General features: G+C 34.7%; 6 protein-coding genes across 9 annotated transcripts; 3 read left to right on the top strand and 3 right to left on the bottom strand.

Annotated features, from left to right (window-relative positions):
• Positions 1–3209: 3209 nt before the first annotated feature.
• LOC120091976 (pre-mRNA-splicing factor ISY1 homolog) lies at positions 3210–5516 on the bottom strand. 2 transcript variants are annotated; one of them, XM_039050161.1, is made up of 3 exons: positions 5250–5516; positions 4548–4602; positions 3210–4462 (listed from the first exon to the last, which is right to left on the bottom strand). In XM_039050161.1, the coding sequence occupies exon 3, from the start codon at positions 4441–4443 to the stop codon at positions 3532–3534; it is 912 nt and encodes a 303-aa protein (XP_038906089.1). In that variant the 5' UTR covers positions 4444–4462; positions 4548–4602; positions 5250–5516; the 3' UTR covers positions 3210–3531. The 2 variants fall into 2 exon arrangements, with proteins under 2 accessions (XP_038906089.1, XP_038906088.1); XM_039050160.1 differs by lacking the exon at positions 4548–4602 and having other exon boundaries at positions 5250–5515.
• A 12533-nt stretch (positions 5517–18049) lies between these two features.
• On the top strand, positions 18050–28416 carry LOC120090428 (serine/threonine-protein kinase CTR1-like). Its single transcript, XM_039048087.1, has 15 exons — positions 18050–18831; positions 19853–20154; positions 20234–20375; positions 20644–20747; positions 21383–21603; positions 22446–22889; positions 23030–23070; positions 23597–23665; positions 23758–23858; positions 23995–24076; positions 24177–24275; positions 24739–24807; positions 24904–25035; positions 27555–27649; positions 27738–28416. The coding sequence occupies exons 1-15, from the start codon at positions 18229–18231 to the stop codon at positions 27844–27846; spliced, it is 2613 nt and encodes an 870-aa protein (XP_038904015.1). The 5' UTR covers positions 18050–18228; the 3' UTR covers positions 27847–28416.
• Positions 28417–30370: 1954 nt separating this feature from the next.
• Positions 30371–34045, top strand: LOC120091556 (heat stress transcription factor A-3). Its single transcript, XM_039049648.1, has 2 exons — positions 30371–31365; positions 32344–34045. Exons 1-2 carry the CDS (start codon positions 30790–30792, stop codon positions 33418–33420), a joined length of 1653 nt encoding a protein of 550 aa, XP_038905576.1. The 5' UTR covers positions 30371–30789; the 3' UTR covers positions 33421–34045.
• A 752-nt stretch (positions 34046–34797) lies between these two features.
• On the bottom strand, positions 34798–37333 carry LOC120089987 (ribosome production factor 2 homolog). 2 transcript variants are annotated; one of them, XM_039047444.1, is made up of 7 exons: positions 37087–37333; positions 36726–36929; positions 35957–36202; positions 35645–35884; positions 35484–35549; positions 35143–35293; positions 34798–34975 (listed from the first exon to the last, which is right to left on the bottom strand). In XM_039047444.1, exons 1-6 carry the CDS (start codon positions 37153–37155, stop codon positions 35153–35155), a joined length of 966 nt encoding a protein of 321 aa, XP_038903372.1. In that variant the 5' UTR covers positions 37156–37333; the 3' UTR covers positions 34798–34975; positions 35143–35152. The 2 variants fall into 2 exon arrangements, with proteins under 2 accessions (XP_038903372.1, XP_038903371.1); XM_039047443.1 differs by lacking the exon at positions 34798–34975 and having other exon boundaries at positions 35006–35293.
• A 10482-nt stretch (positions 37334–47815) lies between these two features.
• On the top strand, positions 47816–55692 carry LOC120091916 (polyadenylation and cleavage factor homolog 4). Of its 2 annotated transcripts, XR_005485862.1 has the most exons (8): positions 47816–48693; positions 50459–50560; positions 50852–51109; positions 51481–51594; positions 51697–52149; positions 52338–54272; positions 54859–55036; positions 55167–55692. XR_005485862.1 is itself a non-coding variant. In XM_039050085.1 (7 exons), the coding sequence occupies exons 1-7, from the start codon at positions 48310–48312 to the stop codon at positions 54871–54873; spliced, it is 3261 nt and encodes a 1086-aa protein (XP_038906013.1). In that variant the 5' UTR covers positions 47816–48309; the 3' UTR covers positions 54874–55599. The 2 variants fall into 2 exon arrangements, 1 of the variants encoding a protein (XP_038906013.1); XM_039050085.1 differs by having other exon boundaries at positions 54859–55599.
• Positions 55693–57246: 1554 nt separating this feature from the next.
• On the bottom strand, positions 57247–58113 carry LOC120091917. Its single transcript, XM_039050086.1, has 3 exons — positions 57814–58113; positions 57602–57672; positions 57247–57519 (listed from the first exon to the last, which is right to left on the bottom strand). The coding sequence occupies exons 1-3, from the start codon at positions 57923–57925 to the stop codon at positions 57379–57381; spliced, it is 324 nt and encodes a 107-aa protein (XP_038906014.1). The 5' UTR covers positions 57926–58113; the 3' UTR covers positions 57247–57378.
• Positions 58114–71152: the final 13039 nt, after the last annotated feature.

Raw genomic sequence — 71152 nt, 5'->3', positions numbered from 1 at the left:
TGACTAAATATTCTCACGGGTTGGGCAAGCTATTGGCTAGTTTAGCTAAATACCCACATCTTAGGACTTTCAAAGGGAGGCATTAAATCAGTTCTGGATGTCGTCTTTTAAACATAGGCTTCCAAGAATATTGTAGGTCACCCTCTTCTTGAAATTTTGCCTACTTTTATCTTACTAGTTATCCCCTTAAGTCTCTTATGGTTAGTATAAATACGTATTAGAAAAGAATTTTAGGACGATGCTCATGATCAAAAGTGTCGTAACTAAGACCTAATTTGGCAATTATCTGGATTTTGTTTTTTTAAAATTAAGCTTATAAACACCATTTTCCATTTATTATTATTGTTGTTGTTGTTATTATTTGTTGTCTACATTTTAGAGGTGGGTTCGAAATCAAAATTAAAATCTGAAAATTAAAAATAAGTAATCTTCACAGATACATACTTTTTAAATGGCCAATATTCAAATGTTTACATGGGAAGTTTGAAGATTGCATATAACAAATTACGAGAAAACAAATGTAGTTGAAAAAAAAATCAAATGATTATCAAACAAAGTATAACAAAATGGTTTTAAAATCCTCTTATCTTTATTGAATTGAATAATCGAGTAGGGGCAAAAACACGATAAGTAGATACACAATTTCCAATGTGATTAGCAACAAAAAAAAAAATAAAACAAAAAAACAATCAGGGTTTTTTTTTTTGTACGAATGACCTCATTTGGGAGGTCCAAATGAAAAATGGTCTCCTGTAGAGAAAGTAATGAAAAGTGGCCTTCTACTTACGTCATAAGCATGTGATTTTACCGGTTCGCCCTTGAGAATCACCCCTCACGTCTGCCAATACAAATCTACTCGATCTTCGATGGCTCGTCACACTTTCCTCGATGCACAGTCACTCAATACGGCTGCAATCGACACGTGTATACTAGATCATATCAACGTCATATTTGATGCTCGATTATAATTTATAACCCGTTTGAAAGTTCACTCGATACGCCTGTAATCGACACGTGTATACTCGATCATATCAATATCATATTCGATGCTCGATTACTTTATACTCAATTATTTTGAATTCAAAACTCGTTTGAAGATCACTCGATACGACTGCAATCGACACGTGTATACTCAATCATATCAACGTCATACTCGATGCTCGATTACTTTATACTCGATTATTGAATTATTCATGCCACTCAATACATGGTGTTTCAAATCGATATACATTGTAAATTTCAAATCGATTTCTTGAAATGTGAAGTAATTTTATACTCGATTACATTGGCTTTATAGATGTTTGATTTACATGTACTATATACTTAGTGTAAGGTAGAGACGTTTTGATAAATACTCAAACACAGTCACCCGATACTCGATACTCGTTAAGATATACTCGTTACACGATATTCGACAATACTCGATAAACATTAACTCTAGAGAATTAGATTAGGGTTTATCAACTATTCTCTTACAAGTGAAATAAAAGCTAATTTAAATACAAGAGAACCTAAGATCCAATGAGCTTTTACATATATGATAAACTAAACTAAATAATGTCTAAAATATAACATAAGCTAAATCTATTACATTCAATATTAAATTCTATAACATATACTCTAACATACTACAACTCATTAGCTTGAATCAAGTATTTTATTTGATTTAGGGTTCAGACAAAACCTTAATCACATATTATTAATTATCGATCCAATCTTTATATGAAAAATTATTGGAGAACTACAAATAACATTTTTTCCAAATTAAAAATTTTAAGACTAAAAGTATGACGAATCTCAAAGAAGGTTGCATGCCCCTATCATCAATTATGGGCCCAAGTTCAAATAAGCAAGATTTTTTTTTTTTTTTTTTTTTTGGGAAATTGTTATCGGTGGCTAAAAATAGATAGCCAAATTGAAATATTCAAAAAGTTTTATGTATTTTGAATTATAGCAACTAAAATAGTAGGTGATGAAAGTGAATTTTTCCGAGTTATAGGCAAATCAACTTTTTTATTAGGACAAATCAATTTTTCTATGTAAAATTTTCACATTATTTTGTTTATGTGAATTTTTGTACCATCTATGTGAATTTTAACATGATTTGTAAATTTGACATTATTTTTATTAGGGCTTTCCATGTGAATTTTGACACTATTTGTAAATCTATATCATCTATATAGTCACTATTTTTTTTTAGTATTGTTGAGTATCGTGTAACCTGCATTGAGTATATAGTAATCAACCATCTATATAGTCAATATTTATCGAGTATCGTGTAACAAGTATCGAGTGACTGTGTATCGAGTATTTATCAGAACATCTCTACATTACACCGAGTATATAGTACATGTAAATCAACCACATATATAGTCAATGTTTATTGAGTATTGTCGAGTATCATGTAACATGCTCCAGTATATAGTACATGTAAATCAACCATCTAACTTTACATTTTAAGAAATCGATTTGAAATTCACTATGTATATCAATTTGAAATTCACCATGTATCGAGTGACATGGAAACGAGAGAGAGTAAGGAAACGGAGGCCATCCGTACAAAAAACCCATGAAAGGAAACAAAACAAAATAATCGAGCACTAATCGGAGTAAGGAAAACAAGGGAGGGTAAGAAAAACGAGGAAGAGTAAAGAAACAGACCAAAATAATCGAACGCTTAAGTGAGATTTGGGCTCCAACTATTTTAGTTTCTTCTTAGACCTTCCTATTTTTATCATTCCTATTTAAATCAATAAATTGATTGGAGGTTTTTTTTTTTAACTTGAAAAAAAAAAAACAAAACAAAAACAAAAACAACAAAACAAAAAAAAAAACAACTACTACATAATTTTGACATTTAATTTTGATAAGATTTTTATGAGATATTAAATTGTTATAAATTTTGGAGTATAGAGGCTTAGCGGTTACAAATTTATCGTTCAAGAATTAAAGTGTTAATTTCATGAAAAAATTTCAAATATCAAATGTGTTCTATAACTCCCAAAAAAAAAAAAAAAGGTCTTTGAATATAAGACTTACGTCTAATGTCACTGAATGTTGGATGTTTTTTTATTAATAAAAATTGATTTGAAAGATCTAAGATTTTGTGCCTATTAGGTCGATAAGCACTGAATTTTATGTTTAATAGATTGACTTGTTGAATAGGACAGTCTCATCAGTTCGTGAATTTTTTTAAAACATCAAATATATAGCCCGAGCAAAAATTTGAAAATGTAGACCCTAAACATTCCATCCAAGTACATGAATTTGAAAAATTCTAGCAACCTATTATCTAAAGTTTTGCGTCATTCATTAGCATTGATTGCCTAAAAGATGTTTAAAGCAAAATATACAGAGATCTGAACAAACATTAAAACAGTAGTTCATCGTATACCTCGATCTTTGTTATCACTCTGGTTGAATACAACATATGCTTTGCTTGTCGACCACAGAAGCTGTGATGCATTGCATAGGCATGGAAAATTCTAGGAAAACAGATCAGCCAAATCCTCTATGAGGATTTTTGGGAGTCTACCTCTGTATATTAAGCATGGACTTGGCTTCACTCTGTTCCTCTAAAAGCATATCACTCGCATACTTGCTTAACAGTTCCATCTTCTTCTTCTCCAATACCATCTTCTCAATCTCCTTTTCATCGGGTAATGGCACATGCACCACAAACTCCCTCTCCTTGTCCAAATTCTCCTTCATTTCCCTCTCTCTCTTCCTCTCTTCTTCAACAACCTCTTCCTCCTCTTCAAATAGTACCTCCTTTGCTGCAACATTCACAACGCTGGCCACCTCCCCGCTCTTTACTGCCCTCTTCGCTTCTTTCCTTATCTCTTCCATTCTTTGCCACTCTTCAACTGCCTCGGCTCTCATACGCTCTTCACTTGGACCTTCAACTCTTTCCAAAACTCCATCTTCGTCATCTCTGTAACCATAGTAGCTTGCATCAATCCTCTTGTATATGTCATAACGAGTCCTGCGCTTCCGCAGCTCAGGTGGCTTCTCAAACAATTCCCTGACGCCTGGTAACTTCTTAGCAGCACCAAAATATCGATATCCAGGGCCACGACCACTAGGGTTTGGTACATCAACAATATTGCCCTCTAAATCAGTCATTTTGGCTGAATGTTTGGTATAATTGGGGCCACCTAGCTCAATTATACGACGCTCCCAATGTGACTTCTCTCTAATGAGCTTGTTAATCTCATCATTGAGATCACGCAACCGGTGCTCACCAAGGCCTTCATTTTGGATTTCGGCAACCTTACGACCAATCTCACGCATGATTTGCTGACGCCATTTGTCAGCTTCTGCAAGGTCACGACACTCAGAGGCAAGGTAGGGTCGACGTTCCTTTGGTTTCTTCTTCTCCTCAGCTTTTAAGGCTATGAAACGATTTAGCATCGACTGTGCTTTCTCCTCATTTCGAGCCATCTTATCCTACCCAACAAATCTGCACCACAAATAAGGAGAAATTAGCTGAAGGAAGAATTGAGCTTCCTCTCTAAATTCTACAAGGGAACAAAGTTCCAATGCACCCTCATTTATCCCAATTCAAAGGAAACTCCAAAGGTCACCAGCTTCGGCATTACCCTTATAAAAAAACAGTAAAAAACCTAGATAAGGATTCAAAGAAAAGAATACCAGTGTCTACCAATAACTGAAAACTGGATAATAAAAGGAATTCCAACCAACCTATAGTTCTTTATAAGTTTATAACAGAGCAACTTGGCTACAAAAAGGGTATTTCTTAGACAATTGTAACAAACAGAAGCAATCACCAATAGCAAGAAGAACCAGTTTGCCCAAGTCAAATTTTGAATTAAAATAACAGTTTAGAATTTCACTAAGAAGGAAAAAACAGACAGACAACTCATCGATGTACTATATGGAAACCAATTGTTAAACCAACCAAAAACGGAGCAATAAACCAAATGTTCCATTACCTGACAGCCCAAATTATGTTTGTTATCTGTGATCAGATAACAGATCTATACATTCCTAGACTAGAACTAGCATACAACTTTGACTTCTACTAAAATTTATAGACTTTATAGACAACATATCTCCAAAGTAACCCATTCAATAATCGATCAATTAATAATAAAAAAGTAAATCTGTTCGACTATGGTGGAAAAACAGCTGAATCTCAGTCGCCATAGCCAGTATGCACGCTCACTCACTTACAGATTATAAACATAAAGAACAGGATTAATAATTTAAAAGAGAGAAAAAAATACCGATGCTGATGGACGCCGGACGGGGAGAAGCGACTGGAGAGGGGCGATGGACACTGGCGTGGAGACTGGAGAGGGGCGAGCGGCCGGATGGGGAGAGGCGATTGACGAGCGACCAGACGAGGAGATGTCAACTCGAGAGATGAAGATTTCGACTGGAGAGGTGAAGAAGATGAATGGCAGCCAACGTCGACTGGAGAGGTGAAGAAGAAGAAGATGAACGAGACGATGGTAGCGCTTAGGGTTGTCAAAAAAATCAGTTTTAATTTTCAGTGGGATTTTCATTTAAAAAAAAAAAAAAAATCCTATATTTTAAAAATGTCTTCAATTTTGAATTTTTTTAAGAAAACTTTTTAATATTATTTTTAGACTAACTTACCTTGTTTTATTATTTTTATTCCCCATTTTTATATATAATTCCCCGTTTTCAAAACTTATTAGGGAGAAACTACATTTATTGTGAGAAGAGAATATTCATTTAATATAATTTTTTTTCATATTTTCAAATAGAGAGATAAAATGTATTTATTTTTTAGATTTTTTCTTTATTTAATTTAATTGGGGAGAGAAAATATATTTAGTGAATTTTTTTTCTATTTTCACTAGTTTCACATATTTTTTCTGCAGATTCGTGTTATTTAAAATATACTTCATATACCACAGTATATAAATTCAATGCGTAACATAAATCACCATTTATTATGAAGAGAGAAAGTGCATTTATTTTTTTTTCCTTTTTCGATTGTAGGGATAAAATGCATTTGATTTTTTTTTTCATTTCCATTTGGAAAGAGAAAATGATGTTTAATATGATTTTATTTTCCCTTTCGTTTTTCATGTTGATTTTTGTTATTATGTGAAATATTTTGTTGTTTGTTCACTTGTAAATGTAATATATTCCGTTGTTTATTTGATTTATTGGTTTTTTTACGGATTAATGGTTATTTTAAATATACATTAGAAAATTTTGACAGATTTATGATTATTTCAAATATAGCTTAGAACATTTTGTTAGATATTTGAAAATATTCTAACTACTACAGTTTATAAATTAAAGATTGACTAAATGTTTGACATAGATTACAGTATAAACCAATATATGAAATATATTATAATATATAAATCTTCGTAAATTTCATTTACACCCTAGTATATATATCATAATACAACAAGTCTAAATTAAAAAAAGAAACACTCGTTTATATCAAATAAATGAATACATACACCACAGTATATATCAAATTTCATCTTCACCTCTTATTCTTCAGCCAGGCAGCAACGGATCTCTCTCCCCGTTGTCGTTGATGAGATTTGCTCGCCCCACCGTGTTGTTGACCGAATCTACTTAATTTGTCACCGTTGATTCGTCCCACGTCGTCCACGCCATCGAGTTGTCCCAAGTCATTCGTGTCACACTCTTGTTGAGCCATCAATTCGCCCTATACTGTCGTCTACTGCCTACAACTCACATCGTCGAAAGGAGAAATGAGAGGAAGGAGAAAAATAAAAGAGAGAGGAGTGGAATAAATTAGTGTGAATTATGGGAGAGATAATATATGAAATATATTATTGGGAGATAGATAACATATGCATGGGGGGAGAGAAATATGCATGCAAGTGAGAGAAATACATGAATATATATATATATTATATTATATAACGTAGGTGAGGGCTAGATTATAAATAGCCACTAATATTAGTGAAAATAGTGAGGCCGCTAAGTCATTTTTTTTTCTTTTTTGTAAAAAATGAAATGTTCATGACGTTAATGTAACATGTGCCTATTCTTAAGGTCTTTTATGTATAAATCCCATTTTATATTTGTAAGACCCGACCCCCTAGGACTTAAGTTAGACCGTTACTAAATACATGCATGCATGGAACTCAAAACGACACTCTGTTATGGCGAAATAAATGTTAATTAAATAAGGTAAAGTTCAAAGACTTTCATTAATTTCAAATATTAAAACAATAGTATGGTACCCATAAATCATAAAGGATAATAAATAAGTCTGAAAAACGATTCTTAAAAATAAGTTTTAAATATCAAAACTAAAAGTTGAGAAAAACATGGAAATAACTCTAAATCTCACGAGCGGAATCGTAAAAACTAGTCCCAGTGGCTCGATCACGAATTATGCTTGTCCATCGCCGGTCCATCTCTACCCTTACCTGAAACAACAACATGAGAAAGAATGAGTATAAAATACTCAGTAAGTAACCCCACTACTGGGGTCAGGCTAGACATCTATGTCCTCTAGATACCTACCTCTGGTGAAACATATAAACTGCTCTAGTTCTCATGGAACACATATACACATGAAACAAAAAGGAGACTGAATCCTATCCTACTGTAGTTAAGTATGCTCACTACCTCTGGTGAATCCGAAGGAGACACAAACTGGTGAATCCCGAAGGAAACACAAACTAAATAATTCGGATCTCGTAATAGAACATAGTTTAATCATGTTATACTATCAATCTTTCATGCTGTCATTCTGCCATAACCTTCATTTAACATGCTAGCATACATCTAATGTTTGGCCCGTGGGCAGTTCCAGTAGTAAGATTACTTACCTTGATATTAGGTCGAACCAAAAAGCACTTGAATCTTTGTGAAATTCTTGAATCCTTAATCAAGTCTAAACATAAACCAAGCTTTAAAATTAATAGTTAAGGCCAAATTCCAAACACCCAAATATTACAAAATATTTCCAGATAACCTTACCTAAGGTGTGGTCCAATTTGAATTCACCTTCCAAACCTCCAATTTTAAGCCCAATAATTAGCAAACCAAACTATTCTTCATCTTGAATGAAATTCTTGAATCAACCCCTAATCATAATTTGAAATTGGGCTTACATGATTAAAGCTTGAATCAAATACATACTTCACTACCAATGTCTCAATTAAATTATCCATGTGTAGCTTCGTAAAAAAAATCACTTCCAAATGACTTTACCAAAATTTCTCAACAACCAAAATTAATCCACAAGAGGGTAATTAAAGCATCAAACTTACCAAAACTAGCTAAAACAAACTCAAACTTCACTGAACAACACCTCAATACCTTCACAAACTTGAATCCAAAGTTGAAACACAATGGGTATCAACCAATTGATACCAAAAGTAAACGAGTATTCAAGAATCAACCGAAAAAAAACCTAAACGGTAGAAATCTTACCCAAATCGATAGATCCAGTGACGGCAAAATCAAACGACGCTTGAGCAGTGGTGGACGGAGGTCATGAAGAAGAAACTGACGCGGCGGCTTTGGGCGGCGTCGAACGGGTTCACGAACGTGATGAAGAAAAGGGGGTGAGGTTTGACTTTTTATTAAAAAAAAACAACAACAATAATAATAATAATAATAAAACAAAAAAGGAAGTAAATATAACTACACTCATTACTTCCTTTTTTGTTTTATTATTATTATTGTTGTTGTCTTTTTATAAAAAAAAAGTCAAACCCCACCCCCATTTTCTTCCTCACGTTCGTGAACCCGTCTGATGCCGCCCAAAGCTACGTCAGTTTCTTCTTCATGATCTCCGTCCACCATTGCTCAAGCATCGTTTGCTTTTGTTGTCACTGGATCTATCAATTTGGGTGAGATTTCTACCGTTTAGGTTTTTTTTCGGTTGATTCTTGAATACTCGTTTACTTTTGGTATCAATTGGTTGATACCCATTGTGTTTCAACTTTGGATTCAAGTTTGTGAAGGTATTAAGGTGTTGTTCAGTGAAGTTGGAGTTTGTTTTGCCGATTTTTTGTAAGTTTTATGCTTTGATTACCCTCTTGTGGATTAATTTGGTTGTTGAGAAATTTTGTAAAGTCATTTGGAAGTGATTTTTTTTTACGAAGCTACATATGGATAATTTATTTGAGGCATTGGTAGTGAAGTATGTATTTGATTCAAGCTTTAATCATGTAACCTAATTTCAAATTATGATTAGGGGGTTGATTCAGAATTTCATTCAAGATGAAGAAGAGTTTGGTTTGCTAATTATTTGGGCTTAAAATTGGAGGTTTGGAAGGTGAATTCGAATTGGACCACACCTTAGGTAAGATTATCTAGAAATATTTTGTAATATTTGGGTGTTTGGAATTTGGACTTAACTATTAATTTTAAAGCTTGGTTTATGTTTAGACTTGATTAAGGATTCAAGAATTTCACAAAGATTCAATTACTTTTTGGTTCGACCTAATAAGGTAAGTAATCTTACTACTGGAACTGCCCACAGGCCAGACATTAGATGTATGCTAGCATGTTAAATGAAGGTTATGGCAGAATGACAACATGAAAGATTGATAGTATAACATGATTAAAGTATGTTCTGTTACGAGATACGAATTATTTATTTATGCACATAGACACTTGAATGCTGGTATGAGATGGTACGTGCTTCCATGGTTGTATTTGATCTGATGATGTTGAGGTATACGTGTATCTTGTAGAACCATGATGTTGGGGTATATGTGTATGTTGTAGAGCCATGATATTGAGGTTTATATGTATGTCATAGATTCGTACAGAGATGATTATATGTTGAGACTGTGCAAATTTCCTTACTAATTAGTTAGATGCCCATTAGATTTTGTGTTTCCTTCGGGATTCACCAGCTTGTGTCTCCTTCGGGATTCACCAGTTTGTGTCTCCTTTGGGATTTACCAGTTTGTGTCCCCTTCGGATTCATCGGAGGTAGTGGGCATACTTAACTACAGTAGGATAGGACTCAATCTCCTTTTTGTTTCATGTGTATATGTGTCTCATGAGGACTATATGTTTCACCAGATGTGGGTATCTAGAGGACATCGATGCCTAGCCTGACCTCAGTAGTGGGGTTACTTACTGAGTATTTTATACTCATTCTTTCTCATGTTGTTGTTTCAGGTAAGGGTAGAGATACACTGGCGATGGACAAGCAGAATTCGTGATCGAGCCACTGGGACTAGTTTTTCCTCTTCTGCTCATAAGATTTGGAGTTCTTTTCATGTTTCTCTAAACTTTTAGTTTTGATGTTTAAAACTTATTTTTAAGAATCATTTTCAGACTTATTTATTATCCTTTATGATTTATGGGTACCCTACTATTGTTTTAATATTTGAAATTAATGAAAGTCTTTGAACTTACCTTATTTAATTAGCATTTATTTCGCCATAACAGAGTGTCGTTTTGAGTTCCATGCATGCACGTATTTAGTAACTTAAGTCCTAGGGGGTCGGGTCGTTACAATATTTTTCAAGTTGGGTTGAGTAAGTGGGCTGAATAAGAATGAGATTGGGTTGCGCTGAGATAAGAATAATATTAATATAAATATTTAATATATCTATTAATATAATATGGTCGGTTCGGTTTGGTTATCCTCGATTTTTTTGGTTTAATGAATGTGGACCGAATCGAATCACTCGATTTTGTTATTCAACGAACCGATGTCACAATTATTTAAAAAAAAAAAAAAAAAAGGATCAAACCAGCCAATTCGAATCCGATTCGCTGGTTTTTTCGGTTTCGACACACCCTAATCGAGAATGTGGCATTTCTTTACAATTTTATTTTATAATTATATATTATATTTTAATTTAATGTAATAATTATTTATTATTTTATAGATTGAAAAGTTAGTAAAAACCATGGACTTCTTTTAAAACCACCTACGATTTTTAATTGATAGATAATTTATCTTTTTTTTTTTCACTATTTTGCCTTTTTTTTTCTTATTTTCTTTCTTCCTCTTCTCTCTCTTCCCCCCCCCCCCTCTCTTCCCCTCGTATTTTCTATTATCTCTTTTATTATGTTCTCTTTCCTTTAATGTCTAATTTTTATATTTTACCTAGTTTTGGATTTTTCTTCGTTTTTTTCCCAACCAACTCATCAGAGTCACGTAATTGAACAAATTGAGTGACCCAAACGAGTAGTCGGTTGCTCGACACTCCAATCTTCATCAACGAACTTCACCGATGACTATTGGAATGTCGGTGGTCGATGGCGGTCTGAGCCCAAACCGACATTGCTCGATTGATGATCACTCCTACAAACAATGACACAATGAATTGCGATAGATTCATCGACGGTTGAAGAATGCTTGACGAAAAGAGTGAGTCACAAAGTGAATTGTGATCCCGATGTTAAAGGAACAATCATTTTCGAGAACTACCCTGTTTCCTATTACTCGAAAAAGGTTATTGTTTGATCCTCTTTGACAAGGATAACACATCAGCTCCAATGGGAGATGAAGAAGGCCAACATGGAGCTAACACAACAGCCATCGTGGACTCTCTCTCTCTCGACAACAAATTCTGATACAACCAACTGATGCTCCTTCACCTGAATGCTCATATGTTTGTCTGACTATGAAATGACTGGGGCAAGGGTTTTCTCTGGTTAAAAAGCCTTCCAAACGGTAGCTTCTGAGTATTGGCCAAGCTAAGTTTTGCCAAAGGAGAAAATTAGACCTATCCATCTTTATGGATGTCACCTGATTTAGTAGTTGATTGAGAGGTGGACTTGTGATGTTTCCATTGTTGATGATTCTAGGAATGGTAGGCAGAGAGGTAACAGGTGGATTTGCCATTTTTGGATCGTTTGTTGCTTATCAAAAGCTGAAGGCTCTGATACCAAGTCAAAAAGCTTGAAAAGGAAGAGTAAAGAAGAGACAGAGAGATTGATATGGTCGATAAGGTACCGTATTCTTCTTCTCTTTTCAATATATATGTATATTTTTTTCTTCTTCTTCTATATCTTTACAGAAAGAAGAATGGTAAATTTATACACTAAATGAATATATAAAATGATAAAGAATGAAAAGGAATCTATTGAAAACTAATTTTGTCCTTTTGTATGCAGGTGAAAGAGTATCAGTTGGTTGCACCAGAATTTGTTGAGGAGAGAGAGAGTCCACGATGGCTGTTGTGTCAGCTCCATGTTGGCTTTCTTTATTTTCCATTGGAGCTTATGTGTTATCCTTCTTTATTTTCTAGGTGAAAGCTCAAGTGTTGATCCAAGCCCTGCAACTTCAACAGGGACTAACCTGCAACCTAATCCATCCTATGAAGCTTGGATAGCTGTTGACCAACTGCTTTTAGGTTGGCTCTACAATTATATGAACCAAGACATTGCAACACAAGTCATGGGGCATCAATCGACAAAGGAGCTGTGGGAAGATGTCAAAGAACTTGTTGGAGTTCAGTCGAGTGCTGAAACCGACTACCTCAAGAGGATGTTCCAACAAACTCGCAAGGCAGCCCTGAAGATGAGTGAGTATCTAAACTTGATGAATAAGTATGCTGACAATCTTGCTCTTGCAGGTTCATTAGTGTCTCCTCCTAACCTCATATCCCAAGTGCTGGCTGGCCTTGATGAAGAATATAATATGGTTGTTGTAGCAGTGCAAAGTAAAAGCACAACCAGGTGGTCTGATCTTCAATCTGACTTGCTATCCTATGAAAAGAGACTTGAATATCAACTGACCATCAAAATTGGTATCACCGGTATGACAAATGTGTCCATCTCCTCAAATTCACCCTAAGTCAATGTAGTGCAAAACAGTCTCAACACTCCACTGAATCCCTATCGAAACTCCTATGGGAACAACCAATCCTCAAACTACATAGGTGGAAGGGGAAGAAACAGAGGGCGTGGCCGATGGAACAATGCTTCTACAACCACGCCTACCTGCCAAACCTGTGGAAAAATAGGCCACACTGTTGATATCTACTAGTTCAGATACAATAAGGAATTCAACAATCCTCGATCGACACATACTCGAGCTGAATCTACTTAGCTCCCATCCAACAGACATCAAGAACAGCAAACCTCAACCTTACTTGCTCACTCGACAGCTGCCTCCCCTGAGACAGTCACTGACCCCAATTGGTATGTTGATGGTGAAGCTTCAACTCATGTCACTAGCCGCCCCACCTTCCTCCAATCCTCCTCAAGCTACACAGGTACTGGTAAAGTTGTTGTTGGTAATGGCTCTCCCCTTACTATATATCGGTCTGGACACTCCAATCTACATACTAAGAATGGTGTTCTGTCTCTTTAAACATATTATATGTGCCTGCAATTACCAAAAATATAGTTAGTGTATCCAAATTAGCCAATGATAATAACATCGTGGTTGAATTTCATGCTGATTTCTGTGTGGTTAAGGACAAGGATTCGGGGGTGGCACTTATGACCGGACGGCTTAAAGATGGACTACATGTTGGACAATGTCAACCACCTAATAAATAATGCACTTCCTACATCAGAACCCTCATGTGCTAGCTTGACAACTTGGTCCAATCAGTCTTCTTTACATTCTACCCTTGCAATCAGCACTATTGTCTCCAAGTTACTTCTCCATAGGCGTTTAGGCCATCCATCCCCTAAAATTTTGTCTAAACTGATTAGTGGATGTAATCTAAAAACAATTGTTAATGAAAAGTTTTTTTGTGAAGCTTGTCAATTTGGGAAGTCACACAACCTACCTTCTTCTGATTCTCTTTCTTGTGCTAAACAACCATTTGAATTGGTTCATACTGATCTTTGGGGACTAGCCCCAATACTGTCAGCAGATGGATATAGATATTATATCATATTTGTGGATGACTTCAGCAGATTCACTTGGCTCCACTCCTTAAACAAAAGAGTGATACTACAGCTGCTTTCCAATGTTTCCAAGCCTTTGTTCGCACACAGTTCAATAAAACCCTCGGTACCTTACAAATGGATAGAGGAAGAGAGTTTCAACCTATTGCTCATATGTGTACTTAGTTGCGAATCCACATACGCATGTCTTGCCCCTATACATCATCTTAAAATGGTCGTGCTGAGCGTAAACACAGGCACATTGTTGAGGCAGGCTTAACTCTTCTTGCTCAAGCTAAGATGTCCTTGCATCTGTGGTGGTATGCTTTCCAAAGTGACATCCTTCTTATTAATGTTTTTCCTTCTTCTGTTCTTTAGGATATCAATCCAATGGAGGCTTTACTTGGTAGCAAGTTGGACCTATCTTCTGTCAAGGTGTTTGGTTGTGTCTGCTATCTAAATCTCCGACCCTATCAGGCTCACAAGTTTGACTTTCACAACAAACAGTGTGTGTACCTTGGTCCCTCACCCATGCACAAGGGCTACCATTGTCTCACTGATGATGGGAAGGTTATTATCTCACGTCATGTCATATTTAATGAAGAAGATTTTCCTTTTCAAACCGGCTTTGCAAGTGACCAGTCCTTAAGAACTCCCAGCTCAGCTCCTCCAATCACTACCTGGTTCCCCCTACCATAAATATATTTCCCCCCACCTTGTCACTCACTTGTAGCCAACTCTCCTCATACACCTCAAGTCCCAAGTCACTGCCCTGATCCCTCCTTGACTCCTACTACCCATCATTCCAATCCATCCTTGTCCTCTGCAAGCTCTCCTCAAGTATCACCACACCAAATCTCACCCTATTCACCTAGTCCCCCTATAGTATCACCTCCAACACATCCTTCTCCACAGTCTTCCTTACAACATCAACCACTCCTTGCTCAATCACTGATAGGCACTCATATTATGATCACTAGGGGCAAGGCTGGTGTCTTCAAACCTAAAGTCTGGTCTGTTGAGCTTGTCACTGATCTTACTCAAGCTGAACCACACACTATCTCTCAAGCCCTGTCAGTTCCACAATGGATAGAGGCTATGGTTGAAGAACTTACAGCTCTGCAGCACACAAACACTTGGACTTTGGTCCCTCCTACCCCTGACACCATTGTTGTTGGCTGCAAATGGGTTTATTGTTTAAAACATGATGCTAAAGGATCTATTCAGCGGTATAAAGCACGCCTTGTTGCCAAAGGCTTTCACCAACACCCTGGTTTTGACTACTTTGACACCTTCAACCCTGTTGTCAAGCCCTCTACCATCAGAATTATCCTTACATTGACCGTATCAAATGGCTGGCCACTTCGTCAAATAGACTTCAACAATGCCTTCCTCAATGGCACACTCAAAGAGACTGTCTACATGTCTCGACCCCCTAGTTTTGAAAGTACAACTCACCCCCACCATGTCTGCAAGCTCAATCGAGCTATCTATGGCCTTAAGCAAGCCCCTCGAGCTTGGAATGATGAACTCAAAGGCTTCCTCTGTCGAGCCTTTAAAGTAAGTTCACTTGACACCTCTTTATACTACATGCGCACCACATCCTCCATTACAATGCTTCTTGTATATGTGGATGATTTCATCCTTACAGACAGTGATCTAACTCATATTGATCAGCTTGTTTCCACCTTCCATAAACAAATCTCCCTTAAAGACCTAGGACACTCAGTAAATTCCTTGGTATTCAAATCCACTATATACCATATGACTTTCACCTCCATCAAGCTCAGTACATCACTGATCTGTTAGCCAAGCTAAACCTCCAGCATGTTAAGCCTTGTCCAACTCTTATTGCCCCTGGCACTCTGCTATCAATCAACGTGGGCAAACCCCTCTATGATCCTTTTCTCTACTGTAGCACAGTTGGTGCCCTTCAGTGCCTAACTAATACCTAACCAAATATAACATTCATTGTCAACAAGTTAAGCCAATTTCTCCAAGCCCCCACTGATGTGCATTGGTTAGCTGTTAAAAGAGTGCTTCGCTATCTAGCTGGAACAACTCAACTTAGACTTACCATCAATTCTGATCCACATCTTACCATATTAGCCTACTTTGATGCTAACTGGGCTTCAAGCCTCGATGATAGAAAGTCCACTACAGCCTACTGTATTTATCTCGACTCCACCCTCATTTCTTGGTCCTCTAAGAAACAAACAACTGTGGCACGATCCAGCACAGAGTCCGAGTATAGAGCCCTTGCTCATGCTGCTACTGAAGTCATATGGGTGTGCAACCTTCTATTGAAATTGGCTTCTCCCCAACAGGAATTCCAGTCCTCTAGTGTGATAACATGAGAGCAGGTGCATTGGCCGCCAATCCTGTTTTCCATGCTCGAATTAAACACATTGAAATAGACGTACATTTCATTCGAGATCTCATCCTCAGTGACCAACTCCATGTGCGGTATGTTCCCTCCACATAACAGTTTGCTGACTGTCTAACTAAAGTACTCCCAATTCAAACTTTTTCTTATCTACGAAGCAAGCTCGGCCTAACTCAGTTACACTCTGGCTTGAGGAGGGATGACAAGGACAACACATCAGCTCCAATGGAAAATAAAGAAGGCCAACATGGAGCTGACACTGCAGCCATCGTGGACTCTCTCTCTCCTCAACAAATTTTGGTGCAACCAACTGATGCTCCTTCACCTGCATACCAAAAGGACAAAATTAGTTTTCAATAAATTCCTTTTCCTTATTTGTCGTTTTATATATTCATTTGGTGTATAAATTTACCATTCATTCTTTCTGTAAAGATATAGAAGAAGAAGAAAAAAAAAATATACAAATATATTGAAAAGAGAAGAAGAATACAGTACCTTCTCGACCATATCAATCTCTCTGTCTCTCCCTCACTCCTCATTTTCAAGCTTTCTGACTATATTTCATGTGGAATTGTCTTGGTTATATCGTACCTAAATCCATTGCTTTATTAGACTAAAACATTCCTTATTTGATCAGAATACGAGTAAGATCAAAGTTAAATGGATAAAAATAACAATATTTACCACCCTCTATATATAGAAAAATGATTCATGGATACCTGTAGAACGTAAAAATGATTGTCATGTATTTATTATTATAAAAAAATAATAAAATACAATTGACACGGGCATAATTCAACTTGCACTAACTTATATCGTCAACCTTCAAGTTACATAGATAGAGATGTTTATTTTGTAGCTTGATAACAGAAATAATATCAAATGTGTGCATATTCTTAAACCGTAGACCGTTAAAAAGGTTTTAAAGTTATTATATGTAAATTATGTTTTGTAACCATTTAATGTTTGGTTTTTAGCTTATGAAATTAGATTTGTTTCTCACAATTGCTAACCCATGCATTATTATTTGACCTTTTTTTAAAATAAAAAAAAATCAAAATTTCTATCTAAACATTTGAATTATTGGCCAATATTTAAAAATAAACAAGTTTTTGAAAATATTTTTTTTCTCAATTTTTTGCCTTGATTTTAAAAACACCCATAAAATATAATTAACTCAATGTATAAATTAATAGATGAAAGTGTCATTTAAATATTAAAAAATCAAATGTATATATACTCCATTTAATAACAATTTCATTTTTTGGTTTTGGTTTTTAAAAATAAAAGCCTATTTTCTCTCTATTTCTTATAATGATTTACATATTTCTCAAGTATAATGGTTGAATTGTTAGTCAAATTCAAAAGCCAAAAACAAGTTTTTAAAAAATATTTTTTTAGTTAAAAAAATTGGCTTGATTTTTTAAACAATTGATAAAATGTAGATAACATAAAAATAAATTTAGAGGTAAAAGTAATGTTTATAAATTTAATTTAAAAAGATAAAAATAAAAAATCAAATAGTTATCAAATGGATAAAAGATATCCTATTTTGTAAAATTGGAAGCAAAACAATAAATTGAAATCCAAAACAGATGGGAGGGACTAAAATGGTAATTCAGCCACCCAATTTAATACACAAGGGATCAAAATTATGCGCACGTGTTACAAGCACGTGGAATGGTGGAAGGGAAATTGAGTTGCGTCGTCCCGAATAATCTTACTGGGCCTAATTAAAGGGCGATGGAACCAACTGCGAATTTATTTTATTTTTTAAGCATTAGATCTTGGGCAAAAATAAATTAATTAAGAATTTATTGGACAATAGAATATTACGAAAACGCCACTACGCCTAAAAAGTCAGTCCTGTATGGTTCAAAGCTTTTCTCTCCGACAATCGAATTCCAGAAAGAGACACACACCGTAGAAGGTGAAAAATCGAAGAGAGCGGAATTCTTCATCGCTTCGATGGTGGATTTTAGGGTCCAAACGGATTCTAGGTGATCGGAATTCTCAGAAGCTCGATGGAAATGCCCGGCAGGAGGTTGAACTATACGCTTCTCAGTCAAATTCCAGACGACCAATACAGTGGCAGTGTTGCCGGAGCTTCGACATCGTTTATAGAAACATCATCGGGAGAAGGGAAGAACGACAGGAGGAAGTTGGAAAGAGGATTGGATTGGGAAACTGCTGGTGATCACAGGGCGGGGCAGCAGCAACAGGTTAATTGGATCGGCAATATGTACTCGGCGTTTGGTTTGCAGAGGCAGTCCAGTGGAAGCAGCTTTGGAGAGAGCTCGATATCTGGGGAGTACTATGCACCCACACCATCTACTACGGTGGCTAATGAGACGGATGGGTTTGGTTGTACGCACGATGATGTGCTTAGAAGTGGAGGCGATTCGAGAGCAAAGGCGGCCGAGATGGCCGCTGGGACTGGAGGATCTTCTGCTAAGACCTGGGCGCAACAGACGGAGGAGAGTTATCAACTGCAGTTGGCATTGGCGCTAAGGCTTTCATCTGTGGCGACTTGTGCCGATGATCCTAATTTCTTAAATCCATTTCAGGATGATTCAGTTTTAAGGAGATCGATAAGCTCTGCTGAGGCTGTTTCACATCGATTTTGGGTAGAAATTGTTTCCATCTAGCATACGCTCTAATTCGTGCTTATGGTTTTATTGAGTTGACTTCAGTGGCTATGCTAATTCACATTCTCTTTATTATGGCATTGCTAGTCTAGATAGCAACCAGATTGTTATCTGTCCGATATTTGAGTCAATTCCTGATAACCTGATAAAGGATTGACATGACATCTATTTAGTATTCCTCTACAAAACTGATTATGAAGAATTGTAGGGCATAAGATACTGTAGATCTCTGATGATAGTCCGAGTTTGGGTTTATATCTATACTCATGAAGTGTGATAGGCCTTTGCTGTAGACGTACTGAAGCTGAGCAAGCCATTGGTTGCTTCCCAGGAGAAGGGTTATGGCCGATGATGAGTAGAAAGGGGATTATTGATCTTGGATGTGGTGACAGATGAAGAAAACACGAATTTAGTTTAGTGTTTTAACATCAAATTCATATTGGGTCTCTGGCATTTACATCAAGGATGCTTTTGTTAGGTTAACACTCTGTCCATGCTAAAGTACTATGGTCAAAGTGATAATGCGAGTGTGGAAAATGGATAGGAGTTTAAGATCCATGTTTCGCTTACCTTCATTCCAATTTTTGTGGTTAGTTGTTTATGGTCATTGCGGTCAATGAATAGCCCTAACCATCTAAGCTTTGTTATGGCGACATTTATTTGTGAGTGAAAGTTAGCTATGGGCTATATCCATTGTAGTATTGGACACCCTAACTGTTTATGAATAGGTCGATTGGTTCCTAATTTACTTAAGTTGGCTGGATTCTACTACAAGCCATGAAAGATTTTAAAAAGAATCCAAGATTTGAATGAGCAATGCCACTTCAATGTGGAAATGTAGCGATTGGAATATTTACATGTGTTGCGATATTGAAGATTTGACCTTTTTTCTTTGATTTATTATAATAACATTAAAAATGCGGTGAGAAACATATTCTTAGGTCTAGCAAAACGAAGTACCATTTTTCTGAAATGATGTTCTTGTTATTATATGTATTAGGTGAATGGCTGTCTATCGTACTTTGACAAAGTTCCTGATGGGTTTTATCTAATCCATGGAATGGATCCATATGTATGGACCGTGTGCACCAGCTTGCCTGAAAATGATCGCATGCCATCAATTGAATCTCTTAAGTCTGTTGATCCTAGTACAGATTCATCAATTGAAGTTGTTCTGATTGATCGGCGCACTGATCCCAACTTGAAAGACCTCCAAAATTGGGTTCAAAGCATTTCTTGCAGCTCTATTACTACCGAAGAGGTTGTAGACCAGCTTGCAAAACTTGTCTGTAGAAGTTTGGGGTGAGACATTCACACTTACATTTGGAAACTTGTCTAATTCATTCAACACCAATAACTTCCTTTCTATTGGTACCAATAGTGGCTCAGTTTCTGGAGAAGATGTGTTGGTGTCCATCTGGAGGGAGTGCAGTGATAACTTGAAGGAGACCTTAGGCTCAGTGGTTATTCCTCTTGGTGGACTCTCTGTAGGACTCTGCCGGCATCGTGCACTTCTTTTCAAAGTGAGATCCTAGTTTTGAAGCACATCAATTGACTCTTTAAATAGCTTTCCTTTTGTTTAAGCTTTGTCATTTCTTCAGTTACTTATCGTAGTTAATTTCTTATATTATTTTCTGGTTGTTTACTGCATCCAGCCTCTGGGGAACTTGTAATTTAGTATTTTTGTATCTTCAATTTGCATAGCTACTATTTGATAGAAATTGCCTTTTTGTTTATCAAGTGAATTGATATAGTTCAGGGTTCGCTTATCCAAGATTATGGTATTTGCAGGTGTTAGCTGACACAATTGATTTACCCTGTCGTGTAGCCAAGGGCTGTAAATATTGCTCATGCCATGATTCTTCTTCTTGTCTAGTTCAGTTTGGGCTTGACAAGTATGCTCTCTCTGCAATTCTACTTGATTCAAAAGAGTTCTATAATGTCAACCGTTGCGTTTATAGAATATGCAGCTCAAACAATATATTTAAATTAAGCTGGTGACTGAGGTTAATTAGCATATATAAATGCAATTCAGACATGACTATTTCAATCTTCATCGTCGTTACATTCAAGAAAAAAAAATTATAGGATATTGAAAGAAATTAGGCATCCAATTTTGATCAAAATGGGTTATAGACAACATCACGGTGAAAAATTTCTAAATGGGGTGAGATAATAGGTAGAAGACAAAATGACTTGGAGGCAATGGTCAATAAGTTTTTTTTTATTCGTTTTACTCTCCTTTGAAATGTTTGGTTTCTAGGCTGTCACTTATTTTCTTTTCTATGTTGTGCAATTATTAAGTTAGAGCTCCTCTTTAAATTTAAATGTGTCTCGTGCACTTTACAGTGTCAACCCTCCTCAAATTGACTGACTCTCATTTTCCCTCGCTGATTCAAAAATTTATTAATAATTTTTTGCCATATATTTAGATCTTTCGTGGTTATGGATATTGAAAAGGTTGTGGAACTGATTATTGTTCCTCATTGTATTAATACAGTTATATGTGGCGTGGTTAATTTCTTTTTAGGGAGTATCTGATCGACTTAATTGGCAATCCTGGTTGCTTATATGAGCCTGATTCTTTACTCAATGGGCCATCCTCCATTTTGATCTCCTCGCCATTGCGATTTCCACGACTAAAGCCAGTAGAGCCTGCCATCGATTTCAGGTCACTGGCTAAACAGTACTTTTCAGATTGCCAGTTGCTCAATGTTGTTTTCGATGAAGCTTCCTCATGTAATCACTCAGGTAATTATTTGACTCTTCAGACATTAATTTAGAAATATGCACATCATATTTTATGATTTCATTTTGCATTTTCCTCTTTGAAGTCAATGTTGTCAGTTATAACCTTTGGTATTTACTAATGTTCCTGAAAATTACAATGGATGGTCATACTTATTAGGCATCGGATGCTTAGGATCATCAGTTCATTAATGGATGTCATTATGCAGGGGCATTACCTTGTTTATTTTCAACATTTAGTTTTGAAAAATACTTGGGCGCATTCATCTTTGTACAACCCACCAAGTGCCCAATCACAAGTCATGACAATTTTTTTTTAATAATATTTTTTAAATATATATTTTTCTCTTTATTATTGAAAGGGATGCATGAAGATGGGTGTAGACCATGCTCTTTAGTTTTCATGTAGCTGCAGGTGCATTTGTGGGGGAAAACCATTCAAATGTATTTCTGATATTAGTAATCCGAAGTTTATTGTTTTGGTTGTCTTAGGTAATAAGTACTTGCTTTGAGTACTGACTTGATATCTGAGGGAAAAGGCTGGTGCAACCAGACAAAGCTGTATATATTTGTAACCGTCTAATCAAACTTCAGTTTTAGAAAGTCCTCTAATTTTGTACCCCATGTTTTAAAATTCTGTGAAAAGTTGGCTGATGAACACGGGGAATTATAATAAATATATTTTTGCGATGTGGAAAGCTTTGGCATGGTGGAGGTAGCTGGGATCTTACAATATAGTAGATTTTGTGGCTAAAAATAGGATTTAAGAAGGCTGCAGCTAGCATGCAAGCCTTTCCTGTATATTATTTGTTTTAGCTGACAAGGTTTGTTAGTTATCATCACAGAAATTACTGTGGATGGAGAAGATGGCGCACTCCCATTGTATCTAAAGCAGTTTGATAGGAAGTTCCCAATCAGAAGCAACCAAATGCTTGTCAATGGTGATAGTGATGAAAAGTCCATTGTACTGCATCCAAAAACTTTGCAGCCCAACTCCCAAGACAGAGATTTCCAATTGTATAAACCACGTGATAATTCTCATAATGTTGTACAACCAACTGTCCTGGCTGAGGATTCAATTCCACTGAAGTACGTTCCACATATTAATCGTGGAAGTGTGCACTCAATTTTGGATATGTCACAGCCAAGGATGGATTCTACTATGGACGTAAGGTTTGCACCGGGTGGTCAGCTAATACCAGGCACTCGGAGTAAAACACTTCCCCTTGGTGCGGAGGATTTGGACATTCCATGGAGCGATCTTGTTTTAAAAGAAAGAATTGGAGCAGGTATAGATCCTGCAAATTTGAAAAAAATCTGGATTTTTAAATATGATAATTGGCTCATAATGAAATGATGTCAATCTGTCTGTAGAATTCATTGCAGTTAACCTTTTAAGGTCATTCTAAGCATATTATTGGAATTTCAGGTTCCTTCGGAACTGTGCATCGTGCTGATTGGCATGGATCGGTGAGTCATGCAAGAAATGGTTGATGATTATTATTTTTAAAAACTAGTCTACCATGCAAGCATGTTGTTTTTACTCGATTTTGAGTCAATGTTGTGATGTACGCAGTTCTTGTTTCATGTGGTGCTCAACTCTTTGGTGAGTCTGAGATTTGAGACATATAACCACCACATTATACGTATATTTTACTTGATACATAAACATTTCTTGTACAAATTCTTATATTATGATTTCTATCTTACTTTCCTGTCAATGCACTTGCCTTCTCCCATTGATTCAGATGATATTATTATGATGTAATGTGATTATGCGTCGTTGTAGGGAGCATCTTTTGCATGTTGCAGTTCCTCTGGACGTGAATGGAAATCCTGTCTTGTACTTTTTATGTAGCTATACTTTTGCAGTTATTGAGTAATTTTGGCATTAAGCCTCAATTCAAATGGTGTCTTGTCAATTGTCATTATCTTTTAAGATCAATATAACGTGTTCCCCACCATTATTTCTAAGATTTTACCATGGGCATGTCAGGAAGTTGCTGTGAAGATCCTCACAGAACAAGACTTTCATCCTGAACGTGTTAATGAATTTCTGAGAGAGGTATTCAGTGGTGAAAATCTCAATTATATGTGATCTAGAGGCATGTATTATTATGTTGACTCTGGTTTTGTTTGTTTATTTTTGCATGATAGGTCGCTATCATGAAATCCTTACGACATCCTAATATTGTACTGTTTATGGGTGCGGTGACCAAGCCACCAAACCTGTCCATTGTCACTGAATATCTATCGAGGTTTTCTTTTACTTTCTTTTTTTCTCCTAATCAATGTTGAAAAAGTTAGCATAAAATATTTAGTGAACTTTGTTCTACATATAAAAGAAAACAGATAGAATATGATTGAAAGTTGAAGAATTGGTTTTATTTGCAGAGGTAGCTTGTATAGGCTTTTGCATAAGTCAGGTGTCAAAGACATAGATGAAACACGTCGGATAAATATGGCTTTTGATGTGGTATGTATATTTTTATTACTATTAATGGATGGCTTCGTTACCTTCAATTTTGACTTCGTCTATCTTTTGTTAAAGAACTCGGTCATTTGTTTTTATACAGGCAAAGGGAATGAACTATCTCCACAGACGTGATCCTCCAATTGTTCATCGTGATTTAAAATCACCCAATCTTTTAGTTGACAAGAAGTATACAGTAAAGGTAGATAAGTTTCAGACTTCCAGCTTTGAAAAGTTTCTCCTAGGGGACACTATCTTCCCGCTTTCATGTCTTGTTAAGTTAATTCTTTGCTGGCATGAGCCCCTGCTGTTCTTTTTGGTCTTTCTAGTGCGTCATCTGTTTGTTACCACTTGTTTAAACTTGCAACTCCTAAATGACATGATTTAAAATGAATTGTTGGTTGTAAGCAAAAATTTATAACTTTTAAGCTTCAAGGGAGGGAGGGGGAACGTCAATTTTCAACATTGAAAACAAAATAAAAAGTGTCATGCTGTCTGATGATATGCTTGATAAAACGGAGCTTGAGTTGGAGTCCAGAAGGAATTATTTAAGAGTGTTTATTATTGATTTTTTTTAATATATAAAAAAACTGAAAAGACGTATTGTCTTTACGATTAAAATTTAGGTTTTCTGTTTTGAATGTCTTCATTGTATCTCTGTTCAGGTTTGTGATTTTGGTCTCTCCCGTTTGAAGGCACGCACATTTCTTTCATCCAAATCCGCAGCTGGAACAGTAAGTCCTTGGCTTTGTAGGAATATATCACCACACTTTCACTATGCATGCAAGATGTCTATACAATTTCTAACGTGTAACTATTCAATTTGTTAGCCTGAATGGATGGCACCAGAAGTACTACGTGATGAACCCTCAAATGAAAAGTCAGATGTTTACAGCTTTGGAGTGATTTTGTGGGAGTTGGCAACTTTGCAACAGCCATGGTGTAATCTAAACCCAGCTCAGGTTTTTTTTTTCTCCTGTCTTCTTATAGTAATGTCATTAGATAAGAAAATTGCTTTGTTATCAAAAGCAAATGTTCTCTTTAAGCTTTGATCATTCCTAAGTCTTCTAGATTGATCTTCCTGGTTTAAAATTGTTAAAGTATTGATATGATTAAATTGACCATAACCCATCAATTTAAGTTTTTTGGTCAATCGATGATTTAACATGGTATCCAAGCAGGAGTTCACGTGTTTAAATCTCTGTAATGTCATTTACTTCCCAATTAATATTGATTTCCAGTTACTGAATTTTCTACAAATTTTCAAGCCCACAAGTTCTAATGTGTGTATAATATTAAATTTACCATAACTCATCCGCTTATGTTTTTGGATTAGTCGGTGATTTAACAAAAATATCAAATGACGCTCTCTCAGAAGATAAATGGAACTTGATCAATGTAATGAAGTACACACGCACACACAAAAGAGAAGAAGAAGTAGAGGAGAGATTGGAGGTTTGAGGAAATCTTTTGTCCATTGGCAAGGTCGGGCTGAAAGAGACTAAGACGTGGCTTCAAAACATGGTAGCAAAGAAGTAGAGGGGAAAGAGGTGATATTTAGTTTCGTTTTGCTTGCAAAAAGAGACCACCCATCGCAATTTTCTAAAAACACCCAAGTATTAGTATACAAGCCAAAAGTTGGGATGGGGAATAGCCGTTCTCAAGTATTTGGCAATAAAATCTTCGAGGAAAAAAAAAAGAAAATCAGTTAACTACCAATGTTTAACAGCCTTAGTAATCTAAATGAATCATGAGAATTAGATGAAGAAAAAAGACAAGAAAGAAGTTGTCGTAAAACGAGGCTGCAGGATTTTTTTCCTAAATTTTGGCGCTAAAAGTGTAAAAAGAAGTGGTTAGATGTAGGAGATGAAAAATTCACTTTTGTCTCAACAATGCTGCAAGGAGGAACGTGATCTTTAGCTTGGTGATTGGTGAATCAAGAAACCTTTGAGAAGTTCATCTCCCAATTTGAGAAGTGTTTGGGAAAGATATATTCCATTCGGACTTCTGTGGAATCCTGATTTTGTTGATGCTGCATGCTTGAGAGGCCAATTGAAGATGAAGCGAGGAGGGTATAAAAGAAAACTTGGGAGCCTACAAAACACCAGGCACCTATGTTTGTGACATGGAATTCTGATTAAGAGATTGAGATATTGTTATTAAAGTTAATATGGAAATGTTTCAATTTTTTCATGGACTATCAAGTGTAGTTTTGAATGAGATGTCTGTTGATTGCACTTATTCCCGAAAAGGAGAAAGTTACTAAAATTGTGAATTTTTGGCTGATATGGCCACTCTACTAGTACGTAGGCTCAGTGAGGTTCTTCCCTCGACTTTTGTTACTACTGGATAATTCATTGGTTCAATATGGTCTTTCTCAAACAAGATGCTAGAACAGAAAGGTTTTGAATCTGGAAGTAATGGCCAGCCTAGCGGTAAAAGTGATCACTTTTGGGACTTGAGGCTAAGTGATTTTTTTTTTTTTGGAGGGGGGGACATGAAACTTTTCATCGAACTAATGAAAGGGACTAACGCTTGAAGTACAATGAAAACAAAAGAAAAAAAACAATAGACAATACAAACTGGGGTGAGTTCAAGGATCAAAATTTTCCTTTTCTTAAGTCTATACTTTTCAAATGCTTCATTAGCATTAAGAACTGGGACTAAATATGTCTTCTACCGATAAATGCATTTTGAGAATGAGAAATGCATAACCCTCTTCAATCTCTCAGCTCAGACTTTTGCTACAATTTTGTATGCTGATGTAGCAAGGCAGATTGAACAAAAGTCTTCAAAAGAAAAACTGCAGCTTCTTTCTTCAAAGATTAAACAAGCAAAATTATCTCTTGTGCAAGCATTCAAACAATCATTAAAGTGAAAATTCTCAAAAAAATCTCTTAATTTGACCTAAAATACCAAGAAGAATTCCACAAAATACCCATTAGGACCCGATGCCTTTCTCTTACCAAGAGATCTCATTGCTGGCCGAAAATCCTCTAAATTAAGCGATAGAGGATATCAAAAGCATACCCTCATTGTGCTAATTTCCTCTGCTTTATTAGATACTGCAACATGTTTGGTCAGAGCGAAAATGAGAAGTTTCCTACCTCATAACGTACCTCTCCATTTTTGCAGAGTTAACTCTGGTAGATGGATTTCTGTTAGGCTTGTGAAGAAAGAACTCAACATGACAACAAATATACCCTGAAAATCAGTAGAGTAGGGATTTGGTGGAGTTCAGTTACTGAATGCAACCAAGGGCTTCTTTGTACCATAATAAAGTTCATAAAAGAACAATGGTTTTTTCTTTTTTCTTCTTTTCTTTCCTGCACACTTCACATGTATGATGGGTAGGATTAGCATGCTTGTTGTCTACTTTGTTGCTCAGGTATAAATCTTCAATTTGCATAACCTCTCTGTCTCTGGTAACTGTCGGCTTACTTTGTAGTAGCTAGATTTGTAAAAGTTTCTTGTTGAATAGGTTGTTGCAGCTGTTGGATTTAAGAGCAAGAGGCTTGACATCCCACGTGATGTAAATCCCAAATTGGCTTCCTTAATAGTGGCTTGCTGGGCCGAGTAAGTTGTTCTAATTGAGTTCTAATCTTGGGCTCTATTGAATTTTAATTTGTTTTTCAATTACTATTACTAACTGATTAAATTGCAGTGAGCCATGGAAACGTCCATCTTTTTCCAGCATAATGGAAACCTTGAAGCCAATGACTAAACAAGCACCACCTCAACAAGGTCGTGCAGACACACTCTCGGTTATGTGACAATATGCCTGACGTTTTTGAGTGATAAGTAAAGTGTCCGAGAGAGATGTCTGGCGGGTTTAAAACAATACTCCAAATGAACTTGGGTGCTCGTAGCCAAATTTTCCATTACTAGTAGTTACCTTTTTCAAGCTAAGATCTTGTACCGTGCTTCTCTCGAATTTTTGTGAAGGGATGGGTAAGTGCTGGGAAACTTCAACTGCCACACGATCTCATCAAACTTATTCTCGGTTCATGATCATCAAAATGTAGAGAGATTATAAGAATGTAGATCACTTCACTGTCCACAATCAAGGAAGTTTCAACCTTTTTGCTATGGCGACGAAGAAGTTCCAACTCCATGTCAGCCTATTATTGCACTTCACACATTATTTGTTTGTATATCTATTGGTCTTACCTTTTAGGACTGGACCAGGAACTAATTTTGTACATACTAGTGATTAGTTGTGGCTGGATACAGTCATATATTCAGTCTGACTTGGTGTTTGCTAGGGAGATATCATTGCTGTTATTTAACAGGCAGTTCAAACATTCAATTAATATTCAGTCTATTATTTTAGGTCCTAAAAATGGGAAGTGGAGGTCCCAAAAGGGGAGGGTTCATTTTCTTTTTCCTTTCCTTTTCATATTTTTTCTGTTTAAGGGGAGTGTCGTATACCATAAAGTGTTGGGTTTTGACAAAAATAAGGCCCAACCAAATTATATCAGGGTAGAATTTTTGTTAAATTTGTAAAATTGAGGTGCAAAATGACGCACCACGACCGAAAAATTAATATTTAAAAATAGTTAAATAAATTTAGAAAAAAATAACAAAAATATAGGAAATCAGAGAAGTTTCTCTTTGAATTTTTTTCCTCACCAAATTATGTGTACAAATCCAATAAAAAAAAAAACTATTTATAAACAATTTGACAACTAGATCTAAAAACGGTTTTAGGCATTAAAGATATGTAGTCATAAGATATTCGATTTTTTTAGGACACTAAATATAGACATCTAATTTTTCTTATAATATTTATAATAAAAATGACATTTTGCATAGGAAAAAATACCCAGCCTTCCAACGTTAGGAAATTTGGTATCGATGAATTTTTTTTATTTAAATGAATAGCATAAAATCCTCTATATCGTGGTTAACTTCAGTTAGGTCCTGTATTCATTGAAGGTTATGTAACCATGAAAAAAGTTAGGTTTAAATATTACTTTGGTCCTTGTATTTTTTATTTTTGTTCATTTTGGTCTTTTTATTTTTAAAATATTCATTTTTGTTCCTATACTTTCAACTTTGGTTCATTTTGGTTTCTATACTTTAAAAATGTTCAGTTTGGTCTTTGTACTTTCAACTTTCGTCCGGTCCTTGAACTTTCAAAAAAGTAATGAAAATGAAAGGAAATGACAACTTTTTAAAAGTATAAAAACCAAAATGAACCAAACTTAAAAGTACAAGAACTAAAATAAGCATTTTAAAAGTATATAGATCAAAATGCACTAAAAAAAATGTAACGACTAAAATAATATTTAAACCAAAAGATTATTATGGGAGGGCATAAAATTCTCAATATTTGGAGTTTATGTTAAATTATCGAAGAATACCATTTAGTTTGAAATTAAATTATTTATATTTCTATTAATTTTGTTCATTGAACTACATTTTGATGTTGTGAAATTCGATTTATTACTGGGAGCTACATTTAAGTCTTCAGGAGCTTTTTTTTCCCCCTTGTCGTGAGGTTCGTTAATCATCCACTTTCATTAGACTTTAGTTTAACGTAATTTGTTACCTACTTTCTAGCGATTTCACCTATTTAAGCTTGTTTGAACACATCCATCTAGCTAGAGATGTTCACAGGTAGAGTAAAAAAATACTTTTTTGATCTCCATCCCTGCACTTACTTTAATTCCCTATTCATGTGAAATGCCCACTAGAATTTAGTGAAGATTGGGGCAAAGATTCCTATGAAATATCTGTATAGATGGCATAACTTTTGTGTTGGTTGAACTATGCTCATATTGACAATATAAATATGAGTTTTAAATGGATACATATCTATTATCTTGACCATTAAATAATAAAATTTAAAATTTGAATATAATATTTATGTAATAACGATATAGCAATAATTATTATAATAAATTTAAAGAAGGCACACAGAGAATGAAAATCAAGGCGGGAATGAATTATCCGTCCTTTTTTTCGACTTCCTCATTCCTTGCTTAAAGAGGCGATTTTCACCTTGCTAGGACTAGAAAAAATGAATATCATTAATTCTTACCAGAATTCAAAATAAGATTTAGTGGATAAAAATGCTCGTTTCTTTTATTTTATTTTTTTTAAAAAAAAAATCAGACTAGTATAGTATGGTATAATAATAATAATAAGAAGAAATCAAATGACAAAGACCTTTAAAATCCCATTGGTCGGTGGTGCTAACTTCGTCCTTAAGCAAGGCCCGGTCCAAAGCGGTCGCTTTCAGACCGAAAAAGCCGGTCCATTGAAAACCGTACGGACAAAAGATGTAAAATCCCGCGTTGAAAGATCCTCGATAGGTGTGGCCAGTTTCCCCCAACCACAATAACGGCCTTCCGGAACACCGCAGCTTCTGCGAAAACGATCTGCTAAACGAAGGTCGGTTCTTCTTTGCTATTGCTTCCTATCAATTTGTAGAGAATCCAAATCCCTCAACTTTTTGGCAATTTCTTAATGGGGTCCTGGCACGAGCAACGACACCACTGTAGAGCTACGACTCCACTCACAGTCACTGTCTCCACCGCCTTTGAATTTCTTTCCCCAGATTTTTATCAGACACCTTGTCGGCGGAAACATCTGTTTTGCGCTCTTATATATACTCTGCTTCACTTACAGAAATTCGTAGTCGGGTTTTCTTTTCTTTTTCTTTTTCTTTTTTTCGTTTTCGGAACTGTGTGTTTTGGGGGGTTTAACAGATGAAACCCATTGAGGAGAGTGATTCGGTTTCACCTATTGTGGTTTCTTCTTGTTCTTCTGCTCAATCCGGGTTTGATGCTGCTGGGTTTTCTTCGGACCCTGAATTGATGTTATTGCCCTTTTCGCGGCCTTTAATGGGTTCTGAATCGTTTTCTCCTTGTGGGTCTTTTCTTGAGGATACAGCAGCAGGGCTTTCAATGGTGAGTATTGGTTTTTCTTCGTCTCCATCTACTGGAGGCTTTTTGGCTGAAAACCCAATGCCAACTTCCTCTGCACACCACATGTTCGACGTAATGCTTGAACCAGATAAAGGAGCTTTGGATCCAATTGTGATGCCGTGTATGGGGAGTGATGTGCCTCAACCGCTAGAATCCCTTCATGGTCAGTTTGTTCCGCCATTTCTGTGGAAGACTTTCGATATTGTTGAGGATCCTGCGCTTGATCCGATTGTATCTTGGGGTTCAAAAGGGCAGAGCTTTGTGGTTTGGGATCCCGTGGAGTTTTCTAGAGTGATTCTTCCTTCTAATTTCAAGCACAACAACTTCTCCAGTTTTGTCAGACAGCTAAATACTTATGTGGGTATTGCAGTACAGCCTCTAATGGCTGCTGTGGTCTGTATGTAAATTTTTTGTTCCACCTTTTCTTTTCCGCTCTCTTTTTTGTAAATACTTGATTTCTTTGTACTTTATGCTTGTTTTTCACCTTTCAGTTTGTTATTTTCCATTTTTCTTTTTATTTGTTTTTTTTATTATCTTTCTGTAATTCCTTGACAAAGACCGTTGATGGCAGATGAGGATGAGTTTTCCCCCCTCAATCTCAATGTAATTGACTCATATTTGTACTTTTGGAATATTTCTAGGGGCGTCTGTACTGAACTCCCCATGCTTCTGTATAAGATTTTCGCCTTCATTTTTTTACTGGTTCATTTTGGTATAAGCCAGACGTTGCTTTTCAGTAATGGATTGGTGTATTTATGTCAGTTTTAAGTTACTGTGTATTATTGTGGTTATTATTATTTACCTTGTCGTAGATTCTATACAATTCATCATACTGTTAGTTCCTAGGTGATGTAAGAGTCGCTAGGCCATTTGAATTAAGAGGCTTGCGCTCTTTCCTGCTTGATATTGCAGGCCTGAAGAAATACTCCCCTCCAAGTGTTTGAAGGGGATTCAGGACTTCCATCTTCATCAGGTAGAATCAGGTCAAATTGACCATGTTACTATGTTTACTTACCTCTCTGTCTGTGTGAGCAGAAACAAATTTATCGGAATTTATTAGTTTTCTTACTGATTAGAGATTACAAAGGGTGATGGAATTGCTTTGCCTATGCAAGAAAACTTTCGACCACCAATTGTGTTGTGTGATAATATTTTGTTTGAATACATATGTCGGTGTATTCTGCTGTTTGTTGATAGGAATATCTTAGGTATGTTGCTATATTATTGATCTTGTCTTCAATGATTTAAATAACTTTTCCTTTCATTCTTTTCTCAATGAAGCCGTTGTTTTTATAAAAAAATATGATTTGAGTAACTTGTGGGGATTGGATTCAGGGGTTCCGCAAAATTGATACAGACAAGTGGGAGTTTGCGAATGAAGCTTTCCAACGAGGGAAGAAATACTTATTAAAGAACATTCAGAGGCGCAAATCACCTCATTCTCAGCAGATTGGAAATTTGATAGGGCCATCTATTGGAGGAGGGAAGTCTGGATTAGAAGATGAGATTGGAAGGTTAAAGAAAGAGAGGAGCATGTTAATGCAGGAGGTTGTTGAATTGCAGCAGCAGCAGAAGGGAACTGCTCAGCATGTGAATACGGTGAACCGACGCCTCCAGTCAGCAGAGCAGAGGCAGAAGCAGATGATTTCTTTCTTGGCAAAGTTGCTTCGGAATCCAGAATTCTTATTTCGCTTGCAGAAAAAGAAGGAACAGAAAGATATCGATTCCCAAAGGGCAAAACGGAAATTTGTTAAGCAGCATAAACATGAAGCAGATGGTTTTACACCGTCCACGGAAGGGCAGATTGTGAAATACCAACCTGATTGGGAAAGTCTCGCCAGATCATCAACAGCACTGGATTTGAATCCAAGCCTGCTCGAAGGACCTTTTGCTTACATTCTGCAGGGAGCATTTGAAGAATTGGGATCAATTCCAGAAAGGATGCCTAATTTTCAACTTAAGAATGCATCATCAGGCGATGAAATTTCATCCGAGGAATTAGCATTCCATCACGGAATTGTAAAACCAACAGAGGAGCTGAGAGTAGAGGCTTCAAACATGTCGATGGAGGATCAACATCTCAAGGGAAAGGCTATTGAGAGTCCCCCAGAATCAAATCCTGACTATTTTCTCTCATTGGCAGAGGATATTCTACAGTCCTCACATCATGGAACCGGAAGCATCATTAAACCAGAAGAACTTTGGAATGCATATTTGAATGTTGATGCTGGCCCGTCCCGTTTGAGCACCGAGTTGTGGAGCAATCCAGTCAGTTACGAGGATCCATTTTTTCAAGTTTCTAGCGGGCCTTCACCAATCTGGGATTTGAGCTCCCAGCCGGCCGGAGATTCGGGCACAGACAAGTGGTCAGCTTCTGGTTTCTCATTCGACGATCCAGATAGTCAAGCTTAACTCAAAAATGTCAATGACTCGGATAATACATAATCGTAGAGATTTCATTACCTATTACTTCTGCAGCCATTATGAATCCTAGTTATTCATCTAGTTGAAGGGACTATGGATTGAGTGATTTATTTATTTACTTAGAAAATGAAATATGATCATTCACTTCTAATTCAGGATCTTCCTTTATTTCATTCTCCAACTTCCATTTATAAAATGCAGAGAGTTATATAGGTTTGTTGTGATAACACATGTACATGAAGTTGCAGGCATGAGATGAAACCATTGGACACAGAGAATGATGCAGTTTGCATTCAACAAGAAACTGGCGTTCGTGGAAGAATGGAAAGATGGGGCCCTCGATCCGCTGTGATTTTCTTCTCTCCCAACTTCGATGGATTTGTCCAAAAAACTGATTGCCAAGAACTTGAAAACCATTGCAAGTGATCGAGGAATTTAATTGGCAATTGGAACCCAGATTTGAGGAGCTTCGAGAGGATGGTTTTCGATTGAATTTCATTGGCATAGAAGTCTAGACACATGTTACCGACTAAGAAGTTAGAGAGTTGAATTCTTTGTTGTTATTTGTTCATAGTTGTACCTTAAAATGTATTACAATGTCAAAATGAGCGAATTTTAATGGTACTTGACATCAACTTTAGTGTAAAGTTCAAAAGTTCAAAATTTTATACCTTCATTTGTTCTAAAAAAAATCTCAATTTTATAAAAATGTCTAAAAATATCAATTTCAGCAAATAACTTTTTTTGAAAAAAAACATTTAAAACAAAAGATATGGTTCCTTTCGGTAAACATTTAGTTTTTTTTTAAAAAAAAAAAAAAAAAAAAAAAAAAAAAAAAAAAAGAAAGTTAAATCTATAAACTTCACCACCATCCATTGGTTTTGGTTTCTATATTTTTATTGTCTACCTTCTAAAAGGATTTTCAAAATTGACACTAAAATTTGAAATCTATGTACTTTTCTTAGTGTATGATTGCTTGCGCGTTTCCAAACAAGGATGGCGAATGTCTTTTTATTCAAAATGCACTCTTTTAAAATATTGACTAGTTGTCCTATCTTCACATCCGAGAGTTGTATGCTATGAAGTGTTGACAATTTTATTACTTTCTAGCTGTACAACTAATCTTCATTGCTTAATTATGCTTCAAATGTTTGTGAAAACTTTTTTCTCTAAACTCGTATTCTAAAACATTTTCTCAAGAACGAGGGTAGAGGTTATGAAAAATGCTCTTTATGCCATCGACTATTCGAATTTAGATCGACTGACTTGTTCGAGGACGAAAATAAGCACCGCACAATCGCCTTGTGACTCTTACAAGAGTGCAATTGTGACACTTTGTGCCCATCAATTGAAATCCAGGGCAGAGGTTGGCTTACTTCCCTAACACAACCATAGACAAATAAACAGCTAGTTTTTCAAACCATATCAAGCTTAAGAGTTGGGATCGAGATATAATAGAAACAATACATGTATTTAGATCTCTCCCCCATACCTAATCTTGAAAGAACATTCTGCATTCTGTTTGCTACAACAAGATTGTGTCCTGGTTAAGATGATAATGCAAAGAATCAGATTGAAGGCCAAAAAACAAAATTGTATATAAGCAAGTAAATAATTTGTCTGCTCTCTCCACATAATTGGCATACTACTACCATGCATTTCACTCATAACACAAGTTAGCAAGGGGAGAATTGAATCAAACAGTATTACACTAATTGAACTATTCCAAATCTTCTTTTGGTTTTTCAGAATCTTCTTTTGGCCTTTTTGAGGCTGGCCCATCATCTCTGTTTTTCATTTTCGCTTCACGTCTTTCTCTCTTCACTCCCTTTGATTTGTTGGGTATAGCCATATCTCCAACCTATGAGCCAAATTGAGTATATCGAATTATTCAAATGACTGTCAAATTTGTAGCATGGTGAAACGATGAAGTTGTTACTTTTGTGATAAACATCCCAAGAAAAGAGTTCAATCTGCGGGATTGTGACAGTCTTGATTCTCTAACAAGAAAACAGATACACAAACAGAGATAGGGAGAGATGTGCACACACCTTTTGATCAGGAATATATATCCGTCCGATCTTGCCCTGGATAAGATCTTTGCTAACATTTTTCTCCTGGGAGAAGTAAACATCAAAATTAGACAAACGGCTTAATAGAAGAGGGAGGGGGGGGGGGTGAAGTGCATTCATTTAAAAGATATCCATTAAACCTTCTTAGCCTGATCCTTGGCTGTTTTCATGGCTTCTTTCCTTAGGCCATCAGTAGGAAGTCGGTGACGCCGAACCACCATATCCATTGAAGGACCAACTTCAACTAGTTCCATTCTTGGAACTACCGAACCTGACTTCTTCAATCGCAATGCACAATGAGTGAGAAATACTTTATTCGGTGAGATGGCTGTACATACATATACACGGTCCAATCCTGAAAGATTTAAATTCTCTACGACCTGCAAAGACCATAGATATCTTTTATATCTAAACAGTCACACTCAAGTCAGCTAAAACTGAAGGGTTTTTACCTCTCCCCGGAATAAATCAAGCAAGACTTCCTTTAAATGCTTTAGCTCTTCCACATTCTCAAATCCTTCCCCGATGAAAGTAATGAAAGGCTTTGACCCCACCCGTGGGGATAGTTTCTTATCATATGTGAAAGAATGCATTGACTTGAAATTCTCAATCCCAACCTCAACTAGGTCATAGATATGCTGATTGTATGTTCTCCCTATGACAAGGTTATTGGGTCGTTTCTTTGAGTGAGAACCATACTGCAAAAGAGGTGCAATAATTACATAAATAAATAACCGGAGACATAGAAGCAAGTGGCTGTTTACCATATTATAATAACAGAGGAAAAAAATATACAAAACTTGAACCCAATAGAACAGAGATTTTCCTACAAACAAAATAGGTGCCCTCCTAAATTGAACGTTTCAACATTCTTGGTGATTTAACTAAAAAAAAAAAAAAAAAAAAAGCAAATCATGATTATGTTTTTCTACATAGGTCCATCTGTTTGGGACTGCTAAGTTCTTCGATCATTAAAAAAAAACTATAAGTACTCATCCAAATGAATCAAGCCTAACACGAAGCACTACACATGGCTATAATTAATTTTATATCAAACAATTCTTTGTGATGAAGAGCAAGGAAACTGCCTTCGAATGAGAGAACTAAATTGTAAAATCAAATACAAACCTTAAAAAGGCACTCACTGCAGAGCTCCAAGAAATTAAGCCAAACAAATAACCTAAAACGCCTAGAATATTAACCATTCACAATTGTACGCACCAGGATAATACTACAATCAGTTTTGAGAGAGAAAAATTCCAACGAGGCATCGCCGCCACTTTCAAATGGTTTAATCCCATCATTCTTACGAGAATACTTCACGGCACTTTCTTTCTTCAAGTGATAAATTTCCGTCAGTACTTCATTCAGCACGCCACTCGTTTTTGTACCATGAAGTATCAGCGTCTTCTTCCCGGTCTCAACCTACGATTATCCAAAGCGATAACCAAATCCATCAATACAGGAAGAAAAAAAAATCCAAAACCTATATATCATTCTTTCACATGCTTTTAATCATCCAGCAGAAACTATTTCCCGGATGCGTGTAAAGAGATACAAACTGGGGACGGGAAGAACTTACAAGTTTCGGAGCACGTTTCTCGAGCTCTCGCTTAACTTTTCGATTCTTGGGAGTTCTAATCTGCAACATGATCCACGGCGACGGGATGAAGGAGATGAGATTTAGGGTTTCGTTGCTCAAGTAGCAGAGAAAATTGATACTTCCGGCGACTGCAAGCTGACGCCGATTTTGGGGGGCTTTGGGGGATGGGCGTCTTTAACGTTAGGGTTTTGGGGTGCAAATGAGGGGTTCTAGCAATGGTCGGGGAGCCACGTAATCCCTGAAAATACATTTTTATCCCTTGTTTTTTTTCCCGATTGTAGTTTAGTTTAGTTTTAAGGACAAATCCCAATTTAAACCCTAAAGTTTATAGATTTTATCAATTCAAACTCCAAATTAAAAATTGTATCAATGGAAATCCTAAAATTTGAAGGAGATTTATATCCGTTTAGATTTTAAACTAATAATTATATCAATTTAAAACCTTGGAGTTTCATAAATGTATCAATTATTAGTTTGAGTTTGAATTTTATAAATCTCAAAGTTTAGGGTTTAAATTGATACAACATCCAAAATTCAGGAGTATAAATTGATATTTGCCGTAGTTTTTATTTAGTCATTGATTTTAATTTGGTCAATATATTTCAAGATTTACACTTTTAATCTTGATTTTTTGTACTAAATACTCATATTCCATCTCAAGTATTAATATATATTAATTAATTAAATATAATTATAATCAAGTAAATTTAAGGCATTGAGTTTATTATTATAGTCATTAGGTTATGATTGTTTTTATTTAGGTGCAGACTATTTAATCTGGATTATAATAGTACTGTAATAGTTTATTTGGGATGCAAACTATTTTTATTTGGATAAAAAAAAATAGTAAATACTGTAGCAAATAAAGTTTTGAAATGGTAAATATTATACTTGATTATAGATTATCAATATTTGTAAACATCAATATCATGTTTGGTGCTCAAAGATGGAGTGCGCTATAATAACATACTTCATCAACTTCAAGTTGGTGGCTCAAATGTCCCCATATAGACTATATGAAAAATATACAAGACCCTTGTAGATCAAAAAGGTATTTTATACTTAATTATATAATAAAGTACAAATATAAACAAACGATCAAATATTTTTTCTTTTGTGATATATTACCGTCATTGAATGGTCCGTTTTTTAACATTTTTATAGAAATTTTTTTGACATGTGCACAAGTTTGACATGTAATAAATAGTCGGTCAATATTTCTATTCTACTTAAAAAAATTGCGCATCTAGTTTTTAGATCATGCTTAGATTATATTTGAATTTTTACTTTTCAAACTTTACATTTTGATCTCTAAAGTTTGGGATAATACGTCATTAACATTCGTAGTTTGTTCGATTTTATGTAGTTGGTTGGACAATTTGTTATTATTTTGAAGTTAAAATATGATATTCTTTAAAAAAAAAAAAATTAAAAAAAAAAATATTGATGTGAGCAAACATATACTTTGTTGTTATTTTTAAAATAGAAACGTTAAAAAACAACATTGTTTTATTTTACTTATCTTCTTCTTTTTATCCCTCCTCCTCCCACCCTCTCTTTCATCCCACCCATTCCTCACTGAAAATCTATATAAAGTTCGGGAAAAGAAAAATTAAACGAATAATTATTAACTGGAATAAAGCTTATCCAACTCATGATAAAAATTTATTACACACGATGTTGCAATATTTCGAGAAACATCATAAATAAATGAAGAAAATCAAGAAAACCAAAACATAATACATAGTTGGTAACCCAGTTCGATACAATATGACCTACGACTAGGAGCACTGTGCCCGTGAAAAAATACTTTTACTAATATGAAGTCAAATAAGTACAACATTGTATTTATCTATGAATCTACAACAAATACAGTGACACACAAAAACTCTCGAACCAGTAAAGGATCATTTAGACTCCCCTAAGTACGAAACTTAGCCTCTGAGTATGAGTATTTTAGTAAATAATCACATAGACTTCCTCTAAGTGTGAGATTCATTCTCAAATGTAATCTCTCCACCTTTTTGTAAATGCAATTTCACTTGAAGAACTTAGGCTCCCTCTAAGTTGGAGATTTTTTTTTTTTGAGTAGCGATGTGTTAGGTTCCCCAAAGATAGAGAATCATTTCTCAGGTGTTGAAGTCTTAGTGCATATATGAGAGTGATCTTTAAACCACTAATTAAAATAACTTTTGTCATGTTCGTTGTCATTTCAAAACATGCCTTTAATCACTCAAACTTAATTTAATATTCAATTTTACATCATTAAATGCATTTTTTGTATCATCCAAATTGGTTTTGAATGATTAACATACGTTTTAAAGTAAATTTGAAAGTAACCAAAGTGATTTTAACCATTTAAAAATCATTCCCAAACATGCCTTTTAGGCTCCTCTAAGACTAGGACAATATTCTTTTAGCAAAAGCTTCAATGGTAAATTACGACAACAACTTCAATATCAATGATAATTCAAAATCAAAGTTGTAACATTTGGCCACCACAAAAATCAAAATGCTTCAACAAAACGATGTAAACGTGACCAATTCTAAAAAGAACACACGCTCTTAAATATGCACATAGAAAGTAGGAAAAATAGCCACATTCAAAATCTACATGGCTCATATAAGAAAATAAGCCAGAAAAATAAATGTGCAAAATTTTTTAGATAAAGAAAAAATATAACTGTAGGATCAGCATCTCGTGAAACATTTTGTTAGACAACTTCAGTGACATCACCAAAATAGTCGAGAGACAAACTCAAACAACCTTAAACAAATATAGTCAATTTCTAATCTCTAACATCAACAACAAAGAAGTAGGAGAACACATAGGTTATTGTATGTTATTGTATATTAGATCCATTTAGAACACATAGGAGAACAATTTCTCGTTATTGTATATTAGATCCATTTAGAAAAATATTTAAATAAAACTAATTGAAAATTCAAAACTACCACTAGATTAAAAAAAAAGAAATTAAAGAAAATAGAGAGAAAGAAAGAAAGAAATTATTTTAATGGAAAAAAAGAAAAAGGGGAAAAAAACTAAAATCGATATAAGTATATTTTAAAGAAAATCCATGAGTCGACCCAATAATAAATAAACGCCAACAAAGTAAAATAAACGCCAACAAACTTTCCTTATCGCCCGCCACGCCGCCACCTCTCAATTCGTTCGTTAGTTGCCCTTGAGCGGTGCAACGTCTTCCATAGTCGTCACTGCAGCAGATAAAACCTCGGAAAAAAAGGAATTTTACTAAATCTAAAGTTTTCTTTTTCTTAATCTATATCTATACTATATTATGATAGAGTATAAGGAATTTCCACATTTGTATTTTGGCCTTGATCTTTAATCACATTTCCATCATAACCTTCTTTAATATTTAGTTAGTAGTTAATTATAATCTCTTTTCTTTTTCACGAATGATATTTTTTTCCTAAAACATCTTTGTGCAGAGGAGACGACTTATCGAACGCCCCTCTCTATAGAAAAATCATTAGTCTTTTTCTTATATTCACTTCACTATTCCAATAAAAAAAGAAGTAAGTAACGATCATCCTACATTTATTTTTTAGGAAATTTTGTTTTTCTTTTATTTCTATTTCTATTTATTTCCAAACACTTTGTTCCTCTTTTTTCTTTTGTTTTGTTTTCTATTTCGTAGTTTTTTTGTATGTATTATTGTATGTGTTTTATTCCCTATATTTTTTCAGAATCCCTAAAAAAAACATTAAAAAAAATGTAAGTTGTAAACCCCTAAGCTTGTTTTACTAATTTATAATTATTTTTAAGTTCTCTTAATTAAGTGTTTAATGCATTTACAAGTAAGTGCGTATGATGATAACATCGTGTGTAATATTGTGAAAATACGATGAGCATGCAGGTGTTGTTAAAGAACGAGAAAATTTCTAAGTATGGAAGGTTAATTTCCTGGGTGAGTGAAGAAAAATTAATACTTAGAGGAAAAAACAGAGATGTCCATGCGATGAAATCATGTCAATGTATGCGACAAGTCATGCCAATTCACATAACCAACTCTTCCAACATGCTATGCAACCAAGTATTTAAGAAGGTGAAACTATGTCAAAGTATAACACATGAAGTATGTGGAAAGTCATTAAGGAAGTTAAGTTAGCTGTCGAGTTCGATGTTTAGCCGAGACTTATGAGAGAAGTATGCAACCAACTTCACCTAAGGTGGAAAATACTAGTATAGGCCATGTGCAAATAGCTAAGTTGCCTAGATAAGCACTTCGAGAGGGATACTAAGGTAGAATGCTAGGATGGTCACATTGCAAGAGAATCAGTGGCCTTGAAGTTTAGAAGTTGGCAGGCAAAACTGCCATGGACATATACGATGATTGGCCAGTAGATATGAAAAGGTGTGTTAAAGAAGTAGAGAATGACTACGTAAGGTGTGCTAAGAACATCTAAGACGAGGCGAAGTGATTATGACTAGGAATATGCGATAACTAGTGATGGGGCCTAAGTGATCGTAACCTTTATGCGATGAAAATTAAGCTAAGCATTTGGCTTAATCACTGGTTAGTAGGCTAAGTGGCAAATTTATAGATGCTAAGTTAAGGATTAGCATGCCAAATGGCAATTAATTAAGATTAGCTCACATGCAAGTTCAAGTATAAATATGGCTTGTAAGGAATAAATCAGTTTTGCCAAATTTTGCTCACACCTAAGAAGAAAGTGTGGATGCCTATGAAGTTCTGAAGGTGCTAAGGGATTGTTGAACAAGCTTAAAGGAACTCGAAGTTTTTCAGCTAAATTCAGAAGATTTAATGCTCAGATTCTAAGGTAAGCACGTTAAGAAGTTTGTTAGCACATCCATGGGAAGAAATTTAGTTAATTGGTGGCTGAAATTAGAATTATAAGGTTTATAAGATTGGAATCTTAAATGACGCTATTGATGAATGAGCAGACTGCATACAAAGAGTAAGCAAGCAATTGACTTGCTAAGGAATGTGACAACACGCATAGGCATGAAGTAAGGCATGCGGATGTTGATCGACGAATAGACACAAAAATGTGTCCTCATGATCACTGAGCATCCAATAGAGAGGGTAATCAGTCTTTAGCCAATAAGAAGGTAAAATGGCTAAGTATAAGTGATGCGATGAACTCAATCATGATCCGATAAGATTTATGTATGCAATGGATAAGTTAATTGTTAAGTTAAGCTCAAAAGGGAGTTAATGATACTAACCGAGTGACATCTTCTTATTATAGGGCATGCGCAAGTAGGAGAGACTTATAGACCCATTGGATAAGTAGCTTAAGATAGTGAGTGACGAGTTTTAATAAATGTTTTTCCAAATACAGTTTTATGAATGTTTTTATCACATAGGCAGTTTACATGAAGTTTTTGTATTATGTTTGAATGGATGCATGCTTTTAATGAATATTGATCGCATGATCCATGTTTTAAATGATGGAGTTATTTATTGGTTTAGCATACGATTTTTCAGCAAGCCTATGCCATTTTTTTTAGCACGATAAAGTTTTATCGAGGGATTTTATAAGCATGCTTATTGTTTTACAAGGCACCATGAGATGAAAATGGAACTATGAGGAATGTTTTAAATGAATGTATATTTTGCCACGTGCATAAATGTTTTGTCTTGTATGAACCCCACTTTAATATTGGTACCGAAGGTATAGTAAGGTACCTAGATTTGTGTTATGCTAGGGATCCTCAACACCAAAGGTATGGTAAGGTGGTCAGGACCCAGTTCAACTATACGTGTACGTATGACTTATTATTGACATTGATAAGATCAAGCAAAATGGCTCTCTCCTGACTAAGATTATCATGGATTAAGCAAAAGGGCTCGTCCGCATGTTCGAGTAGTGGAGTAGTGGTATTTTGTAGAAAAATGCTAATGAGTTTTATTTTAAGGTTTTTACGTGATGTATTTTACGATTCTAGTTTTATTTTCAAAATCCTGATTATGATTATAAATGTTTCAATGATAAGCATGTTCACGTTATTTATGATTTAAAGCATGGTTTATTTAAGACAACCACTCACTGAGCATTTTGAGCTTACTATTTTAAATGTTTTTTTTTCAGGTAGTGGTCGACGTCCCGAAGTCGAGTAGATCTACGAGTCAGCCACTATCCAGGATTTTCTCAATAAAGTAATGTTTAAGTGGTTCACCATATCTGTTTAACTATGGTTTTAACTGTACTTATCATGGGGATTTGGGTAGAAATACTGAGACGATGATTGTAATTATAATAATGTCTGTTACTAGTTTAACCGTGATGTGGATTTTTAGATCAATCCATCGTTTACGGCTAGGACTACTGGGGTATCTAATCCCATTTGCTGATAGCACCCGTGTTAACATATTGTTATGGAATAATACTTGGAACAATTATAGCATTTAAATGTTTATTAGGTTGCCAGGTGCTAACGTTACAGGTTACGTTTAGTAGGATAGTAGTTGTCACAAAATGATTGGCAATTGCTGTCCTCACATCCCTTCTTGTATTAATAGAGTAATTTGAGGATGGGTGTGACATAAGTCCTCCTGCTTTACTTTAATTCACTACTTCTGCAAAACATTCTACATTATTTTTTAAAGAAATTTTATAGTCATTTGTGAACATTTTGTTTTTTTTTTTTTCACATTTTTTTATATTGTATGTGTTTTCTTCCCTACACTTGTTTCTCAACATTAAAAAAAAAAAATGCAAGTCGTGCTTGATATAATTCATTTTTTTTTAAAAAAAAATCACATTAAGATTTTCTTTTTAGAATTTAATTTAAATTAAAAGTTCTATTTTGATTGAGAAGAAGAAGAAATATGAGAAATGAGATTAACTTGAGAAATTTAGGGAATTTTAGAAAATTTATTTGATTTATAAATTTGTCTTCTTTAGAGACGACATTTATTTTTTTTAGGAAATGTTTTTCTTTTATTTTGATTTATATATTTTTTCTAAACGGTTTGTTCCTCTTCTTTCATTTGTTTTATTTTATGCTTTGTAGTTTTATATATATATATATATATATCAATGTGTTTTCTTTCCTACGTTTTTTTTTTCTTTTCACAATCACTAAAAAAACATTATCAAACAAAAAAAATGTAAGTCCTCTATATGGACTTCAATTCACCACTTTTGCAAAACATTCTACATTTATTTTTTTTTACGAAATTTTAATTTTCTTTTATAGTCACTGTGAACACTTTGTTTCTCATCTCTTTTCTTTTGACCTGTTTTCTGTTTCATAGTTTTTTTGCGTGTTATTGTATGTATTCTTTTCCTACATTTTTTTCTTATCATCCAAAAAAAAAAAATATCAAGCAAAAAACAAAATGCAAGTCATGCTTCATACAATTCAATTTTTTTCTTTTGATTCACTTTAAGGTTTTATTTTTAGAATTTATTTTAAATTAAGAGTTTTATTTTGATAGAGAAGATGAGGAAATCTAAAAGACGAGATTAACTTGAGAAATTTAGGGACGAGGAAAATATGAAAGAGGAGTAATTGAGGATTTTGAATATTTTTTTCTAAAATAAAAAAATGTATTTTCTATTTTGATCGAAAATAACGTGTTATGTTAAAGTTAGGAAGTAGGAAGGAAAAATAAATTTGAGAAAAATAGGGAACAAGAAGATATGGAGGAAATGTTGAAAATATTCTTAAAAAACTACTTTAGCTTATTTTATTTTTTCTAAATCCACGTGAGATGATTTTTTTTAATGAATATTGAGGAAACTGAGGAGAGGATGATCAATTTGAGAAAAGAGATGTGAAGAGAATATTAGTGAGATGCTGGGTAAAATTTGACTTCCTAATTTTAATTTCATATAAATTTTTAAAACTATATCTTCAAATCACATTGTGATTCATATTTTATATTTATTTTCATCTTAGTTTCAATTTTCCTTGTATTTTTTTTATAACATCATAAATTTATAACTACAACTAATATAATGTAAGTTAAAACTCGTTGTTAACCTTTATTGAATTAACGAATGGAATAGAATAAACTATTATCTTGAAAATAAGAAGATTCAATTTAAAGCAATAGTGATAAAATATATGTTTTTTCCTGACGATGAAATATTGACATAACTATTGAAATCGAAATACTTAGATTAACGGAAAAAATAGTTTAATGTTTTACTTATAAATGAAGTATTTATTTTACTCTTTTAAATATAACACTAAATTGAAATGGTTGATAATATAAATACATATATCACCATATTTATAATAATAATAATAATAACAACAACAATATTTGGTTCTTAAAAAAAAAAAATCTCTTTGTATAATTTTATAGAACAAACAAAATATTTGAAATAAAAAAATTAACTACCACAATTATTTTTAAAACTACTTTTTCAAATTACAAGATATTGACATAAATATTACAATTAAAATTTTGAGATTTGTGGCAAAAAAACAGTTTAATATTTTACTTTAAAAACTATAAATGTATCTATTTTAATATTTTAAATAAAAAATTGTTGTAGATCTTTTTTTTTTAAATAATAACAAGATTATTTTCCTTTTTTAAAATGAATTTTCTTTTTCTTAATTTATAAAACCAACAAAACCAAACAAATTAACCATCTCAATTTTTAACTATTACATTTAATAAGACAGATAAATAAGTCTCTCTTTTTCTTAAAAAAAAAAAAGTTTTTAACCGAATGTATTGAAAATGTTGAAAGAAAAAAAACTTATTTTACGAAAATAATAAGAAAAATATATTTTTATTTCAAATAAAAATATAAATTATAAAATTAGGATTTCTTATTCTATGGGAAAAAAATTATGAATTAATTATTTTTTAATAATTTAAATGTAACTCGTAATATCTTGTATGAAAACAAGGTTTAAATTAAATGTATCTAATAACATAAGTAATCTTAAAACAAAAACTAATATTCTTTAATTACTTTGAATTAAAACTATAATATTTCGCACAAACACACATGTATATATGACAATACGTGCTCTTTTTGTGAGAGTGACTATAACAACATTAAAATAAAAACTGTCGCACTATATATATTGAAATATCAAATTGTTTACATATTTGTTTGATAACTTAATTATGAGTATAGAATTTTTTTAATGGAAGTAACGATAATATGAAAACGTGAATCAAAATTAGTATATTATTATTATTGACAAAAAAGATAAGAAACAACAAATTAGGAAAGGCAATGATTAATTTTTAAAAGAAAATCCACTCATGAAAGGTGATCTTCAAGATAAATTGAGATCATTCGATAATTTTGGAAGCGCATAGCAAGTTTGCGAGTAATGAAATTGCAATTGCGATTAATAAAGAAAAAAATCTTGGATTGCCTCTCTAAGATGTAAATTAACTAAAATTATTATATTATCTACATTTTAAATGTTGTAATACTTAAAAAAAAAACATATATATATTATTTATTTACTACGTGCTAAAGAACTAATATATTATAAATTTTGTTATTAAAATTAAGAGGCTGTTTGGGGTGCTGAAATGATATAGGATGTCTATGATGCCTGGGGAGTTATGATGCAGTTCTGATGTCTGGGGAGTTCCGACGTCTATGTTTGGGGTGTAGAGTTATGTTGTCTGAGTTCATATGTCTGTGTGTGGTTGTGCATAATTGTTGTCTTGGTTCATATGTCTGTAATATCTGGTTCAGTTTTTTATACTCTAAAAATAATTTGCCTGTATGAACACTATTTTTTAAAAATCTTATAATTCAATTATTGTATCAATTCAGTTTTTTTATTCAATTATTGTCTTTTCAACAATTCTTCATTATTGTTGTTTAAAAAAACCCAGTCAAACTTTAAGATTAATTGTAAATAGTCAACAAAATACCAATATTTAAAAATACGAAATTTAATTATAAGTCGGGATGGACGTACCAACTTTTTTTAAAAAATCTTTTTCCACTTTTTAATATTATATATATAATTTTCAATCATTACTTGAATTTTCAAAAAAGTTAAGATAAATAAAAAAAATAAAAACAAACGAGGGAAAGTAGTATTTATAAATTTAATTTGTAAAAACTAACGAGAATTAAATGGTTATGAATGGTTAGTTAAATATTTTAGTGAGGCATTGACAAAATCTTACGATTTCTTCGAGGCTTTTATCATGGATGAGTTTTCTATTGAGATTTTATAATGGGATTTTGAATATTGATGTTGTATATGAAGAGATTTTTTTTTATTGTGATTTTTTAATGAGCATTATACAGATAAAAAATTTATATACTGAGCAAATAAAAATGAACATTTGAATGACATAAATTATAGATTTAAATTATTAATATACTCTATCACATGACACTAAATGAAAAAACGATGTACGTAAATTGAAGGTAAAAAATTGGTGCATGAAACTAGATTGAAATACCATGCTTTCTCAAATAAATGAATATAGTGGAAAAAAATTACATCTAAAGTATAATAAAATAAACTCAAAAAAATAATAAAGAAATGAAAACGTAGGTGGACCATATGAAAGGAGGAGAGAGTGACGGTTAGATATGAAAAAGGAGGAGACATAAGAAGTGGGGTGGAGAAGCTGAAAGAGTTGTTAAATGAGGATTTTTGTGCACATCATAGAAGAGGTGAAAAGAGAAATGGTATATGAATGAACCAAACTATAATATAAGAACTATATATCTCCGCACATAGGATATTGGGTCTCAAAAGAGACCCTAAAAGATTTCATGTGTATTGCAGACCGACGTCTTTACTAGTGATTAAAAAAAGAGAAAAAAACGGACAGCTCAAACTGGGGTTAAGCGTTCTTGCCTCGCCTCTCTCTATATAACAAGCCACTCTGAATCTCAATCCAAAGCTTCCCTTCTTTCCCGGTTTCGACCATTCTTCCGCTTAATTTTAGCCGTTTTTTTTTCTGTTAACCATTGTAAATCTTCTTCATTCTCTGTAATTTTGTAGGATTAGGGTTTTGTTCTTGTTCTTTATTGTACAATTTTAGTGTTTAGCGGGGTTTCTTTTTGTAATTTACATGTTGCTTTTGCGCGAAATAGTCGCTGGTAGGAAGAAATCAAGGAAAGCTATTGAGATCTTTTGTTTTCTTGTTTTGTCAATTTCTTTTCGCTTGTATCGATGATGTAATTACAGAGAATTAGAATTTTATTAGGTTTAGGAAGGATTAGGGTTTTGGTTTCTTTCGTTTGCTAATGGAAATGGAGAGCTCGCGGAGACCTTTCGATCGAACTAGGGAACCGGGTTTGAAGAAGCCCCGACTAGCCGATGAGGCTGACCGCGGTGGGAACATTAATGGCCGGCCGTTTCCGCAGAGACCAGTTGTTTCCGGGAACAATATTGTGCCACAACCCAGATTTCGAGCAAGTGATAGGGATTCGGGAAGCAGTGATTCTGGTCGAGGGGGGTATCAGCCTCAGCCACCGCAGCATCAGGAGCTTGTGAGCCAGTACAGGACCGCCCTTGCTGAGCTGACTTTCAATTCCAAACCAATCATCACGAATTTGACCATAATCGCGGGTGAAAATCTTCAGGCTGCCAAGGCGATCTCTGCCACCGTTTACGCCAACATTCTCGAGGTGAACCCAGTTTAAACTGTGTAGCAGCGTTTTGCATTCCGTTGATTTATTTTTTTTCTTCTTCTTTCTGTGTGAATATGATTGTATGGGGAATTAGTGTAGAAGGAAAAGAAGAAATACAGAAAATCTGAAGTAGAATTGTAAGTACATTTGGATTAATGAAATCTTTGGGTTTTTCACAGCGATTTTAATTGTCTTTTGTAGAAAGTGCGACATCTTGGTTGTGGAATATATAAGTAGTTCCTATAATATGTTTTTCTAATGCGCTATCATCTTACTACTCGAAACTACATGTTATTTTATTATTATTATTTTGTAAGTAAAAGCTTTTGTTTTCAAAGGAGGTTCTAACAATGCTTGTTGTGGTGTGGTTATCATTCACGCGGCTAGTATCTAATGAAACTTTGCGATAATAATTAGTAACTCTCATAAGGTTGATTGCTTATTGAGCTAACTGAACATTTAATTTGTTAAACAAGTTAAACTACTCTGCAGCGTCTCTTCAATATTTGATTGACTCCCCTGTGTACTGAAATTGATGGTTACATTTGTTGGTTGGCTGGTGGTTACATTGTGCTAAATTCATCATTCAGGGACGATAACAAAATTTGTACCCAATATAACTTACCAACGAAATATAAGCACCAAGCCGAGTTGACAAATGATTGCATTTTGACAGGAGGCTAACGATCTTTCATCTCTATGAGAGATCATTGATCTGGGAAGACTAGCAGGTTTGAGCTAGGATATTAGATAAAGTTCTCGTGGTTTTGGTGAAACTGTGTATGTTAAAAGAAACTCTCTATTCAACTGGAAAAAATGTTACACAATTTCTACAGATGCTTGGAGTTGTAAGTTTGACTTGTGTTGTAGTTGAAGTTTTGATCCCTTAGGTCTTCCTTTCATGCCAATCCTGTTCTTTCTATGGGTGCCTTCTGGTGTTTCTTTTCTTCTCTTGATCCTAGTGAAGATTGAAAGATAATATGCTACTAGAGAAGGATCAGTGAGTTTTGACGTGCTGTGTACTCCATATTATATTGTTAAGTGAGTGAAAATGGATACAGTCAGACAGATTTTTTTAACAATTAGATTTGATTCTGGAGTAATGATTGAACATTAGAGCTACTGTTCTACAACTTTTTTGGTATAATTAGAATGATGACCTTCAAGACTACTGGAGCCTGGAGGTTTGGTTCCCTTGATATGTGCGTCCTGAGATCTGTGAAAATACTAAATGCACACAGATAGTTTGCTCCTGGAAAAATCTTGAGCAGTTAACTTGTTTGTATAGTTGTAGGAGTTAACTTGTTTGTATAGTTGTAGGAGATTACTTTAATATTTCAAGAAACTGCAGTATTTGCTGTCTTGAAGCATGGCTAGCCATTGAATGCAACAGTAATCTTGTATTCATTTACACTTATGCTTGACAGATGTATTGAATTTTTTTATATGCTGCTTGGCTCTTAAGATTTAGCCTTTCTCCCTCATTTAAAGTTGTAAAACCAATATTATATTGTGATATTGATCTCTATTTACGTGTACAGACCTTTCAATTTACATCTATACTGTAAATTTTACGCATTCGAATTTTCGTCTGATATACCCCAAATACTATACTATTTTTCTCTCTAAAACTGGGTATGAGTCTACAATATGCTTGCTTATGGGAATTCAGTACCTTTTTATGGGACATTTTTGTTTGGCCCTACAATTGTCAATTGTTCATCTGTCTTGATGCTATATTGATTTCTTATATATGTTCCAGGTTCCTAGTGAGCAGAAGCTACCATCACTTTATCTATTGGACAGTATTGTAAAGAATATTGGAAGAGATTACATAAAATACTTTGCAGCAAGACTACCGGAGGTTAGTTTTTTTGTCGAGTACCTCTCCCTACCAAGAGCACCCCCACCACACACACAGAACAAAGCAAATTTTGTGTCCGTGTCTACCATATAAGTTATGCTTCCTTGATGCTCTTTCATTGTTCATTTTCTACAACTGATAGGATGATATCAACATGAATGTCATTGTCCAGCATTACTTGACCAGTAACCTGGGTCCTATCAAGTATTACAGTTTATGATAGTATTCATTGCTATTCATTATCTTTCCCTCATCACAAATTTATAATAGTTTTTTTATATCATTTTTTAGGTATTCTGCAAAGCTTATAGGCAAGTTGACCCTTCTGTACATCCAAGTATGAGACATCTTTTTGGCACCTGGAAAGGAGTGTTTCCTCCTCAAGCTTTGCAGATTATTGAGAAAGAACTTGGCTTCGTGCCTAGCGGTAGCTCTTCTTCTGGGAATATAACCTCGAAGCCAGATTTGCAGGCACAACGTCCAACACCCCATAGTATCCATGTAAATCCCAAGTATATAGAAAGACAACGGCTACAGCAGTCAGGCAGGGTTAGTGAAGTTCTGCTATCGCATTCCATTTTAATCCTTACAATGTTCCACTTATCCTGGTTTTTTAAATGTGATTATCTTCCCTTACAAACTGAGTATCTGTTGTCTATGTTAAGTGGACAACTGATACTTGGTGATGTTATCCTGTTTCCTACATAAATTGATTACCCATTCAGCTTTGCTTGTATGTAGACATAGATTTCTGAATGACTTCTAGGAACTTGCCTACACTGTTTTTGACCTAAGAATCTTAATTTGTGAAGTGGATTTGTTACTCTTTTTGTTGTTCTGATTTGATTTATCTTTTGATAATGAATGATTTGTTTCTTATTAAAGAAAGAAAAAAGACTAATCTTTGACATGTGATGTAGGTGAAAGGAATGACTAGTGATGGAACTGGTGCAACAACGACTGCAAGTCAGGATGTTGCCCAAGCCAAAATTAGTACTGGACGTCCATGGGTGGATGCTCCAATTAAAGTGCTTGTAAGTAATTTTTCTTTTTTCTTTTATATATTTTTCAAAAAACCACATTCATAATTGGTTTTTCATTCCCGCACTATAAACAGCATGGTATTAATTTTGCAGGACATTCAGCGTCCCCTTAGAGATGCACCAAATGATATGGCACAAGAGAAGAACATTACAGCTGGATATGCAGACTATGAATATGGTTCTGATCTTTCAAGGACATCAGGTGTCGGAAGAAGGGTTGTTGATGAAGGCCGAGACAAACCTTGGTCTTCAGCTGGAAGCAATTTGGCTGACAAACTATCTGGCCAAAGAAATGGGTTCAACGTCAAGCTTGGATATGAAAATTACCCTGCTCCCAAGTCTGCAAACACTGGTGCACGCCTACTGCCCATGCAAAATTTTTCAAGCGGTAGCAGCAATAGAGTATTGTCTACTAACTGGAAGAACTCTGAGGAAGAGGAGTTTATGTGGGGTGAAATGAACTCTATGTTGACAGGTCATGGTGCACCTGCTATCGCCGGTAGCACAGGAAAGGATCAATGGACTCCTGAGGATTCAGATAATTCGGTAAGCTTGAATATTATTGATGGGGACCACTTTTTCCTGGTCAACGATATCTTGTAATACCAATAACTTCACTTGTTGCATCGGCAGAAAACAAAACAAATGTTTGCTTCTATAGCTTAGAACTGCCCAATTATGGACCATTGACCATGTCTTATATGATTGATTGTTGAGTTGGTTTCTATGTGCAGGGTATTGACAATAAGCCATTAAGCTTACGGGATACTGGGGCTAGTGTTGATAGAGAAGCTTCCAGTGATTCACAATCATCTGAGCAGAGAGAACTGGGGGATTCTGGACAACAAAGGTCATCAACGTGGCAACTGCAAGAGTCAATATCTCTGGATGGGCTGAGAAGCGGGGTTCCTAGAAAGAATTCAGGTCAGTCAGGAGGTTATGGTGCCACTCTTACTGCACTGTCAGGTGCTAACTCTTCTGTGGATCAAATGGGAGGTCGACCACAGATCACATCATCTAATATTGGGGCTTCAGGACATGGGTTTCTGAGTAAAGGAGGTTCAGGGCCCCTTGGGACTGTAGGCCATCAAAGATTTCCATCACGAAGTGTTGCATTCCCATCTGGACAGCCATCCTTGCACCAATGCCCCCCTTCACCATCGTTAGTCGATCACATTCCTCATCAAATACATGACGATAAACCAACTTCATTTTCTAATCTCGATCCACGTAAAAGGCATATACAGGATGCTGCCCTTGGCCTGCATTCCAGCGTTCGACCAGATAATCTTCAAAAGCCGCAGCCTCATGACCTACAAGCTTCAGCTTCATCCATACCTGCACCTCAACCTAGGCACCAGTTCTCTTTATCTGAGTCACTAAAACCCAACGTCACACAGTCGGAACTTTCTAGTCAGCATGCAGTATCAATTCCGGGCACCGATTTTGGACCATCCTCATCAGCTGGGACAGTTCCAGATCGTTTACCTGCAGAAATTTTGGGAGAGCCAAGCACTAGTAGTTTGTTGGCTGCTGTAATGAAGAGTGGACTTTTCTCCAACCATTCGATAACCAGTAGCATCCAGCAGAATATCAGCTTCCAAGATGTGGGAAATATGAAACCCCGTTCAAGCATTAAACCTCCTCTACCAAGCCGGTCTTCTCCTGCCCATACATTCTCAGAGCCAAAGATTCAGGGAGAATCTTCAGTAGGTCCTCCATCACTTGAAAGCCCATCAACTATGGTTAAGTTGTCTCGGACTAAGGTAGAAGAGCCATCGTTGCTATCTAATCCACTTCCACCTTCATCTCCTATGAATAGTGCATCCACTGAAACTTCAAATGTGGTAAACGATGCTTCTAGTCCAATTTCTAACCTTTTGAGCTCATTGGTTGCAAAGGGCCTTATATCTGCTTCAAAAGGAGAATTAACAACTAGCGTGACATCCCAGATGCTTTCACAGCCTGAAAATTTGAAGTCAAGTGATGCTGTGACTAGTTCTGTACCAGCTCCTTCCATCCCCGCTTCCTCTGCCAGTCACTCATCTATGAGACTTGAATCACCTTCAAAAGCTGCTGCTAAGAGCTCTACCAGTCCACCTCCACCTGCCACGACTGAGATAAACAACTTCATAGGCTTTGATTTTAGTTCACATGTTATACGCAAATTTCATCCATCTGTGATCAGTGGACTCTTTGACGATATTCCATATCAATGTAAGATCTGTGGTCTTAGACTGAAATGTGAAGAACAGTTGGAGACTCACTCACACTGGCACACGTTAAGAGCTGAGGCAAACAATTCTAGTACCGCACCAAGAAGATGGTATCCAAGTTCAGGCGATTGGATTTCTGGAAATGCTAGACTTTTACTTGATGCTGCGACTTCTCTGGATGAGTCCAACATGATGGAAGAAGATAATGAGCCAATGGTTCCTGCAGATGAAGATCAATTTGCCTGTGTTATATGTGGGGAACTTTTTGAAGATTTTTATAGTCGAGAGTTGGGTAATTGGATGTTCAAAGGAGCAACGTATATCACCAGCCCATCAGTGGGTAGTGAGATAGGAAGCACAAATGAGCAAGTTGCTAGAGGACCGATTGTGCACACCAATTGTTTAACTGAAAGTTCAGTATATGACGTGGGACTGGCAACTGATATTAAGATGGTAATGTTCTTGGTTCTTCATGCTATTGTAGGATTTGATTTGGTTTCATTACGATCCTTGGTCTCCCCGATTATTTTATATGCTGTTCCTGCATACTGCCCCCCCTTCTCTTTTTCTCTGTGGAACGATGGAGTGACTTGGAACATTAAAAAACGTTTTCATTTATCTGAGGCCAGGCCAATGATATGGCATTGGACTGGTAAAGTCAAGAAAAAAATAGAGCTTCTATGAATTGGGTTGATGATAGAATCAAGTGTTTGGTTCCCCATTCTTTAGGTGCTACTTGTCATTACTAGAATCAGTCACGAAATGCCAGAATCATAATCGTTTTCTTCTTTTACTCTTCTATAGTGAGCCCCTTTTACTGACATTTAGAACCTATAAAGCAGACACTTTAACTACATGATATAGTGCCTCCTTGCATTAATATATCTTGTCCTGATTGCCCCTGCACACTGAAAGTATATGCTCAAATCTGTATCCATGCCTTGTATTGATTCTGTACTTGAGGCTGCATGCATTTTCTCGATTTAATATCCGAGTGTTATTAATATAAGCTTCTTGCATTATGTCCAACCCTCTACAGGAAATGGATGTATGATGCTTCCCCTGCAAAACATCATTTTGGAACTACTACTCTGGCGGACATTCTGCTCATGCAATTGGCTGGGGGATGCAAAAATGGAGTATGGATATGAGTGAGTCGCTCGTGGTAGTTCAGTTGGATGCCAAACGAGATAATAGGGAGTGGTAGCTCTATACTGGTATTTTCTAGCTTCCAAATTCCTTTTGTTTTCTTTTTGTTTCTTTTTTTCTTCTTCTAAAGATATATAGTTGAGAATACATCAATGCAATGATCATTTTCATTCAGATCTTTACCGTCTTGTTTCTCAGCAAAAATTTCACTTAACATCAAATATCTGTTGATCTTGATGATATAAATGAGGTGAGGCGGTGCACACCAAGTCCTGGCCGCTTGGCATCTCTATCTACAAGCCTTTGTATTATCAAAATGGGTCATACTACCAAAGTGGTTTTGTTCACCATCATTTGTTTTCTCCTTGTAATTTTGCCTTCTCTTAGCTCCTGCATATCATGCTAGACAGTAATGGAGAGTTGTTTAAGATTCTCTTAGCTTTTGAGAAGGGTTGTTCACTTGTCTTGCGGGTCTGGTCTGGATATGACTATGATGATGTTGGATTTTGCTTCTTTTTTGCTTCTATCATTTGCCCTCAGCCCCACCTTGTTTAGCTGATTAGACAAGCTTGGCATGGCAGATATTTTTATACTTATGGCCGATTTATTGCAATAATTGTCTTCAACATCATGGAATGTGGAATTATGGGAACAATTCTGTTTTGATGGCCATTAAAGAAGCCAAATGATTACTCAAACGTATAAATTCCTTGGATTCATAGCCTTTGCCCAGCCTTTGTATATAGGCATGTGTACCAATTATAGCAGGTACAAAACATGGTGGCTACCTAGGTAAATAGAAAAAAAGAACTTAGGATGTTACCCTTTTTTTTCTCACAGTACAATTGGGATAGGTGGATTCGAATTACAAATCTCATGGTTTCTAGCACACTTTGTATAACAAATAACAATTGAGTTATACTCGGTTTGGCACTTGCAATGGTACTTTGAAGGGTTCTTTTCTTTTAAATAATTTAAATGAAGCTATAGGAAAATATAATCTACCCTTGCCTCTAATTGATGTAATATTGTTTTGCTTCAGAAAAGAAATAACAAAAAGCATAATTTAGCTTTAAAATTATCTCGTTTCGTTTGTTTGTGCGTGTCCCTATTCTCAAGCCAAAAATTATTTTAGTTCATTGACTTGAGACTAATAAAGAATTAAGATTGCACATTTGAGCTACATTACATTAGGGTTAAAATATCATTTCGGTTGGGTTTCATTCACTTTAGAATGTGCTTTTTAATTTAATTTAAATTTTAATTCTTATATTTTTCTTCAAAAGTTGAGGTTAAATAAATAATAATAATAATATTTTTAGGTAAGAAAAGACCATGTTATATTCACAAAGGTTTTGTAAAATTTATAAAAGAATGTTACTAGAGACTTATAGACTAACATGGATTAAAATGGAACATTTCTTTCGCTTAATTATGTGGACCTAGATGGGATTTTCCAATTCTTACCTACAACTGTGAAGTACTATAAAAAGAAGGCTCTCCCTTGCTTAGAGAGACTAATTAAGTGCCTTTCTTTAAAACCACTTCTAAATCCATTTTAGGAATTGGAAGTTCTGAAAAGCAGGGTTTTTTTTTATTATTTTTATTTTCCTCTCTTCAGTAATAGTAAATTCAAATCTGAGGTTGGAAGTTATTATTGATAATTGGGTAATGGCATTCACATGGAAAAGTAGAGGAAATTTTTTAGTCTTGGTTGAAAGGTTACGTGTTCAAAGTGAATTGTCAAAGTTTATGCTTAGTAAAACTTCTTTCTTAATGTCTCAATCTTACTTTTTCAATATTGTTTTGTTTGTTGTTAATGTCACAATCTTACTATTCTTATGTCCCAACAACATCATCTCTCTCCAATCTCTAATCCCAAAAAACTCACCTTTTTCCTCACTCTTGTAGCTCTATTGACTATTTGTTCATTCTTATTCCAATTTCGCCACATTTTTTTTTTCTAATTTTTTTTGTCTAATGCTTATCTTAAAAATAGAACTTTTTTTTTTCTTTAATTCACAGTATAAGAATTGAGAGACTTGAACATCTGATCCTTTGATTAAAGTTATCTATTTTATTTCAATTAAAACTATGATCAAGTTTGAAAAACCCTTTTTCAAACGGAGAGATTGAAAAGTACCATCAAACAATCACTATTATTATTATTATTATTTTGAAAGGGGGTCTCTAACATGCGCTTAAAGTTTTTTCCCTAATAAAGAACTTAATACCATAAAATTGAGAAGTGATCAGAAAAGGGAAGAAGAAATTAATATAATAAAAAAAGAACCATGTAAACGATAGAAAACTATATAATATCATATGTCAAATGATGAAAACAGCAATAATCCTTTTAGTATTTGGATATGTACATAAATAAAACATATCTTTGAAAATTCAATTTGATTCAAGGCTTCTCATTCTGTGTGTAAACATAATCCAAGTGAGCTTCTAACATCATCTTTCCCTTCTCCCATTCTTCTTCTTCTTCTTCTTCTTCTTCTCCTCCTCCTCCTCCTCCTCCTCCCTTCTCTCTTCCTCCCATTATCTACCAAAAAAACCCCCCATTAAAATTCAAAGAATTAAAAAATTGGCAAAAAGAAAATTAAAAAAAAAGGCTATTTAGTTACATGGGGGAAATCAGGCCATGAATCTGCTTGGACCATTCCATGGCTGATCTTCTTGTGTGTTTCTTCTATACCTGCAAATTTTCCATGAAAATCAAAGGGACAGAGAAAAAAGAGTGGGAAAATGGAAGTTTTTAGTGAAAAATAAACCTTTTAAAAAAATTTATGGACACAAGAAAAAGGAAAAAGGAAGGATTTTTATAAGTGGGTTTTACCTTGTTTGGATGATGGAAAACGAGCAGAGGCTGAATGAGAAGAAAAGAGAAGGAAAATGAAGAGAAAAGAGAGGAAAAAGAAGAAGAAGAAGCCATGGGAATTCTGGTTCATTTTTCCCCACTGTCTCTTAATGGTGTTTGTTTTGGGAGTTTGAATGGGAGGAAATGATTATCAGAAGAAAAAACAGGGGAATAGGTCCAGTGGGAATGGAGAAAAAAAAAAAAAAAAGAGATTAAAGAGAATAAAATAGAGAGATTGTGTCTTTGTTGCCTTTTTCAAGTCACATGGAGACACCCAAACAAGGCAGTTATGGGCTTAAAAAATGCCAACAATGTTACAAATACCAATACTCTTTGTGGGCCATACCCACTTTAATTCCTTTTATCTTTTTCCTAATTGTATTATTTCTTTGGTTAAATATAAATTATAAGAAAATTTAAAAGGTTGTATATTCACAATGTCGAGATGTCGATTTCATAAAAATGTCGAGAAAAATATCAATAAAATATCGATGGATAGATATTGATAGGAAAAATTACAAAATTTAAAGTTTTGAAAATATATTTTTATTTATACAAATTTAACGATACAATGAAAATGTTTATTCACATTTTATGCAGATGTCGAATCTATGAAAAAGTAAAAATATTGGCCTATTATGAAATTTTCATGTCATGATTATAAATTTCAATTTTTAAATCTTTGAGCTTTTAAAAGTCTTTTGAAGAAGTAAATATATCTTCTCGACCATTGAATTCTCTAGTTAGTATAAACATACTTAGAAAAATTAGCATTCATATAAAAGAATAGTATGGTGTAATAAGAAGGTATATCTAACTACAAATCTTAGAAGAAAAGAAACTTATATCGGTAAAAGATATTAATTTTGTTACCATTTTAGTTTGGTGTTTAATTGGGTAAAGTGCTATATTTGAGTTGTTCATACTTTTTATATTGGGAATTAGAAAATGATTTTTCTCTCCTCTAAATGTTACGTCATAATTTTTAATCCTAGTTTCTATATGCTCGTCTATATTTTGAAAATATTGTTATTATTTTTATTGCATATATGAGTTTGTTTTGAAAATCTAACTTAACAAAATTGTGTATCGAAATTAAATATGAATTAGAAAAATTCAACCAAGATTATTATTTGTATTTGAGTAGGGGTTTAGCTTTAGTCTCATGTATATTTATTTAACCAATGTTAATTTACTTAACCAAAAGTATGTCCTCAAATATGATCAAAATTAAAAAATTTCAACCGCATCAGCCTAGCAAATCTCTAGTTCCTCTATCAGGCTTTGATGTTGGTGGTCATGTTACATATTCTGTTCTTTGTTTTGTCAAACATGATCTTCCATCTTATACTGATTCTATCTTAGAATATTTTTCTTATCGCAACTTTCATATCTAATGTCTGATTATTTTTCCTTTCTAGTAGTTAGAAAGATCTTGATCCTGATTTGATTCTTTTCAAAAGAGGTTGATATATATTTAGTTGAGTGTTCCTACGTAGTCAGGGTCGCTAGTTTTAATCGAATACTAGTTTGTTGGTAGTTGAACTTTTCGTTGAAGTGATTGATGAACAGAGTTCATTGAGGAACCAAGAGAAGCGATGTGCATATCTCAGTGTGTGAGACTTTGCTATGGTCAATTAGACCTTGCTGAAATTTGAATATTTTGCACTAGTCTATTAGTCTTAGAGAGACATTTAGAAGCATTCATTGGTCTTGTGGTGTTCTCTAGATTATCTTGAAGTGAAACAGATTTTTGGTGAGGGAGATTCTCAAGCCTAAGCTTTTTGCTTGAAGGGTTCTTCTTGTGGGACAAAAAAAGACCATGACAATAGTTGAGAGAGAATTCTCACACTTATGGAGAGCCTAAACTATTGTTCACTAAGAGTCAGACTATTTGTTAGTCTATATAGAAAATTTGTTAAATATATAAGTACTATATTGTAATTGCTTAATTTTATATTTAGTGAAGTCTCTTTTCTTTGGACACATTGCCCCTTAGACATAGGTGATAATGCACCTAATTAAGTTACCAATTTTTGTGCCTTTTTATTATTGCTTTACTTTTTGTTCTTTACGTTGTGAATCATCTTGTTACAACATGATGTGTGACTTGTGACAAGTTATGATACATACATTTAATTTCATCTATAATCATTCAAACAAAATATTATATATCATAATACTCATATATCACTTTTATAAATAAATTTTCACACATTGGACTTTTATCAATGGTATAGTAAAAGTATAAAAAAAAAAAAAAAAACAAAATATGACATGACAAGGCAAAAAACACACACAAACACAAACTTGCTTTGTGTTAAAGTAGAGTGAAAAAAAGACTACTACTTTTATGCATTTTTTTAGGGTTTCATGTGAACTTCAAAACCAAAGAAAACCATAAAGTTGCTTCCCTTATCTAAGTTTTGTATTACATGTGAACTCCAAACCAAAGAGAAACCAAAAAGATTTTTGCTTTTGTATTGGGATTATTACATATCAACTACTCAATATTCTAATGTGTTTTGATTATATTTATAAAAAGAACATCAACTAGTAAATTTTTTTTTTCTTATTATGGAACTAAAACATTTTAGGTATATATGATATAAGTTCTTTTTTCTTGCTTGCTTGATCTATGTTTTTTTAGTACAATAGAGTAGGGGATTCGAACTACAGACCTCGTGATCACTAATATGCTCATATACCAATTGAGTTATGTTCGCTTTGCCTTCATCTAGATTTTTCGATTCTAAATGTGATCCATTTATTAAAATTTGACTTATAAACTTTGGATTAACATTTTTTTGGGGTAATGTTTGGACGTGTTGTGACTGGATTAAAATGTTAGCATGGACTTTTCATAATTTATTGATGTAGGGCGGATCGGAACCCGCAACAAAAGTTGTTAGAACGCCTTGCATCTTGCCATCCAATTTTTACATAAACGTAATCATTGAATTAAAATAGAATATAAATATGTAAATTAACATGCTATAAGAAAAAGATTAGAACGATTCTTACTTTTGTAGATTCCCAAGTGCCATAAACAATCATCTCCTAGTTCCAACGAACGGATCTCCAACAATCTTGATCAGGAACAATTTCTTAAACAATCTCGAACACTACCACGAGAGTAACCTCGTTATTCTCTTAATTTTCAATAAAGAAATAGGTGGTATCTAACTATTGAGAGAGAGAGAGGAGAAAAGGGTTTCAAAGAATAGAGAGGATTTTTTATGGCTTAAGAAAAAAAATTATGCACAATAACACTTGGTATTATGTATTGTGTTGTTTGTGTTCCCAAAGAGCCATAGGGAGGTCTTTATATAGAGAAAGAACCATGCTCTTTTTCTAATATTTTCCTTTTCTATAATTAAATAAGTATTATTTAATTATAATTTGTACAACAATTAAATAATTATTTATACATTAAACCAAATTTAATGTATATATTTAATTATCATAAACATCGCATATGTATGTGCAAAACCTCCCTATTAATTAATTCTTTATGAATCTAATTCACTTGTGTTAATTAATTTGAATCTTATTCAAATATTACTTTCCAATTTAATTATAGATCATATCCATAATTAATTATATATTAATCATATAATATATAGTTTACTCAAATTAATTTGAACAATTCAAATTATCCCTCTTAAATAACCTCTAGTGAGCTAATAAGGGGACTTGGTGATCTGTAGATCAGAAACTCCAACGATATGAGATTAATTGACTAAACTCATTAACCAAATTAATCAATATTCATTAACCGTGGGCACACTCTACTAAAGACCCACAACTGCACTTTTTCACTATAGATATAATCTACGGATATAGACCAATACCAGCAAGTTAGTCTTTCACGAGTATTCATAACTCTAACTGGGTCAAGTTACCGTTTTACCCTTGGGTTACCTCTGACTTCTTAGGTAACGATGCTTCTCTAATGAACAACTTGTTTATGGTTCAACCAATAAACAGAAACCTCTCTCAGGCCAACGAGAAGACAGGTCTCTTTGTTCAAGTCCCGGAGACACCACTTAAGGGAACACTCTTCTACTTACCCTTAAGGTGGGAATGAGTGAATTCCATATTGTATTATTATGTTCCCAACTCCCTACTAGGTCATGTATCCAAAATGGTAGACATATTGGGTCGATGATATGAGCATCCTCACCCATGCAAATCAAAGGACAATCCCTCGTGAATAGAAGTTCATAATATACTCAGGATTAAGACTAAGTCGCCTAGGTCATCCTATTTAAATATGGACCTTCAATCCAAAATCCTGGGTTCTTTCTCCTCTCTACTAAGTTTCCATCAATCCAAAATAGTCAGAGCCCACCACTCCTAGGTTCTCAACTTGAAAATACCGAGGAAGTCTTTGTAGTCATGTTCGTTCTTGTTCGAAGTTTCTTGAAGAAAGTCTTCAAGTCGTTCGTGTGCTGTTCAAGGGAATCTTGAAGAAAAGTCTTCAAAGGAAAGGTTTCTAAAACCTTTTGTTTAGCATGCAGTAATTTACATATAAATGCATATCTCGTTTCTTTGTTTTACTGTAAAATTTATATTCAATGAAAAATGGGATTTTGGATGATCTTGCTTCCGCTTACGGCTCCCTCAATTGGTATCAGAGCCAAGTTGCTAGTTATATATCCCAAATTCCATTTTTTCTGTTGAATCGATTTTATAGTGATGGTGGGTTTAACAAATTTTGCATTCTGTTTCATGTGATGAATGGTTATGAATGTGGTTTTGTTGATGGATGTTTCGGGATAAGATATTTTGTTTTAAGACTTTCTTTATTTATAAATTTGGTTTGTAAAGGTCTCTGTGTTTTTGGGCATATTCTTGCTATAGAGTCTGTAATTCATAAGTTTGAATCGCTCGTGCTATTTCCGGGGAGCTTCAAAAAAGTGTTGCAGAGCATTGTTTCGATGAAGAAGACGAAGCAGTTCTACAAGATCGTGTAGCTAATGCTACAAGATCGCACATCCAGTTTGCTACACGATTACTGCAGAGGGTTCGTTGAAGGGCAGTTTGGTTCGAGCGATTCAAGGCCTGGTTTACTTGTTTCGAACCAAATGACTCTTGCTCTTGTAATAGATAGCCTTTTAGTTTTTTAGGTCTCCTATCCTGGTTCATCAACTGTTAGTATTAAATATACATATGATATATGGTTTATATTATATGTCATATTGTATGTCATATAGTTTTAAAACCCACCATAGGTTATGCATTTATATTCATGCATCATTTTATATTATAAGTGTTATAATATAAGTATATGTATGATTTAAATTATATAGCATATGTTCATGCATCATATAGTATAAATATTAGAGTATATTTATGTATGCATTATAGCATATTCATGCATAATTTATATTATAATTGTTATAATATATGGTTGAATGAATGTATGGAAAGTATACTATAGTATGATTCATTACCTAGTTATATAATTGTTATATATATTAGTAATGAATGAAGATTGCATGAAGTATGACATTACCTTATGTTAATTTATAATTGTTATGATTAACTAAAGTATGTCAAGCATGCAATGAATGTTTTAATTGTTTCATTTATTTATAATTGTTATAACTAAATGAAATTAGAATTAAAATCAATAATTAAAAGTTGCATGCAAACCTTAGGCTTTAATCATTTTTTAAAATTGTTTTAAAACATGATTGAGATGGACCTAAGATCACATTTCCAATGAGATTAGAAATCCAAGTTTAATCTTTTATCGGTTTAATAAGATTAAATTGATTCTTAATAAAAGATTAAATATGTAATAAATGTATCTATAAGAGACCTTTGGCTAAGGCGGGTTTTGGCTAGGTTAGGGTACTTAAGTTGATGGAAATGTCGCACTCCTATCTGGGAACCTACTTGGAAAGGTGAATTAGATAAATTTATTATATGCATGCAAATTTGATCAAAGTCTATTAAAGTGTTTAATGAGACTTCAATCAAAATTATTTAATCATCAAAGACAAGAGTTGTTTTTGAGCAAATTAAACAAACACTAAGATAAAAACAGTAGTTAGATTTTTGCTAAGTTAATTAACACTAGGTAAAACACTCAGTGGGAGGAAAATGAGGTATATGATACTTCATTTTATCCTCTACACGTTTCTCCCTGTAAATTCACACTGTGAGATCTACATTCGGCCTCGAGGCACCATGGGTGTCCCTCTATGGGTGGAATTTGGGTAGGTCAATAACAAGGTGAATTGAGAGAGTATTTATAGTAAGTGAGAGTGGGACGTGTGACAACACATCCTCGGTCTCTTTCATTAGGTTAAATACAGTTTCGTGCATTGCCTCATCATCGGTGTCCAGGATGGCAGTATTGCATGACGCTTTATTCGATCTCCAGAAATGGATAGGGTTGCTTTAGTTACATGTTCCAATCGATTTTTCCCTACGGTTGGCTCATTGGGTCGGAACTCTAAAACCTAAAATAAGGGGTTATAGTTATACAAAATTGTTAAGAATGTTAACAAATTCAGGACCGAACAATGGTGCTGTTGGTTACAGTGACAAGGTGTTGTTTCTGTCTAATGGTTGAGAATGTCTCATTTCAGTGAAGGGGCCCTTGATCACCCTATGGTGACTTTTGTCCCGCCCCACCGAAATATCATTGCAAAATAGATGTAACTTAGTGTACACTAGATTATTTTGCTAAAATCTGATTGGTTTTCTTAAGTGGTTTAATACAAGTAGATTAAAATAGTTTGTTCTTTTTTGGCAAAATCTTTAAAATGGCTATCGCTACTTTAAGTTTACTCGCCGTAGATAAGTTAACGGGAGAGAATTACGCTAGTTGGAAAAACACAATCAACACTATACTGATCATCGATGATCTTCGCTTTGTTCTGATGGAGGATCGTCTTCCTATTCCAGCTGTCAATTCTCCTCAAAATGTTTAGGAAGCATATAAGCGTTGGACACGGGCAAACAAACAGGCCCGAGCATATATCTTGGCAAGTATTAATGAAGTCTTGGCGGAGAAGCATGAACCCATGCTCACAGCTCGTGAGATCATGGAGTCCCTAAGGGAAATGTTCGAATAATTGTCTGCACAACTCAGGCATGATGCTCTAAAACACATGCTCAATGCCCCTATGTAAGAAGGGGCATCTGTTCGAGAACATGTTCTCAACATGATGGTCTACTTCAACTTAGCAAAGATGAATGAGTCGAGCATTGATGAAGCCAGTTAGGTTAGCTTCATATTGGAATCTTTGCCTGAAAGTTTCCTGCATTTCCGTAGCAATGCTGTTTTGAACAGGATTGACTACAACCTGACCACTCTACTCATTGAGCTACAGGCCTTCCAATCCTTGGTGAAAAGCAAGGAGCAGAAGGGTGAAGAAAATGTTGCTTCATCTTTTAAAAAGTTCCATAAAGGTTCGACCTCTGGAACTAAATCTGTACTTTCTTCCTCTGACACTAAAAAGTAGTAGAAGAAGAAGGATGGAAAGGGGAAAGCAAACCATGTAGTTGCTGCTCAAAGGGGTAGAAACCCATCAAAGCTGCAAATGGAATTTGTTCCCATCGCAACCAAGATGGTCATTGGAAAAGAAATTTCCCCAAATACTTGGCAGAAAAGAAGAAGACCAAGCAAGGTAAATATGATTTACTTATATTGGAAACCTGTTTAGTGGAGAATGATGATCCTACTTGGATTATTGACTCTAGGGCTACTGACCATGTTTGTTCTTTATTTCAGGGAATTAGTTCCTGACAGCAACTAGATGCTGGTGAGATGGAAATGCGGGTTGAAACTGGACACGTTGTCTCGACTGTGACAGTGAGAGGTCTTCAATTGCTTTTACAGAACAAATTTCTTGTATTAAAAGATTTATAAGTAGTTCTTGATGAAAAAGGAACTTACTTTCTCTAAAGTGTTTGCTTGAACATTCTTATAATATCATTTTTTTTAATAAAGTGTTTATTTCTAAGAATGGTATTGATATTTGTCCTGCAAAACTGGAAAATAATCTTTATGTGCTAATATTGTTAGCAACTAATGCCCACCATTGAAGAAACTATTAACGAAGAGTTTTCATGAGCGCGTTCGGTTCTTTCCGATTTCATTGTGACCAAAATACTACACACACATTCTAACAAATAGTTATGCAATTTAACACTAATTAACGACATGCTTTGATCTAGTGACACTACGAATACGACCCGCTTTGTAGATGTTACAAGTGTTGTAAAATACTACAAATGGTATGATCCTGTCCATTCATGTGGAGACATGCGAGCGGGGGTATCCTATACAAAGAGACCACGAAATGATTTGTCTCTTTATATTACGCCATTGATAATTGAGACTTCTTTCTCCTCTCTACTAAGTTTTCCTCAATCCAAAATAGCCAGACTCTACCACTCCTGGGTTCTTAGCTTGAGAATACCGAGGAAGTCTTTGTGGTCATGTTCGTTCTTGTTTGAAGTCTTCGTGAAGAAAGTCTTCAAGTTGTTCGTGTGCTTTTCGAGGGAATCTTGAAGAAAAGTCTTCAAAGGTAAGGTTTCTAAAACTTTTTGTTTAGCATGCAGTAATTTATATATAAATGCATATCTTATTTCTTTGTTTTACTGTAAAATTTATATTCAATGAAAAATGGGATTTGGGACGATCTTCTTCCGCCTACGGTTCCCTTCAGTTTGGGTTCCCTCAAGTTTAAGATTCATAAGATATCATTGGATGTTAGTTTATTGGATTTAGGATTATTAAAACAAAATAGACAATAATACAAACAATAACATTTGTTGATTCAACATCTATAACTCTTTATTGATAACGGTTAATTGATAGCATTTACTATCTACGAGTTTTAGGACATAAAACCCAACAAACTCCCACTTGAACTAAAACTCTAGTCAGTGGGTTGTACACAATTCAAAAGGCGGAATAATGTTAAATACAATAAACTAGGGCATCCATATACCCATTACACATCTCCCATTTGCCCTAGATTATATAATGTATATATTGTAGGGGTTAACGCCCTAAATCTCGTAGGGTCCTGTAGTTTGTAAACATGTATATGAACAAATAGTTGTGATATAATAATATGAGATATTTTCTTCACTGTTGTCTATGAAATATAGGACATTTTAGTTGCATTAACTACAAACCAATAAACTAAGATCCCTGGTTATTATTGTAACTTAAGCATGTATGTGGAGACATACAAGTGGATCATACCTTAATTGATAACCTAAATGGTCTGTAGTATATGGATAAAGGAGGGAAACCTTATCCTAGTGACACTACGGATACGACCCGCTTTGTAGATGTTACAAGTGTCATAAAATGCTACAGATGTTACAAGGAGTTTGTATAAGACTGGACCACGAAATGTTTAGTCTCGTTATATAACGCCGTTCACGACAGAGACTTTCATTTCACTAGGATGACCATAGGTAACATGACCTTTATTCTGAGTGAGTTGGGAACTCTTACCTATACGGGTGGTCCTTTGATTTGCATGGGTGCGAGTGGCTAGATTGCCGACTCAAACCTACCACTTTGAGGATTCCTTTGATTGGGAAGTTGGGAACTCAGCTACATAAGATTGAATTCACTCATTCCCCGAAGTAGGGGTAAATAGGTAGATTGCTCCCTTGAGGGCTGATTTCGAGACTTGAACAATGTAGCGCCACACACTTTCTCATGGCCCTAGAAGTGTTCACTCATAGTAGGACTATGATATATTGTTCATTAGAGGAATCAGTGGTACTTAATGAGTTATATGTAACTATAGGGGCAAAACGGTAAATTGGCCCAGCTGTACTTACGAACATTTATGAAAGGTTAATGTACTATTGATTGGTTATATTTGATGGATATAAATATATATCTATAGTGAGAAGAGAGCAGCTGTGTGTCTTTAGTGGAGTGCCCGACAGTTAACAGATAGTGGATATCGTGATTAAAGAGTTTAGTCAGTTATTCACGTACCGTTGGATCTTCAAACTACAGGTTCATAAGGTCCCCTTGGTAGCTCAATGGATTCAAGTTGAGAATCAGTTTTTGGGTTAGTTTGAAGTGTTCAAATTAAAAGAGAGAATTTGATTATATATGATATAATTAAATTGGTTCAATTATATGTGATATAATTGATTTGATATATTAGATACATTAATTGGAGGAATTAATATAAATATGATTTATATTAAATAAAGGAGAAAAGAACTACGGTTTAAATATTACCTATGATGTGATATTAAAACTGTAGGTTATAAATATAATATGATAAATTAGTTATTATATTTATTTATAATAAATAATTATTTTTAGTTGGTTATTTTCTTTTCTCCATTAACCTTGCAAATGGGAGGTTATTTTCAGTTTTAATAACTGAAGAATAAAATGAAAAGAGTTTTCATTTTTTGATTGATCGCATAATTATTGCATACAATCGATCGAGTGAAAGAAAGCTATACGATAGCCTTTTCAAGAGATTAAACGACCAAGTGAAGTTTTCTAGATGATTGCTCATCGTTTACTAAACAATCGAGTACTCTTTGTCAATATGATAGACTTACTATTTTCCCACTTACTCGATCGTATACATCCTCCTTCCATCTACCAAATTCACACAGAGCCCACACCTCCTGGATTCTCACTCCGAGAATACCAAGCTAACCGAGTAATAGTGTCGAAGGTTGTTGTTCGAGGATCAGACCATTCGTGATTACATTGGATGTTCATTGCGTTCATGATCATTTAGACTTTGCTGGGACGCCTGACCAGTGTAGATCGAGGGAATACGTGAAGAAGAGTTCTTCAAAGTTATGTCTCTCAATTCCCTTTATATTTAAGATAAGAAAGCATGTTGTAATTTTCTCTAAGATGCATAATTGTGGTTGTTTGTTTGTAAATATTATATTCTTTCGCAATGGGCTTGGAAAGATCTTGCTTCTGCTCATTGGTTCTCTTGAATAAGAGATCCTTTAGTCTCATAGACCTAGATTCTCTAGATGACCCTTGAACACTTTAGCCGAGAGAGCCTACGTAAATGGATCAATTATGTGTGCTCTGAGGCAATCTTCGTGACGATCATATCTCTCCTTTGCACAATTTTCCGTATCAGGTGATACTTCCTCTCAATATGCTTTCCTGAGGTTCTTTAGAGTTGGCTACTGCCCCATTGTTGTCACAGTATAAGGTGATGGACAAGTCCATATTTGGAACCATTTCCAAATCACTTAGGAACTTCCTTAGCCAAACTGCTTCTTTTGTTGTTTCATAAGCAGTTACATACTCAACTTTCATAGTGAAATCTGCAATGCATCCTTGCTTGATACTACGTCATACTATAGCTCCTCCCTTTAGAGTAAACACTAATCCTGACGTGGATTTCCAAGAATCTTTGTCAGTTTCAAAATTAGAGTCAGCATATCCTATAAGGATTAAATCCTTAGCTCCATACACCTGCTTGTAGTCTCTCGTTCTCCTAAGATACTTTAGGATGTTCTGAACCACTGTCTAGTGGTCTAACCCTGGATTGGACTAGTACCTACTGACAATTCCTACCACATGATAAATGTTTGGCCTAGTGCAGAGCATAACATACATTAAACTGCCTACAACTATGGTATAAGGAATACATCTCATATCCTCAACTTCTTGAGGTGTCTTAGGACACTGTTCATTAGACAAGTTAACCCCCTTCCTGAAAGGTAACAAACCCTTCTTAGAGTTCTACATCGAATATTGAATCAATATTTTGTCTATTAAGTTGCTTGAGATAGATCCAACGTTTTGTTCTTGCGATTCCTTATGATTTGGATCCCAAGTACATACTACACCTCTTCCTAATCTTTCATTTGGAATTGAGCTGCCAACTATTCCTTAATATCAGTAAGGCACCCTATATCATTCCTAATGAGTATGATATCATCTATATAAAGTATTAGAAAAGTTATTTTATCGTTGATGATTTTCTTGTAGATACAAGGTTCATCAACGTTTTGAGCAAAACCAAAAGATTTGATTGCTGTATCAATCTAATGTTCCAAGATCTGGATGCTTGTTTTAAATCATAAATGGATCGATACAGCTTGCAAACTTTTTACTCTTGACCTTAGGCTATGAACCCCTCGGACTGAGACATAAAGATATTCTCCTCAAGATTGCCATTTAGAAAAGCAGTCTTGACATTCATTTTCCATATCTCATAGTCACAATATATGGCTATGGACAAGAGAATTCTTATAGACTTAAGAATAACAATAGGAGAAAAAGTTTCCTTATAGTCAACCTTTTCCCTTTGAATATAACCCTTTGCCATAAGTCTAGCTTTGAAGGTCTATATCTTTCCAGCTACATCTCTCTTTCTTTTGAGATTTATTTACACCTATGGGTTTGACCTTTTCAGGTAAATCTACAAGCTCTCATAACGAATTGAAGTACATGAACTCCATTTTAAGGTCCATAGCTTTGACCCATTGGTCCTTTTCTACGTCATTCATTTCCTGTTTATAGGACATTAGATCCTCAACACCATCATCTGGGATGAAAACTGAGCTTCATTTAAACCCAAGTAACAGTCAGGTTGTATCATAACCCTTCCACTGCATCGAGGCACTCTCAACGATTGAGAAGGACGAGACTGACCTGAAGTGCTAGCTCTTTCATTAACTCTTCATGAAGGACTAGCTTAATCAACAACTCTTGTTGATTGTTCAGTAGCTTCATTTAATACTACTTTGCTATGTGGTTTATGATCTCTCACGTGGTCTTCCTCTAAAAATGTAGTATTTGTTGATAAAAACACTTCATTTTCTTGAGGGCCATAAAATAAACCACCCCTTGTCTCCTTAGGATAACCAACAAATTGGCACAATCTTGAGCGAGGTTCCAACTTCTTAAGATTTGTCACTAACACATGTGCAGGATAACCTCAGATTCTGAAGTAACGTAAACTCGATTTACATCCCCTCCATAACTCGAAAGGTGTTTCAGAAACACTCTTCGAGGGAACATTGTTCAAGATGTAAACTGTAGTCTCTACTGCATACCCCCAAAACGAGTAAGGCAATTGAGCATAGCTCATCATAGAATGAACCATAACTAATAAGGTTATATTTCTCCTTTCTGATATATCGTTCTGCTGAGGTATACCAAGTGTTGAGAGTTGAGATTGAATACCATATTCTATCAAATAGTCCTGGAATTTTATATCCATGTACTCTCCACCCCGATCAGATCGAAGTGTTTTAATTATTTTACCTAATAGGTTTCAACTTTAGTTTTATAATTTTTGAACTTTTCAAAAAC

Source organism: Benincasa hispida, chromosome 11 (genome assembly GCF_009727055.1).
Source record: "Benincasa hispida cultivar B227 chromosome 11, ASM972705v1, whole genome shotgun sequence".
Classification (NCBI taxonomy): Eukaryota; Viridiplantae; Streptophyta; class Magnoliopsida; order Cucurbitales; family Cucurbitaceae; genus Benincasa; species Benincasa hispida.
This window is presented reverse-complemented; position numbering and strand designations above follow the sequence as displayed.

What these genes read in the sequence shown, in the direction of transcription:
- LOC120091976 (XM_039050161.1), bottom strand. Translation starts at nt 4,443, where the DNA reads ATGGCTCGAAATGAGGAGAAAGCACAGTCGATGCTAAATCGTTTCATA.
- LOC120090428 (XM_039048087.1), top strand. Translation starts at nt 18,229, where the DNA reads ATGGAAATGCCCGGCAGGAGGTTGAACTATACGCTTCTCAGTCAAATT. An exon ending in ATCGTGCACTTCTTTTCAAA is followed by an intron (nt 20,376 to 20,643) that starts GTGAGATCCTAG and finishes TGGTATTTGCAG; the next exon opens with GTGTTAGCTGACACAATTGA. An exon ending in GTAATCTAAACCCAGCTCAG is followed by an intron (nt 25,036 to 27,554) that starts GTTTTTTTTTTC and finishes CTTGTTGAATAG; the next exon opens with GTTGTTGCAGCTGTTGGATT.
- LOC120091556 (XM_039049648.1), top strand. Translation starts at nt 30,790, where the DNA reads ATGAAACCCATTGAGGAGAGTGATTCGGTTTCACCTATTGTGGTTTCT. An exon ending in TCAGACAGCTAAATACTTAT is followed by an intron (nt 31,366 to 32,343) that starts GTGGGTATTGCA and finishes GATTGGATTCAG; the next exon opens with GGGTTCCGCAAAATTGATAC.
- LOC120089987 (XM_039047444.1), bottom strand. Translation starts at nt 37,155, where the DNA reads ATGTTGCAGATTAGAACTCCCAAGAATCGAAAAGTTAAGCGAGAGCTC. An exon ending in CTGATTGTAGTATTATCCTG is followed by an intron (nt 36,203 to 36,725) that starts GTGCGTACAATT and finishes CCTCTTTTGCAG; the next exon opens with TATGGTTCTCACTCAAAGAA. An exon ending in TTGATTTATTCCGGGGAGAG is followed by an intron (nt 35,885 to 35,956) that starts GTAAAAACCCTT and finishes TGGTCTTTGCAG; the next exon opens with GTCGTAGAGAATTTAAATCT.
- LOC120091916 (XM_039050085.1), top strand. Translation starts at nt 48,310, where the DNA reads ATGGAAATGGAGAGCTCGCGGAGACCTTTCGATCGAACTAGGGAACCG. An exon ending in TTTACGCCAACATTCTCGAG is followed by an intron (nt 48,694 to 50,458) that starts GTGAACCCAGTT and finishes TATATGTTCCAG; the next exon opens with GTTCCTAGTGAGCAGAAGCT. An exon ending in CTGAGGATTCAGATAATTCG is followed by an intron (nt 52,150 to 52,337) that starts GTAAGCTTGAAT and finishes TTCTATGTGCAG; the next exon opens with GGTATTGACAATAAGCCATT.
- LOC120091917 (XM_039050086.1), bottom strand. Translation starts at nt 57,925, where the DNA reads ATGAACCAGAATTCCCATGGCTTCTTCTTCTTCTTTTTCCTCTCTTTT. An exon ending in TTTTCCATCATCCAAACAAG is followed by an intron (nt 57,673 to 57,813) that starts GTAAAACCCACT and finishes GAAAATTTGCAG; the next exon opens with GTATAGAAGAAACACACAAG. An exon ending in CATGGCCTGATTTCCCCCAT is followed by an intron (nt 57,520 to 57,601) that starts GTAACTAAATAG and finishes TTTTTTTGGTAG; the next exon opens with ATAATGGGAGGAAGAGAGAA.